A 72,089-nucleotide genomic window follows, 5' to 3' on the forward strand; every position below is an offset into this window, starting at 1 on the left:
AGCAACTTTTGCTGGGTAAAGTTTCTAGGTTGATAGTTTTGTTTCTTTCAATACTTTAAAGAAATTGCTCCACTGTATTCTGGCTTGCATCCTTTCTGATGAGAAATATGTTAACACGTTTATCTGTTTTCCAGAGTATTTCATGTGCCTTTTTTATCTGGCTTCTTTGCTTTGCTCTTTATCACTGGTCTTAAGCAATTTGACTAATACAGTGTATATGCCTTAATGTAGTCTTTTTCATGATTTTTATGCATGGGGTTTGTTGAGATTCTTATATAAATGGGTCTATATTTGTTATTAGATATAGAAGAAATGTTGGCCATTATTTCCTCAAATAGTTTCTTCTATCTCTTCTCCTTTGTGACTGTAAATTGCATATACATTTTGCACTTGAAGTTTTCTGGAGCTCCATATGCTCTGTTAATATTTTCAGCTTTTTTTTTTCTTATATGTGTTTCATTTTGGACAGTTTCTATTGCTATGCTTTCATGTTCACACATCTTTTCTTCTATCTCGTCTCTTTGAGCACTTATCCCATCCAGTTTATATTTCATGTGAGACATTGAAGTTTTCATCTCTAGAATTGAGTTTTGCATTTAAAAATTAAATTTATATCTCTCTTTAACATTTTAAATATTTCTTCATTTCTCAAATGTATGACATACAGTTGTAAGGACTACTAGTTTTATCACTGATGCCATTTCTGCATCCATTTTGATTGATTGACATTCTCCTCAGGATAAGCTATAGTCTTCTCTTTTTTAATGCCTGGTAATTTTTATTAGATACTAGGTATTTTGAATTTTTACTACTGGATCCTGGTAATTTTTACAAGTAGATTTGAGCTTAGTTCTGGGACACAATTGAGCTACTTGGAAACTGATTTTCTGCATCATGATTTTAAGTTACTTTTAGGCAAGGCCAGAGCCACATGTGGTCTAGGGTGTCCTTTCTCGACTAAATGAAATATGACTCTTCTTAGTCTTTCACTCAATGCCTCACGAGTGAGGAGGTTTTCACTCTGATTGTTCAGAACAGGCACAGTTCTTTCATGTTGTCTTGGTCCATTTAGATTACTACAGCAAAATACCACAAGTGGGTAGCTTATAAAAAACAAATTTATGGGCTTCCCTGGTGGCGCACTGGTTGAGAATCTGCCTGCTAATGCAGGGGACACGGGTTCGAGCCCTGGTCTGGGAAGATCCCACATGCCGCGGAGCAACTAGACCCGTGAGCCACAACTACTGAGCCTGCGCGTCTGGAGCCTGTGCTCCGCAACAAGAGAGGCCGCGACAGTGAGAGGCCCGCGCATCGTGATGAAGAGTGGCCCCCACTTGCCGCAACTAGAGAAAGCCCTCGCACAGAAACGAAGACCCAACACAGCCAAAAAATAAATATATAAATATTTTAAAAAATAAAAAAATAAAGTTCCGGGTGAAAATGAAAAATGTTTAAAAAAACAACAACAACAAATTTATTTCTCACAGTTTTGGGGGCTGGGAAGTCCAAGATCAAGGGTCCAGTGCAGTCCCCTTCTGGTGAGGACCATAGCCACCCTTCTTTTTGTTTCATAGCCAGCACCTTCTTCCTCTACCTTCACATGGTAGAGGAGGTTATGAATCTTTGTAGGGTCCCTTTTATAAGGGCATCAATCTCATTCCTGAAGCCTCTGCTCTCATGACCCAAATTATAATCCAAAGACTCTACCTACCAATGCCATCACAATGGATGTTAGGATTTCAACATTTAAATTTGAGGGGAACACAAACATTCAGACCATGGCACATGTTCAATTTCATACATAAGAAAATATAAGTTAAAAAGAAGAAATTTTGACCTCTCAACTAAGTAATAATATGGCATTTTCATAGGCAATGTTTAAAGCAAATGTCTATGTGAATTAATGCTTTTGTGCTGCATTCTCATGGAAAAAAATACTGAATTAAAAATTAACCATTATTGAAGTGATTCAGGAAATATCACCAATGTGGGAAAATGCACATTTAAAAGGGTAGAGCTGATTTAAACTTCTTATATCTCTGTCTTTTCCTTTTAATGTAAACATTGATTTCTATTCATTTGTGTTTCTAGATTCTGAAACATTTTTCTGTTTTTCTCATGCCATTTCTTTCTGAGTAGTTAATGAGATTTTTCTCATTAAGAATAAACAATTTTTAGTTCCAACTTTGGTTAACACATCTAATACTATGGAGGGAAAAAGATGCTACAAGATTAGTCAATCATAGTTATAGAGGGATTTTTTTTTCAGAAAAGCCATATTAAGGTTTTTAAAAATAATATTAATAAAAACCTAAATTCAAAACAACACTAAGGAAAGATATTCTCTTTCTCAAGGAAAATAAAACTTACAAAGTCCTGAATTCATTTAAATTTTAGGGTTCTACTGGAAGAGGAAATCATATGATTACTTTTATTATAATTTCAAAATGTTGATGGCATTTTTGAGGGTACTTTTAAAATGCAGTACACATATGAGAATTTCTAAGAATAGAATAATTTTATGTTGTGACTTTCTTTTCCCATGTAGACAGAATAATATTTTCATGTCTTAAAATGTAACCTACAACATATGAGCTATTATTTCATCAGATTCATTGTATTAAATTGTATTTAGTATAAAATTTTAAGATTTCATAATTCTTTATCAAAGTAAATTAATAAAAAAAGAAAGAATAAAAGAGAGAAAGCAAAAAAAGAAAATAAGAGAAAAATGGAAAGAAGGGAGGAGGGAAGAAATTAAGGAAAGAATTGAAAGTGGGAGAAATAATGGATGGAGCTGAAAAAGGTTGGAAGAAAGAAGCCCGAGTCACCTAAGAATAAGAATCACCCCATGAAAATAATTCATACGGCATGAAACATATATTTTAAAAATTACATTTAAAAACAAATACTGCTATATGAAATTGCTGCAAATAAAAGACCTAACTATCAACTATAGAAGAATATACAGGACACTTCAATTTTAAAATATATGTCACTCTTGTCTCTCATTACAAATTTATAATTCATTATTATATTAAAATTCAAATAAGTAATGGTAATTCCCGTATTGCCAGTTACTGGGAACTAATATTTCTACATACAAACACTTTTTTTGTTTGTTTGTTATATGTGTGTATAACCCCTCTCGTATTCTGTATTTATTCAAATGTAGTATTCTATATGGCAGTACTCTTTATTACAGCTTTCAACCTTCAATTTCCCGTTCTCCAGAGAATAATTTTCTGTGAACAGATCAGTGTCTAGGCAATAATTACTCTTAATCAGATAAGGAAGAAATATGTGAGGCATTCTAAAATGACTGATTTATCTTTGGGGACTAAGAAAACTATATGAAGTGATCACATTAGAAGAAAGTATAGACTTGTCAAAAGCAGAGAGCTGATCTTTTGCCACAGAAAAGCTTTTACCGCTTTTGCTTTCACTACTACACCTAATTAATATTTTACATGGATTTGTTTAAATTAGTCCACCAGGGAGTTGGGTCTCATATGGAAAACAATAAAACCAAGTACAGATACTGACCCAAGGTCAGCAAGCACTTAATCAAATGGGTGTTCAAGTTACTAACTTGGAAATAAATGAGCAGAGATTAAAAATATATATAATTTAACTGAACAACAATATTAAATGAACTCCTTGAATGACAGAATTTTTTCCAAAAAAGTTGTTTTCTTCCAAAATGGTAAAAGTCTCTGTGTTATTGGGTTTTTTTGTTTGTTTGTTTTGTTTTTTTGGTAGAACTTAGTCCCATTTAGCTAATCAAATATTTTATTTTTTTAATGTTTTACAGTAATATTTTTATATATATGCATAATTCAATTTGTTGTTTTAATAAATTGACTAATTTAAATTTAAGAAGCAGTATTAGAACAGCAAAAACATAGCTTATTAAGCTGTACTGCCTGGGTTTAAATGTCGTTGCTGCCTGTTATTAACCATATAATCTTGATTCTGTTACTTAAATTCTTTTACCTGATTCATTTCCCTCATAAAATGAAACTTATGAGATAATTCATGTAATTAATTTAAGGAAATCATATTAGGAGAATGCAAATTACAGAGCAAGTTTTTAATGAAAATTAGTTGCTTTTTATCATCATCACCATTAGCATCATCACCACCATCATCATTTTACTTAGTAAATCATACTGAACTATTTTCTAAGGTAACCATTCTTTAAATGAGAATGAAAGTATTAATCAATATCCTCCTATTTAAAAAAAAATAAAAGAACTGGTTTTTAGATAAGTTCTTGCATGGATTGGAAATCACAGCTAAATGAAACAGTAAAAAAAAAATTGAACATAAAATTATTATTCACACTACTGAATATAATGTACATTTGGAAATTATATGTAAACATTAGTTTTCTGAAAATTCAAGATGTCATATCTTCTCAAGTTCTCTATATTCATTGTATGAATTTGATTTTGAAGTTTGCTACAAATTCATTCAAGTAATGTAGTCATTACTTAGTGGGAAATTTTACATCATAGATTTTTCAACCAGAATGCCTCAAGGACTCTTTAAATATGAGCTAGTGAATACAAAATATCACTCATCAATCATAGATGGACAGCTTTCTTGGGAGTTGGCTGACTTGTCAGTAAGCTGGATATTCAAGTTACTGACTTACATTGTCTCCTTGGCTCTGAACTTTTATGTCCCCAGGTAAAAATACACCTTTGACTCTGTGTGTGTGTGTGTGTGTGCACATGCATTTTGTACTTGCACTTATTTTGTTTAATTTCATTCTTTGATGTTAAGTCACACACTGTGTAGAGAAAAAATGAGAGGTGAAGAAGAAAATAAAATTATTTTCTCCATGACTTAACAACAGTAGGGAAAAAGTTCTCAAAATATTTTGCTCAGTCCTTAAAAATGAAAGTGAAGGGGCTGAAAAATTGCTAAATACACCTCAGAAACAAATACAAATATAACAAAGTAGCAAAATCTATAGAGGGTTAGCACTGTTCTCCTTTTACTTTATCATTTCTACTATATTTTTTAAAAATTTACTTTTATGAGTGCTACAAGAAAACATTTAAAATTATTACCCTTAATTAATGTAATGCCCTAGAACTAAAAATAAATGTACTTGATTTATCATTTTCATTTGAGAGTACTACATTATGAGTTTAATCCAAAATCTGAAAAGGCTGTTTTTCAAAAAGTAAAATATTAGACATATTACTGGGAAAAAATAAGGATTCTTCCATGGTAGATGATGATAAAGGAAGAAACCATCATATATCCTGTATAACCTGTTCTCTTCTTCCACAGAAATTGAATTGTTAGATATCATCATGTGACCACAGTACCATGAAAAGAGGTCCGTGTGCCACTTCTGAATATGAGAATAAAGATGAATATTATCCTTTCGCAGTTTCTCTTCCCCTTGAACAGATACCAGATCCCAATGTGGCAATGAACCAGCTTTCACCTTGCTGCTTTTATCTCCTCCCTGTGCCGTAACTGTTGGTATATCCAGTCTGCTTTCCAGAGGTTGTAGTTCTGTAACCAAATATCCTGCACAGTTTCAGAATTTCCCAAATATCTTGAGGAGGAAATGTACCTGTGTGTGTATTTAAGCTGCATCCAGAGCTCTTGGTGCCTTTGATAACTTATTTTCAGCTTTTCTAGATGTTTTAAGGACAAGCTGTGAATTAGTGCAAAAGATGATTTAAAATATGTCTTTTTTGAAGTATACATTCTGGACTTCCCTGGTGGCACAGTGGTTAAGAATCCACCTGCCAATGCAGGGAACACAGGTTTGAGCCCTGGTCTGGGAAGATCCCACATGCCATGGAGCAACTAAGCCCGTGGGCCACAACTACTGAGCCTGTGTGCCACAACTACTGAAGCCCGCACACCAGAGCCTGTGCTCCACAACAAGAGAAGCCACCGCAATGAGAAGCCTGTGCACCATAACGAAGAGTAGCCCCTGTTTGCCTCAACTAGGGAAAGCCCACGTGCAGCAACAAAGACCCAATGGAGCCAAAAATAAATTAATTAATTAATTTAAAAAAAAGAAGTATACACTCAAATATTTTGCCCACTATCATGAAATGGTGTGTTTTCTTATTGACTTGGAGAGTCCTGTATGAATTGTAAATATCAATACTTTTATAATATGTAATAAATTCTACTTATTTTGTCCTGGCATGCCACTTTTTCTTAAATGTTGTTAAATGTTGCTTCTTATTTTATAAAAGTTTACATTTGAATTTAGTCCAAGTAGTAATTCATTTTTTATCTTTGCTTTTCCTGTCTAGTTTAAAAACATACTTCTTATCCCAATTTCAAAAACATATTTCTTAATTTCTCATTTAGTACCTTTTGAGTTATACATCAGTTGTATCTTTTTTCTTTTTAATGGGGCTGGGGGACAAGAAAATGTGCCTCAGAGGGTTCCCAATGCAGGTATGTGCTCTGAACTCTGTCACCATGTTTTCATTGTGGCCACACTTTCCACTGGCTCCTCCCAGCCAATGATGGAGTGAGTACACAGGAGAGTTTGTGTAAGGAGTTGGGGAGCAGTCACAATTTAGGACCCCTCTAAGACTTGTAAGTGCTCTTGCTATGAAATATTTAGTTGACTGGGAGGCAAAATACCCTTTGTTTATCATTAACATATCACTTCAGTTATATTTTGCCTGTGTCTTTTACATAAAGACATGTTTTAAGTTTCATGAAAAATCTACTAGGGTTTCAATTATAATTATGATGAATTTATAGATTCATCTCATTTCTCCAAAGGTATATCATTTTTATCTTTTGTTATGTCCTATAGTCAAATGGCACATTTTTCTCAATATTGGTCAGACACATTCTTTTTACTTGTAGTCATATATATGTTAAGTTTTCTTGAAACTTGAATGTTAGCTAATGAATATCAATAATCGCAGCTACAATTCACCAGTGTACTTCTTGTAATTAGGGAGGAAATATAACTTTATAAATGTAAGCAGGGAATAAAGCAAATCCTTTTTACATAGGTTGAATATGGTTTAAAAATAAATAAATGTTTAAAATTATTTTTTAAGTGATAAAGTATCTGTCAGATAAATATATAACATCAATAGCATTTTTATAGGTTAAAGATAGAGGACTTTCCTCCTTTCTAAGATGAAAGATTTTCCATAAATAAATACCCTCTGCTGCCTACTATCTAATCTTCCAGGATGGGAGTAAAGGCTTAGAGTGCTTCATCTCCTTGGTATATTTAGAAAGACTAATTAGGCATGTGTAGCTTAGCCCTGCCTACTTCCTTTTGGGAGCAAATCTATTCACAGGGGGAATAGTTATTATTGGCCCCATCCTGGCTTCTGTCTTAACAGAAGCTAGACCTTTCTTCCTTGTAGGGAAGGCTGTCTGTGACTAGCAGAATATGTGACTGATTCACTAAGTCTTATTCTGGGATTCAGGTAGAAATTCCATTTGGACATCAGACTGAGTTATATCTTCTGACCTTACCTCTATCATAATAAAATCGATATTTTGCCTCCCATCATTTTGTGTGTTTGGGACAACGTGGGAACAATTAGGTATGAAACATTCTGTCTCTTAAGAAAAGATGGGGATGTTTTTATATTTCTGTAAATAAATGTTTAATTATAATATATTCATGAATCTCTTGCATAATTTTACAAGGCATAAAAATTAAATTTGTAATATAAGGTGCACATTATGATATATGGGAAAAAAATCCATCTCAAAGTTGTTTGCTCTTAGGGATAACTTTCTGTCTGTGTTCCATGCAGATAGAAGGGAAAGAAAAAAGAGCCAATAGTCAAAACCTTAGGTCTTTAATCTTCTAGGAAAACTCAAACATAAATTTCTTCATATGCCTTCTTGTTAGTCATGAATGCTATTGCACAAAAAACTCCATGGGGTCTAGGAACGTATACTTTAGGTTTCCCATTTTTACCATTGAGGAATGGGTTTTGAGTGAATTTGGTAACCAAACCATAGTGCCTGCCACAAAGTTCTTAGGGAATCTGTAAATTTAGTGAAAAGTGACATTAATGTAGGCCCTTTGAAATCTTAAAATAGAGGCGTGATTTCACAGAGTTCCTCTACTTCTGCTGTCTCTAATCTAGTTTTAATAATATTGTTTTTTGGGGGGAAATTTTAGATATGAAACATGATATGGTAAGAATGAAAAAATACATAAATATAAAAACAGGGACCGAATGCTTCCAACAGTGGGGGAGAAATCTGGTCATTAAGAGGGTAGATAACTTGGTTTTAAGTAATTCACATATGTAATTTTGTTCTGCAATATGTTACATAAGATATTGTGATAGTCTCTGAGAAGGTGTAAAAGTTTAAAACCTACATTTAAATACTAACACATGCAAATTTGGACCTATACAAATAAGATTATTAGACTATTGTTAGAAAATTTTAAAATTTCTATTTAAATGTATAAATCGTATTAAGATAAAGGTTTAGAATACCTGTGCTTTGATGTTAGCTCTGAGAACCTGTTTGAAATATAAGGTTGGCTTATGGGCATGTGTTATTGACAATTGTGAAGGAGGTGGTTTGATATTTCTTTGCTGATACCATGTATTTCTTTTTAATCTACCACTTTCCAGTTTCCCAATTTCCTCAGTGTCAATGCTGTCCTATTCTTGAAAATAAATAAGACTGATTTGTTCTGGGGTAACAATTAGCAGTTGAGATGATCTTGGCAGAAAATAAAAGAAAATTGGACTCAAACTTTCTTATAATATAAGAATGTATATTGATAAAATAGGATACTCTGATATTAGGCAAGCTACAAACATCCTCAGGTTTAACCTCTTATTGTTTCTGTTGTCTTTCATATTGTAACTTTTACATAGAGCAAGGGACATTTCTTCTAGTCGTTCCAGATTTTTCATTCAGACAAAATAATATCCACAGGAAGAAGAGGGATTCTTTATTTTTGGATTTGTTTCATAGGATAGACTCAAGGACAAAAGTCTCAGAAAAAAACAAAACAAAACAAAACACAGAAGTCCTTCCATCATAACTCATTAGTCACAATAAGTCATGCACTCTTTCAAATTCAACAAATAACACTAGAAATGAAAGTGCTGTGATTGTCTTGGACCAGTCAGGATATGTCCCTGGAATCTGATAAGGGATCACTTTATGTGGTGGAGAACAGAACAAAACCAACATCCTATTGGGAAGGAATAAGGAAGTAAATTGGTACTGGGTAGGCAGCCAACTAGGGCAGCCATGTAACTTAATAGAATAGAATTAATGTAAATATATTTTAAAAATATATACTATATATATTTATATATAATATAAATATATTTTTTAAAAAGGGAAGTAAAACAGTTGTATAAAGTAATAAAGGTATGAGTGTTGCTGTTAGTAAGAGACAAACATGGGAGTCAATTTTGGGTAGATTTTACAGGATTCTTTACATTACACTGTGAAGGAAACCTTGTATTATATTTTTAGGTAAAATAAATGTTCTTCATGTTAAATATCAATTGTTACTTCATTTAAACACAAACACAGGAGAATAATTATATTTAAATAAATGAAGTTGACATTTTTAATGATTCTTTTTAACAATTTATTATGCTTAAAATGGAAAATTTTGCTAAGGATGAACATAGATTACATACGTCATCTACATTCTCTCTGCTAGACTCATTGCTCTTTTAACAATCCATGAAGATGGTTTGTTCTAATTATGGTACATTATGGACTTCTGTTTAGCAAAGCAATTGTTTGATAATACCAGAAAAAATGGCTAAAATAGGATATGTTTATTTGTTAATAATATTAACAACTCACAATGTAACAGTGACTATTCCACAGTAGGAACTCAAAAATTTATTTGATGGATGCTTGAATGAACAATGCCATTTACTGACAGCTTCCTATATGCCAGAAACTATACTATCACTTATTTAATACTAACAACATCGTTGCAAGATTAGTACTATTTTCCCCATTTTACAGATGAGATGATACATATTAAGTAATTTTCTCTGAAGACAGATATTAGCTAACAGCCCATTTTCTTCTTGGAACACTTCTATTTGGGTTGACAGCTGGTATTAAAAAGAAACGGACTGAGTACTTTTGTTTTTATAAGTGACATAATCAATGAAAATGTTATTGAAAAGAATGGTGGAAAGCATTGTCATTTGCCATTAAACAGAACTTTTGCTTAACAATGAGAGATACATTTCTCAATTAGTTCAGAGCAAGGTGGTATACTCAATAGCTTGCATAAGAAAAATTTAACATAAGTTTTTATATTAATATGACAGAAGTCTTTTAGTATGACTAATTATGTATAAAATCTGTATGGCTGAGGCAATGGCTTCACTACTTCAACCATATCAGAATTTAAATCGGTTTAAGTTAAAATGATACATAGTCTAAGTCACTTACAGTAAATTTGAAGTGACCTCAATCTCTATAATAGAAATAGGTTATCTCTTATATATCTTTATATAAAATCTATACCTGTGTATACTTTGTAATATTTTACTGGTGTAATCTAACACCAAATGCACTTAAACATCTTTTCTTTTTTCTGTTTTTTTTTTTTTTTCCTGGAAGTTGCCTATGATCTATAAAAGGCAAGAAATTTCATTTGAATAGAGTAAAAGGATTAGTTATTACTCATGCATAGAAAAATTTTTAAGGATTCAGCTGTGTCAGTGATAGATGGATAGACTGCTGAGAATCCATCTGAGACTACTGTGATTAGGTTAGACAGGTCCCAACACCTATTAGTGAGTGTTGCCTTGTTCTATACAAAGAGGAGGCAGCTGTCTTCTTCAGTTTTCCCTCTGGTGCTGCCTGCTTTAACTAAGCCTATAACATTTTCGACAAGCAAATCAGGAAGGACTTTGCAGACAGATGGCGAAGCTGCCTATGCATTCTCATTTACATGCAACCTTGGCTCCTAACTATACTTGAGCCATATGCAGGGGCTTTGCATTCCCATTGGATTGGTTTTAAGTGCTAGGCAAACAAGTCAGATCTATCTTGGTCTATGTTTTCCTAATGTGATTTAATTCAATGGAGTTATGCAAAGTGTTTATCAAAAGAACTTGGGAAATTAAAATCGTGGCTGAGTGCAGAAATTGATACCAACCATGGTTAGTGGGAAGAGTGCCCTAGGAGACTTACTCATATAGGAAATGAAGACTAGATTATATAATTTATAAGCTAAAATAAAATGAAAATATAAAAAAAAATCTACTTGGGATTTTGAATTGCTTAAGCCTAATGCTGGTCTATTAAAATGTCTGTAATACACTAGCCAAATTATGTATTTTCCATTATGGGATGATCCGAAGATAAACTAATATTAAAAAAATATACAAACATTCTAACTCTTGCTTATAACCTTACATATGCTTTTGATAATATACAAAATAAATAGCAAATCAAATTTTAGTGGAGAATTTTTGTCACAGTAACTAAAATTTTATTTGTGATTCATCATAATAAGTAATGTCTCATGAAATCATGCAAGTATATATTATATTCTATTTAAAAGAAAAAATCAATTACTGGAGGTGAAGATGAATATAAGTAATACTTTTTAATGAATTATTTTTTGCATTATGAATTTTAAATTATGACTGCCTAATTGTATTTCAACATATTATGGTGAGAAATCTAATTCCTGTAATTCTGTTGTCTTCCATGACTCACAGTCAAACTTATTATAAAAATACTGTATGTATTATATTTCTATAATAAAAATATTTTCTCACTGTAAAAAATGTAAGTATAGAATTTTGAATAGATTTGAAAAAGACCTATCTATAATTCCACCTTAGCATCATGCACATTTCTTTCATATATTAAACATAATTGGGATAAATCTGTATAAACAAATTATTCTTATATTTCTTGCTAAACTCTATACCCTCAGTATATCCCAAAGCTTATTCAATTAACTTCAAAAACATTTTTAAAGCTGCAAACATTAGTTTTATGCATGCATCTCTTCAGCAACAGCCTATTATAGATGATTATAATTTCTATACATTTGCACTATTATAAATAATTCTGTTGTGAATATTTTGGCATAAATAGTTGTTTTTAGTTTAATGATTTCCTTAGGAAAGATTTCTATATTAAAATTATATTGAAGAGTAAGATTTTTAGACTTTTATTACATGTTGACAAATTGCCTTCAGAAAAATTTATGGTGATTTATTATATCACACACACACCATTAGTGTGTGTTTATCAAACACTGCTAGCTATGTCAATTAGGATATATTTGGTTGCCAACAATATCAAATATCAATATGATTACATAAATTTTCTCCTAAGCAGTTTAATGGTGGGGCAGGTTAGTTCTGTGATAAAACAACATCTATGGACCCAGATTATTTTTACCTTTTCTCTATTAATCTCAGTGTTGAACTCATCCATGTGTTGCTAAAATTCTGAGAATTGTCAGAAATCTAAATTTCTAGGCATCATTTAAACATTATAATATCTGGAGGACACAAAACATGATAAATCATTCTTTTCTATGGTTCTTTCTTTGGAGATAGCAAACTTTCCACAAAAATGAACAAAAAACATTTCCTTATGATTCATGGCTCAGAATTTGCTTATATTCTGACTCATAGTTAGAAATATTTGTCCACCAACAATATATATTCAATTATGAATAAAGAATAGATAATTACAATTTAAAAAAACAAATATAAAAGGGATAAATGGAACAAACACTCTGTAGGTTAAACTGTCCAACATGGACATTGGTTCTGCCTTCTGAGAAAAGTCTTCTTTCGTTGTTTATTATCCTCTGGGGCCATATTGAATATGAGCTTCATAACTTGAGTGACCCACTTTTTGCTCTGTGTCTGGGGATCGACTCTGATAAATGCAAAAGAAGTGTGACCAAGTTTTTAGCCAGAAAATGTAACATCTTAATTTCCTCTGGCCAAATCCTCCACTCTCAGAATTTTATATTTCAGTATCTGTTATGTACTACTCTTCATTTTCTGGTGCCAAATCATATGAGAATACTTTCAAATATCAGGAAGCAATATCATCCACCCAAACTGGCTTTCAAATTTAAAAACATATATTATGATATAGCAGGTAATCTAGAAAGAGAAATCTTCAGAACTAGATGATTTACAAACTCCAAAATTGCAATGTAAACTTCTTCTACCTCTACCAGCATCAGTGGTGGCTTTGTCCTGAGGCTGAGACAGGATGACTATGGTTGGTCCAGGTGTTCCTGACACAACAAGAACAAGTAGAGTTTCTCTCTGTGTGGATTATCTAAAGAAAGAAAACTTTTTTTTCTTTCTAGAAACTTCTGGTCATGTGTCCACTGGCATCATATTTGCCAGGATCAGTCTGTGTGTCTATTTATGAATTAGTACTAAGTGGCTAGAATCATGAGATTACCCTAGAGCAAAAGTCTTTTGCTGGAAAGGAAGTTGAATTCAAGTCATTCCCAGGACACGGTTGTATGGGAGAGGACTGTATAAATGATCAATACCAGTAGAAGTAGGTGAAGGATAAGAATGTTTCCTAAGCAAATGAGTTTAAAATTTCTAGACTGCACTAGCTAGAAACTCCAATACGATGTTGAATACAAGTGATGAGAGCAGATGGCCTGTCTTATTTCTGATCCTAGGTGTAAATAATTCATTCTTGCACCATTAATATGATGTTGGTTATAGATTTTTCCAAGATACCCTTTAGCATGTTGAGGACATATCTTCTGTTCCTTGTTTGCTGTGATTTTTAAAAATCAGGACTGGTGATAGATTTTGTCAAATGTATTTCTTTATTTATGGAGATGATCATGTGTTTTTTCTTTCAGTATTTTAATTTGATGAACAACATTGATTTTCAAAAGGTATTCTAAACTTGTATTCTTAGGATAAAACCTATTTGATCATGGTGCACTATTCTTTTCATGCTGCTGAATTCTATCTGCTAGAGGTTTGTTTATAATTTTTGCACTGTGTTCATGAGGAATATTTTTATCCTTGGAGCATCTTTCTCTGGTTTTGGTATCGGTAGAATTGTAACCTTATATAGTGAGTTGGGAAGACATTCCACCTCTAAAATTTTGGGGAAGGTTTCCTATAGGATTGGTATTATTTATTCCTTAAATGTTTAGTAGAATTCATCATAAGGGCCTGAAAATTTTGTGAGAAATTTTAAAATTAAAAATTCATTTGATTTATACCTTTCTTCTGAGATTTAGTAAGTTATATACTTCAAGGGATTTTTCCATTTTATCTAAGTTGTAAATTTATTGGCATAGGTTATTAATATGCCCTTATTACTGTATGGCTTATTATTATTCTGGCATTTTCAGAACAATCTGTGGCAATGTCATTTCTCTTATTCCTGACATTGGTGACACTTGTCTATTCTATTTTTATGAACAGTCTGGCTAGATGTTTATCTATTTTCTTGATCTTCTTCAAGAACTAGCTTTTGGTTTCATTGATTATCTCTAAAGCCTATTTTCTGCTTCACTGACTACTGCTCTCATCTTTATTATTTCCTTTCATCTGCTTATTTTAGGCCTTATTTGTTCTTTGCTTTATAATTTCTTAAGGTGAAAGCTGAGGTTATTGATTTTAGTGTCTTTCTTCTTTTCTAATACATGAATTTAATGCTATAAATATCATGCTAAGTGCTGTTTTAGCATTCTACTACAAATTTATTTGTGTTGTGGTTTCAAATTTATTCAACTCCTAATTACTTCTAATTTTTCTTTTGAAATATTCTTTGACCCATTGGTTGTTTAGAGGTGTCCTATTTTGTTTCTGATTATTTGGAGATTTTAAAGTTATTTTGTTATTTATTTCTAATTTAATTTCACTAGGTCCAAATTTTTGTATAAATTACATCCTTATAAATTTATTGAGATTGTTTTTATGGTTAAGAATATAGTATATTTTGAAAAATTTTATGTGCATTTAAGAATATAATATATATTTTGCTGTTGTTAGTGAAATGTTCTATAAATATCAGATTTAAGTGAAATTAGAGGACATGTTGACAGCACTTAGGAGGAAAAAAATTGAGTTTTTTATGCCTAAATTTTGTATCAAGTAAAAACCTTAAAGGCAAAGTAAATGCCAATGACCGGTAATTGTTTTGATTATGATCAATAGTACATTTTTCAATGTTTGAGCCAAATTATAATTCAACTTATTGCATAATTCTTTCAGCTTAGATTTGCTGTCATCCAGCTTTTATCATCTCATAAATATTGAGATTAAAAAGCAAGAAAATATATTTATCCTAGGACAATTGAACATTGATCATATAATCAATACTTACTGGTTCATTTAAAATATGCATGGATAAAATACATTATACATATGCATAATACTTGATTTGATTTATGTTGGAAGGAGAAAAGGTTTCTATATTCAAACGCTATTATGTTTTTTAGAGAATTTAAAACAAAAATGATTTTCCCAGGATGGCCATTTAACAAGTAAATTTAACAACGATCTGATATATTTGAGGACTATTTACTTTGCACAATTATGCTCCACACCTTATTGCATTCTTTTAAGCAGTTTATTTCAGCAGGCAACACATGTAAACTCGTTATCTGGTGAACTTCTAGTTTAGAAGAGTTGTAGACCTACAGATCTAAAGAAAAATTGCAAAGATGGTAGAAATGTGAACTTCTGAACCATAGTCTTTTTTTCCCTTAGAATGCAGAAAAGGTGTGGAATGATACACCCTGAAAACATAAATATACCACTGAGAAGACAAAGTAAATTGGAATGTTTTGTTTTGTGATTTGGAGACTCAAAAAGAATTTTTTTTTTCATTTTCTTTAATTTTTCCTTGGAGAATATAAACTGTGCTGTGATGTCAAACTCATTCTAAGTTTAGATACCCACAGGCAAGTTGTTTTCTCTAATTAAAACAAAATGAATACAAATTTCTTACACATACATCTTTGATGGTTAGAAATGTACTTTAATGTTTCCAAAAACTCCTCAGCAGTCAAACTGCCTCATTCTGATAATGTTACTTTTTGCAGACATCTAAAATAGTTACAAAAGTATATTTGTTACATCAAAATCATCTCATACTTGTGTACTGTTTAATAATTGGGATCCTTGGGACCATTTGCCCCAACTATTTCACAATCTTGAAAAATACTTCTATCAGAAGACATTATACAAAAATATTTATGCCTAAAAATTGTTTAATTATCAAAAATTTTTCAACAAAACTCTTTAATTAAACAAGTTGTATGTTTAATTTTATTTGCTAAAACATTTTTCTGCTTCCCTTTAATAATGTGATGTATGTTAATGTCTTCTGAAAAGAGGAAAATTAGGAAGCTGAAGAGTGTATAAAATAAAATCAATTTTAAGGAGAACATTTAAAAAGTTAATTTTTGGGGAATTCCTTGGTGATCCAGGGGTTAGGGGTTCATGCTTCCACTGCAGGGGGCATGGGTTCGATCCCTGGTCGGGGAACTAGGATCCCACATGCTGTGTGGCAAAAAAAAGAAAAAAAAATTTAATGTTAATTTTTTCAAGGTAATAGGACATAAATTTTAACATAACTCAATGTTCATATTAAATTTATATTATTACCTATATTTAAGTATTTTAGTCAATATTCACTGGTTACTGCTAGTTACGTTGGGGATTTATTTTTCTTGATATTGTATCATTTTTTTCTTCATTCAAAAGAACAATGCTTGTGTTCCATGAGGAAAAAAATGTTGCCACTTCTCTTAATTAAATAAAATAATTTTAGGTCTTTTTTCAAAATTGAGGCCCATAAGAGGAACTCCAGACTCTAAAAATACTGATATGTGATCTATAAAAATATTCTAGTATATATTTTGTCCTCAGAATAGATTCAAACTTATGTCGCATGGGAATAACTCCCTTACTCAATACTCACATTTTTCATATCCTTCTCCTCAATATTCTCTTCTGGTTCAGTTGCCTGTGGCTAAAAAGGAGAGGTTCTTTAAAAACATAACAAAAACAATTTTAGTATCCCCACGTTTTTTTGTTTCTTTGTTCATTTGTTTTTTGTGTTTTTGCCAGTCTTCCTGCTTTGTTTGGGGTAAAATATTTCCTTTGAATTTAGATTGATAAGGATACACCTCACTCCATATAGAAAGGCACCTAAGTGTCTATTAGTATATTACTCTTGTTTTCTTATTCACTCTTTCCTTAATAGGGAAGGTATGGGTGACTTACATGATTGGCAATATTGGAAAATGAAGATGAACTAGCATAGTTCATCTCTCACCCCCTTTTTTTCTTTAGGACATCTCAGGCTACAGTGAGCATGAGTTCTATCTGCCCTCTGCCATATTGTAAATTTAGCAATAAGTCCCTGATCATATGTGATTGACTTAGTAAGGCTGCGGTGGTCTGGGGTGCAGTATAAGGAAGTTCTCATTGCTAAGCACCAAGACCAGACACTCCATGAGCTGTGAAGCTCACATTTTGGTTTCATTATGCCTTACTTCTATGTTTATCTTGAATGGTTCAGGATTCAGACAGGGAAAACAGGCGTGTAAGTTATTAACACTCTTCACTGTAATATATTATATAAGGCCCTTATCTGTTCTATATTTAACCAAAAACCTATGGTAAATTATGAAGTTGCTGAACATCCTCTCTCTCTCTCCTGTATATCTACATTGATGATTCATCAAGAGTTGTTTTCCAGGATAAATACTTAACAATTCCTTTTATAATTTTCATAATGTAACCTAATAAACCATCTTTGGGACTCTTGAGAGTGTGACTATATAAACATACCTGGAGTTAATGTTTCTGGTCTAACTATCAAAGTTAAAATGTTGATGTCAAAAACACAGCAAGTGTAATAAAACTTGTAAAGCAGTGCTCTTTAAATAGTTTTATTTGTATAATTGTGCAGCCTCAAAGACCTAATGATGTACACCAAGCAAAATATGTAAACTGCCATTAGTGAATCAGAATTAAAAAAAAAAAAACTAGACATAACTTTAGACAAAAAGAATACCAATCATTAATATTAATTCCTATAAGACAAATTGCATCTATATAAAGACTGCCTCCAAATTATTTGCAACTTGTAAAATTCTTTGGGGAAAAATGAATGTATGAGGTCAGGTTAAAGAGCCCTTGTAATTTTCTAAAATCACTTCAAGCTTTTAAAAATTCTTACTTTAAATAAATTCCCCCCCCCCCAGTATTTTGGTAATTGACTTTTAAAATTAGGGTCATTTGAGTTTATATAAACACATTTCTACCTTAAATATATATAAATATTGTGTTATTACATGAAAAAATGAATATCCACAATCCAAAATAACAGAAGGGAATATTTCTGTTACCAAATTCAGGTTGGGCTGCTCGCTGCTCCCAAGCAAGTAATCAAGGGGCGAGTATTGGTAGAAAGGAAAGGTGCTTTATTCAGAAAAGCCAGCAGTCTGGGGAGAAAGTGGACTCATGTCTGGAGACCAACTCCAAAGATCCTGCTCAGCCAGGACAATTTTTAAAGGGAAAAAGGGGAAGTAATCTCAGTGTATCACTGAGGCAGAAGGTTAGGTTCATCATTTTCCATCGTGTGCAGGCTGCTGATGTCTCCTGATCTTCCTTTGGATGCTATCCTGCCCACATGGTCCACCTGTAAATTTACTAAGGGGAAAGCTGGGGGTAGAGAGTCAGTCATTCTTTAACTACTTAATTTCTTCATTCTTACTCCTTCTAATCAAGGAAAGGAATCAACAGGTTAGGCAAGACATAGTGTACATTCAGTGAAGCAAAAATCAGGGTTAAGTTAAATGTTACCTAGTGATCTCATTTTTATGATTAAGGTTTAAGGGGGACAGAAATAGACAAATAGGAAAGGGGCAAAAGATCTGCTTACAATTCAAATTTATGAGAAAAATTAAAAAGCAACATGTTAATAATAATAAGCATTCATTATGTAACTTAATTAGAAATCAGGGACTTGGGTTCAAACACTGACTTTCCTACATTAATTATTTGGGGAATATAATTTTATTTCTTTAGGTTTCCTCTTCTTCTCTCAAATTTTCTGTTGTGAACATTTTCTTTGATTTAAAACCTAAATATATTTAGAAAACAAATTGGGGTAGATAAATCATTAAATTTATTTCCACTTAAAAACCAGTTTGGGATATTGTAAAATTCCAACTTGTTCTAGGTTTTATAGACTGCAGAACAACTATTCTCACCTTCTCACCATGCGACTTTTAAATTGAATTGAATAATTCATTTATGTGATAATTGAAATCGACTATACTTTTCTGCAAAATGTCTTGCTAATAATATATCCATTATAGGCAATGAATGAAAACATTTTGGAATGATACATGGATTTGTGAATGAATGAGGAAAACAGTAAGGCATAACTGAGGTAAAGTATGAATGCATACCTTCTGTGCACTCACAAAATACATTTTTATCTACTTTATTTTAACAGTTCAAATGAGGACCTAGAACTTCAATTCATTTCTTACAGTTTGTATAACATTGTCCTCTTATTGGGAATTTTTATGTCTTAGAAGTATTTGGAAATAATTTTTTATATTCTTTATTCATATGTAAATGACTCAAGCATTTCATACAATTTTATCTCTAATACATTTTTTGAGTAATGGAATAAGAATCTCACCATAAAATGAGTTAATATATTATAGATTGATAGGAGACACCATCCAAAGATAAATGGCCCAGTCTTTGTGTAACAATCCCATAGATTATACCCTGAACTTAAGTAAGACAATTCAGTCCCACTTTATTATTTCTGGATTGCTGTGGAGACAGGAGAAACCGGTGTTAATGTTGGTCACTGCTTAAGGAGTATCTATCATTCTTTAGTCACAAAATGTGTTCATCTCCACAGGGCAGAAAACAAGGCACTAAGGATAGATCATTATACTCACATGAGAAACAAATTGCCCATTTTCCCATTGATAAGACACAGTCAAATGTACAGGTGAAAGCCTCCTATTTAAAAAATTTTAGTTTTGAGCCAAAGAGAACAAAGGATCAAGAGAACAGCTCTTCAAGGGAAAAAGTACTGTTGTCATTACAATGAAAACTAAACCATAATTTTATATTTCTTTTTACACAGATGGATGATGAAAAAGCAAAATGGACAATTTTTGATTACTCAAAAAAAGTGATTATTTTTCAATAATCATCTTTTCTGTTGCTTAAACTAAGAATTGTAATTCTAGCCCTCTAAAATCAGCATCACATTTTAGGTAATTCAATCTCTAATAATATGCTTTAAACATTTTTTTGGCTTTCTTTGAAGAGCAGATAGCCATTTTCATACATTGGTTTGTTTTCCTTAAGAAAAATCTCAGAATTTATGATGGCTCTGTAAAACTTAGATTTCATAGTTCTTTTTCCCATACATCTATTAAAAATATAATTTCTGCCTATTAAAAAACTGCAATAATGAAGAGGTACATCCACCCTGGATGGAATATTAATAGCATTATATAATGTACACTAAGCACATTATTTACACAAAGTAATATATATGTTTACAGTCATGTAATCATTATCACCAAAAACTGAAAACTCAAGATTTATTTGTACATGTGAATGGATAAACTGTGATAAAATTATTCAATAAAATACTACCCTGCAATCAAAGGAACAAATTATTTATTCACACAACAGTAAGGATGCATCTTATATTTATTAAGTGAAATAAGTCAGATGCCAAGGCTCCATATTTGCAAGACATTCAGAAGATAAACCTCTAGGGGTAGAAAACACATCACTGCCTGCCATGTGTTGCGATAGGAGAGAGGTTGCCTCCAAAGGAAAGATACAAGGTAATTTACATATTGTTTATGGCTGCTTTGGAGCTGCAAATAAAGAGTTGAGTAGTTCATGGAGACTCTATGACCCACTGGAAAAAAAAAAAAATGCTATCTTTGCTCCCACCTAAATAACAGCATACATTAGAAGGTATAGTTCAGATACTCTTTTCATTGAATGTCAAAATATAATTGTCTACTTATGTTCAGCAATATGCATGTTACCACTTGATCTACATATAAATATGTGTTATTCCCATTAAACTATTTTTAACACCAAAGTTCAAAAACAAGCACATGATACCTGCTTTTCATTATGACGCTTGGCTTTGCTCTGACAATTTGAGGCAAATCCATATTTTTCCTAAATTACATTGTTGCAGATCTTCATTTAAATTTTTATTTGACTAGATCATATAAAAAATACAGTTCTAGTTACCATCCACTATCCTTTTCCATTTTTGTTCCAGAGAAGATTACGAATGAGATTAAAATAACGGCAACCAAACAAGAAGCCAGATTCATATACTATGGAAAACAGCACAAAGACGAGTACCTGAGACCATTGAGAGTTATTCAATCCTGAGCTCGAGTGTAAAAATTCATTTATCTATACATGAAACCAAAGTAAATTTGAGTCACAATATTTGAGAATTATGGATTAATAAATGTGTGTGATAATTGTTGGTTCACAAACCTCCTCAGGAGCTTCCCTGGGTGAAATATGAAACTGACCCCCATACTCAGAAGGCAGGGAGTGACCAAAGAAAGAGACAGGTCATCCCAGATTGGTAAGTGGCAGTATTAATAAGCAAGGGAACGTACATACGAGACTTGTCTTGGGCGGCCACAAGACGAGTAGATTTCCGTTCTGCACCCACCAGACAGAATCTGAATGTTTTTTTAGAGGTCTTAACTGGGTTCAGTCATGGGTAACCAGTCAGATAGAAATACCACATTTCTATCTCAAAGCTGTATCCTTAGAGCAGCTTCTGGGAGTAGGGAAGGCAAGCAGAGGCACATTCCAAGTAAGGGAGAAGGTAAGAAGCCTCCAATTGCCAGGGTCCAGCTGGAGGGTCAAACCTGTGGTCACGTCTTCTTGATGACCTCCCCCCAAAATAATTTAGCATGTTCTCTGGATACTAGAAACATACAGGTATATAATTATAGTTGGAAAATATGTAAATTATGGAATTTCTCAATAAAATCAGAAAATGAGACATAATCATACCATAAAACAGTATGTGTATACCTGGTCAATCATAAATAGTTCTGAATAATATTCATTAATACTTACCTTCCTGCATTTTCTTTGTACAATTTAGAATAATAACTGAGTAACAGAAGTTTCCTTAAATTTATCCCAAATATTGGCAAATTTAATCATACAGGTACATTGATCTCATTTTAATATCTGATATTGACAGCCATTGTACTGATGCTTTAAAAAATATTTCATTTAATTTAATATAATCCCAATTATGGGAAAGTATGTCTGAATCTACACAGAAAAACAGCCTGTAAAGTCATATACCATCATGTTGACAACAGTTATATTCAAGTCACAATATATTATCACATTAGGTGCCCTTAATTTCTCTCTAAGATACTTTTCTGAGTCTTCTAATTAATCTGCATTGAAATTATATTACCTTTAAAGCAGAAAAAAGGGAGGAATTGTGACATTCTCAATATTTTGTAAATGATGTTGGGTCTTTCTACGGTCCATACCTGCACTCCAGCCACTTATATACTCTATTACTAATTTTTAAAGGTCTTATTGGGAATGAAATTGCCATGCATCTAAATTATGTGATTTTGATAATAAATGCTAAAAAAGTGCCATTTTTTTGGTTTTGTTTTCTTAAGAAACCTAAATTTCAAAGCAGTACTCTGTGAGGTTAGAATCCCTTCCAATATGTCAGCCATGTATTGGGAAAACACTAACACTTGGCAGTTATAGAGCATTTCAATGATTCAACTGGGCAGATGGAGGTCACTTGGGACAGATGGTAATAACATACTGTATATATTTGATATCTTTCAAAAAGTAGACATTATCTTGCAACTTACATCACAAAATCCTATCACTGAGTTTATAAAATCCCTTTATCTTCTGCTTTCATTGCCACTTGAAGACATTACATGAGATGCAAGTGCTGTGGTCCATTAATGTGTTTCTCTTCAGAAATATCTATGTTATGAAGAAGCTCAAATATTCACAGAATGAAAATGCCTTCATCATCTCAAGAACATTGCCTATCACCAAATAAAAAATCACTTTTAAGGCAGGTGAATGTTGGTACTATCTACTCTCTCCCGATGATATTTCATTCTATAAGGTAGTCTTTTATGAAAGCACCAGTGTCTTGAGAGTCTGTATTTTATTTTTTTAAATGAATAGTTATTGGCATATAATGTGTGCTTGGACTTAAATTAGTAATTGCCTTCTCATGAGTGGATCAAATAATTTACCTATGAAAAGCCATAGGAGAAGAAATTTTTATTCATATTACTAAGTATTTCCAGGAAGGTACATCAGATGAGATGTGTATGTGACCTTTGAAGCACATATACATAAAAAGGTGTGTGTGTATGTGTGTTTGTGTGTATGTGTTATAAGGTTTATGAACCTGTTTTATCTGTCCTTTGTCTGGATTTTACTTAGCACATATGAGCTTGGTTTAATATTATGTAAATAATATGAATTATGTAAAAATGTATATGTATGTACACATATTACTATAAATACATTATATTGTATAATACTTTCAAACAATGAAAATGAACTTGTGATGTTATTTGGACTAATAATAATAGCCAACTTGTAGTCAACAAATCAATTAAAATGTTTGTGAAAAACTGTAGGGGTTTTTAAGCATCTGACAATTTTGTTTAAATGTTTTGGCTTTTACTGTTTTCCCATGGAGAATTTTGCATTAGATATTATGGACCCCATTTCATTTGTTCTAACTCTCATATGGGCCAACAACTAGGAACTTATGTACACCCAAAAAAAGTACTTTCACTGAATTTAGCATTGGTTCCAACGTAATGACAAGCTGCACAATTCTAAAAGTTTACAGATGGTGACACTCAAAACCTACTTCCAGGCATGTGTGTCGTTTCTTACAATATTCTCTTTGTCTTCCGAACAAACTGCCCTGGATAGTTGGTTTTTTTCTAACATGCTCCTAATTTCACAATGTCATCGTTAGGACTGGTTTCATAGATGTGTGAATAGTATAGACACACAGCCCACAAGAGCCACATACTTGACATTAAATGCTCTGTGGTCACAGTCTTTAAATTTTATTTGCTTTATCCTTGAATTTACATTTTCTAATTGATGTTTGCTGAAACGAGGAAGCAGGGTCTTGGAGCTTCAACTCACCCATGGTCATACCTCCTTATTGTCTTCTCATCTACCCAGATAGATTGTCCACTTCTTTCTTCTCTCTGTGATGAACTGGCCTTGCCTAGCCTCCCCCTTCCTGCCCCATACCCGCCCAGCCACCTTTGCTTTCTTCTACTCCCCGTGGTGTGGGGAGGATCGAGGTCAGGTTACGGTATCACCCTTGCAACAGCCCATTATAACTCTCCCAGTATATTCTCTCGGCGTCCTTAACAAAAGGTAATTACCCATGAATGTGAGGTTTTATTTTGAGATTTTTCAGGTCCATTTATTCATTGATTTATATGTGTATATATGCACCAGTATCAAAATATTTTTATTACTGTAGGTTGATAGTAATAACTAAAATCTGGATGTGTGAGACCAACAACTTTCTTTTTTATTTTTCCAAGATTATTTTGGTAATTGCTGTGGGCTTAATTGTGCCCTCCAAAAAGATATGTTGAAATCCTAATCCATATATCACAGGTAAAAATGTGACCTTATTTGGAGATAAGGCTTTGCAGATACAATCAAGTTAAGATAAGGTCATATTCTAGGGTGATCCCTAGTCCAATAAGGCTCCTGCCATTACAAGAATAGAAAATGAAGACACAAGGAGAAGAACTCTATGTGAAGACACACAGACTCACAAACACAGACGGAAGATGGTTATTTTAAAATGGAGCCAAAATAAGGAGTTATGCTAATAAAAGCCAAGGACCACCTGGTGGTACCAGAAGATGAAAGAGGAAGGGAAGGATCATCATCTTGAAGCTTCAGAAGGAGTTATTTGCTATTTGTTTTCTATGTGTCTGCCTTTATTTATTTATTTATTTATTTATTTATTTATTATTCATTATTTATTTATCTGTTCATACGTTGGTGACTTCTTTCATGCTAAATAGATGATTTTTATAGAAAATGTATTCTTTTTTTGTTCCTTATAATATCTTTTTAATAATTTTCTTAATGATTACCCTGGGGTTTTAATTAACATCTTAATATGAAGCCATTTATTTCAAATTTGTAAAACTGTAACGTCTTTAATATACAATAGAAGTAAAGTAAAATATTTTACTCCAGTAGAGCTCCCGTCCCTCCTCCCTTCATTGTGTTAAATTGTCACGCAAACTACATTTTTATAGATAGTAAGTCCATCAACAAGATTTATAATTATTCCTTTATGTAGTTGTTTTTAAGTCAGATAGGAGAAGAAATTACAAACAGAAATCCACTTATACTGTATTTGATATTTACATATTTACTTACCATTCCTGATATACTTATTTCTTTGTGTGGAAATAAGCTAATATCTAGTGCCCTTCCATCTCAGCATGAACAGTTTCCTTCAGTGTTTATTTAGTAACAAAGGTATGACAGCAACAAGCACTCTCAGTTTTTGTTTAGCTTGGAATGCCTTAACTAATACTCTATCTTTGAAAGATATTGTAAAAGATATGGAATTCTTTGTTGAATTTTTACTTTTATTTTCTTTTACTTTTAGTGCTTTAAATATGACACCACACTGTTTTCTGGCCTTTATGATTTCTGATGAGAAACCAACTACCAATCTTACTGAGGATCTCCTGTACATGATGAATCATCTTTTTCTTGTTGCTTTTATGATTCTCTGTCTTTATTTTTGGCAGTTTGTCTATGACATGTCTAGGTGTGGGTCTCATTGAGGTTATCCTGCTTTGATTGGAGTTTATGTTCAGAATACTGTTTTTCATAAAATTTGGACAATTTTCAACCACCATTTTTTCAAATATTCTTTTAGCTGTTTTTTCTCTCTGTTTAAATTTAGAGACTGATTATGTATATGTTGGTCCACTTGATGGTGTCGCATAGGTATCTGAAGCTCTGTTCACTTTTCTTCATTCTCTTTTCTTTGAGTTCCTCAGACTAGATTATCTCAATTGAATCATCTTCAAATTTATGGATTATTTTTTCTGTTAGTTCAAATCTGATGTTGAGACTATATAGTGAATTTTCTATTTGTTACTGTATTTTTCAATTCCAAAATATCTATTTGGTTATTCTTATATTTCTAGATCTTTACTGATATTCTTAACTTGGTGAGACATTTTTTTTCTCATGCTTTACTTTAGTCCTTTAGGCATGATTTCATTCAGGTATGTGAACATATTACAGTTGCTGCTTTAAAGTCCTTGTACAATTAGTTCAAAATCTGGGCTTCCTCAGGGACAGTTTCTGTTTACTGCTTTTTGTTTGTGTTTTATTTTTGTTTTCTGTGGATGGGCCATAATTTCCTGTTTCTTTATGTGTCTTGTTCATTTTTTTAAATTAAAAATGGAACATTTACATAATATACTGTAGCAACTCTAGAAGTAACTCCTTCCTCCCCAAGGTTAGTTGTTTTGCATTTGTTTTTAAGTGATTTTCTTGGTATAATAATTCTGCAAAATCTATATATTTTTTATTCATTTATTTATTTAAATTTTTGGCTGCGTTGGGTCTTCGTTGCTGGGTGCGGGCTTTCTCTAGTTGCGGCGAGCAGGGGCTACTCTTCATGGCGGTGCACGGGCTTCTCACTGCGGTGGCCTCTCTTGTTGCGGAGCACGGGCTCTAGGAGCATGGGCTTCAGCAGTGGTGGCTCTCCAGCCCTGGAGCGCAGGCTCAGTAGTTGTGGCGCGCGGGCCCAGCTGCTCTGCGGCATGTGGGGTCCTCCCGGACCAGGGCTCGAACCCGTGTCCCCTGCATTGGCAGGCGGACTCCCAACCACTGCGCCACCAGGGAAGCCCCTCCAAAATCTATATTTTTGACATTTGTGGCCACTGAAGTTTATGCCCAGCTTAGTGATCTGTGAGTGACTGAACAGAGATTTCCTTAAAAGCCTTGAATCTAGCATTTTCAGAGGTGCTCTGTGTATTTATTGGGTCATGCCTTAATGCTCTGAAGTTTGTGAATTTTTCTTAGCTTTCCTGTTCATGAAGAGTCTCAAGGCCGGCCATAGCCTTTTATAGTGTTTTTCCTGACCATACGTGTGCTTGGCCTGCCCAATTTCCAATATGTCAGAGCTTTTCATGCCTCCCAGGGATACGTCATTCACTAGACTTTCCTTTTAAATTTTATGTCTAGCCTCATGTTTGATATCACCAACTCTAATGGCTTGTTGCTCTATAATTGTTTCTCATTGTTTTCGGCTACTGACTCGGGGATAGGACTTTTCCCACTGAACAAACTCTTAGTGAGATCAAATAAAGACAAGCCTTGTGAATGGGGCTTTTCCAAGGAACCGTCACACAGGTCAAATGTCAACAATCCTTGAGGATGAGAGTTTTGGGGAGCTCAAAACCTGTTCTACTTTCTCCGATGGCTACTAGGCTACTGGTTCACACAGCTACTCTGGTTTTTTAGGTTGCTGTTTTTAAGGTTTCTGTGGAGCTGAGGAGAGGGGTATGGGATAAGATAAATTAAAACACTACAAATCTCACTCTTACAGATAGTCATTCATTTTTTCCTGAATACATACTCGCTGTATTTTTGCAAGCTTTTGGTTAATTTTCAGACCTTTGAAAAAGTTGATTTTGACAATTTTTGCCTGTGGTCTTGTTGCTTTTGATGGATGAGTAGATTTTCAGAGATCCTTACACCACCATTAAATAATTGTCTCTTGTTCTACTCTCCCATTATTTTGATTGGAGTTTGTTTCTTTTGGCAACAAGACCTCAGACATTCCAGTTTGTATGTTCTCCTTCTTCTAAGATTGCGAAGTGTTTTTCTCCTTTATCTTTTGGCTGAATTGAAAAAGATAGGTAGTACTCTAAATTGGCTTGCATGTTTATTATTTTTACCATTGCAGCAAACATTGTTACTAGAGAACCACAAAAGTGTGATTGATCTGGATGGACTTTTATGACCATTTCTGTTCAGGAGCTGGGAGATGGGCAGCCATAACAGATTCAGGTGACTGGAGCTTGTAAAGCTGCATCCAAAAGAGAATGGTGAATGAAACAGATTAAAACAAGAGATTTCCATTATATTGTGTCTCTTGTCAACTCACATACATATATTTTTCAACCTATACAAATCTGTTTTGAGTTGAATTGTACCCCGAAAAAGATATGTTGAAGTTCTAACACCAGAATGTGACCTTATCTGGAAATAACATCTCCACAGATGTAATCAAGTTAAGAGGTGATCATACTGGATTAAGGTAAACCCTAATCCAATGACTGGTGTCCTTATAAAAAGAGAGAAATTTGCACTAAAAGACACAGAGGCACACAGAAACAGAGAGGGAACATGTGGAGAATGAGGTAGAGATTGGAATGATGTGTCCAAAGCCAAAGAACATCAAGGATTGCTGGCAACTACCGGAAGCTAGCAAGAGGCAAGGAAGAATCCTCTCCTAGAAACTTTGAAGAGGAAGTATGACACCAAGACAACTTGATTTTGTATTTCTAGCTTCTAGAACTATGGGACGATACATTTCTCTTAAGTCAAACTCTGTGGTAATTTGTTACTGCAGTCTTAAGAAATTAATACAAAATATATAATTGATGCACTCAAAGTAAAGCAACTTTCTTTCTCATAAAAAGAAAGAAAAGAAAATCCATGTGCATTCATGACCATCAGCTCTAAGTCCAGACTGGTTTCTTTCCTCAATTGAGTGAGATTGCTGCTGTTTTTGGTATGGGACCTTATAACCCAAAATAAAAATTAAACTTCCCCCAAATATATACAATATGTAATGGAGAAAGGAAAAAGGATGATGAAATATTTAAAAATTCAGAAGTAGAATAGGCAGAATGATGAAGCAACATAAAATAACACAAATACAGGAGATAAATTACAGTCTAGGTTCCCTTAGAAAGGCAATCTGATTACCTCTGGTTCTGGTCTTAGATTTAGAACAGAATGATTTGTGCAAGAGATCTGGTCTCCTGTTGTCTTCTGTAGAAACATTTTATGGAGATATTCTAAGTGATTCCTATTTGACGGCATCCATATTTAGCTAATTTTTTTCTTATTGTTGCAGGACCATGACCTGCTCATCTTAGGGGTTGACCAAATGCAGGCTGTTGTTTGCTCTCCTTTAAGTTTCTCTGGCTCTGGAACTGCTTTAAAGCCCTGGATACCTGCTTGCAGATTTGATTTCTGTGAATTCCATTAGGTTCTATCACATCACTGTTAAGGAAAAATCTTTCTAAATTTAGAGTGTACATACATGTGTGGTCAATGACTCTATACCTGCTAGAATTTTATGTAACTGATCACAGACTCGTTAATTGACCAAAGTGACATAAAATCTGTAATTTCCCACTCATCAAAAAGAGAGTCCAATGTGCCCATCAACATGCCTACATACACAGCTCTTCACATTCTGTTGGTGGAGATTTGCTGAACTCATTTCTGATGAGATCGGCCGCATTCAGAGTGGTATGGCCATAGACATGAACTTATTTCTGAATAACATGACTCTCTTTATAAAGCAACAAATAAATTCAGGTTTGTTTTTGATCATTTGTAGTACTCTTTAATATCATTTGTGAAAAGCTATTTTATTGTACAGGGCCATTACCAACACTGTTTTAGTAACTTAGCAAATAAACTTTCACAATTCCATTACCAGTGAGCCTTAATTTCATAGCTTCACTTTTGACTAAGACTACCAGGAAATACTAGGCAGAGATGCAAAACAGAACTAATCTACACCGGGGTTCTAGACTCCACCCTAGAGACTTTTACCAGGCTAATAAAGCAAAGCAAAGGTTGAGTGAGGCCTAGGCCCAGACAGTTTTCCATTTCCCTGGTTCCCCACAGTTCTCTACTTATTTCTTGCTATGTTTTACAGTTTGTGACTTTGCCTTTTGGAGTGCAAAGTATTTCTTAGATGAGAAGTCTTCGTACAGCAAGGGAAAAAATAAGTTTGAGAATTAAAAATAAAATTAAATCTGTAAATTCAGGTAAAACTTTCCAAAAAAGAAATAAAAGTCCATGAGGAGAAGGGGAAAACGTGTTTAGAGGATGAAAGAATAATCTTCCTTTATCTCATCACTCCCCCCAAAAATAATTACATCAATAAATGTTATCAAAATGATGGTGGGGATCAGATCAAGTAGGACTAAGTATCAGGTCAGACTGCAAATACTATACTCCCTGTTGCTATAGCAATAGGATGTCATCTTTATGTTAAAGGTATTTTAAGAAAAGAAATGTACTCAAAAGAAGTAAATATACACAGAGGTAAGATGTGGAAGGACCAAATGTTTTTTAGTGCTACATGAGGGATAATATGGAAATATGTTTAGAAGGATGTTTGTCCCTGAGAATAGTATAGAGAAAAAAGGATTTTCTATTCATGCATCTATATATCTATCTGTTTATCTAGCTCTCATCTGTATATCAATGTTAAATTAAGTTTCTATTATTGAGGCAAAATAAAGAAAGAGCCTTTAGTTACTTATGTCCTCTTGCATTTCTTGCTGACTGTTGTGAGATTTAATGTTTTAATAATTCATGTGGCTGTATATAATTGCAGGGTTTTGTTTGCTTTTGCTTTGTTCACTCATTTGTTTGGAAAGAACCCTTAGAAGTCAGGCAAGCAAAATGAGCTTGCTCATACTTACAATGTTTGCTTGCCCCTCCCTTTGGTTACCATCACTCAAGAGCATGATTTGCAAACTTCTGAGATAATAAGAATTATTGAGGAACTAACTAGGGCCTTGCAATCACTGAGGACCTTGTCAATTAGGATCTTCCATGTACCCCAAATGAATCCTCCAGGTGGGATTTTACAATTGATATATTTAATGAGCCACAAAAATTTAAGGTGATGTTTAACTTCAAGAGAGTGTGGAAAGACTAGTTATGCATCACAGAAGACATGTTTTTGTCCACTCTTTCTACCTCAGTTTTGTTAATTTTCTTTGTATAGATATGCTTCATCTACATTTTTCCATTAATCAATTGGAAAGGAACTAAGGGGGCTTCATAAGAAGTGATCAGCACTAGTTGTATTTAAGAAAAGTTTTGGAAAAATTAAGCTATGGCACATATATTTGTACTTTTGATATACTTTTTAGTATCTCTCTTTCATCAGAAAAATGGATATCTGAGTCCAATATGTTTATAAACTCACTGAACATGTAATCATTTAAAATAATTTAAAATGTAATGGTTAATGTTAAAAATGAAGCACATAAGTAATACATAGAAGAAACATAGCTACTGGAAATAAGTTAATTTTTATTTTTGGATAGTAAATTTTCTTTACTTTCCCTCATAGTTACAAAAAGTTATAAAATATATCTGAAAGTAAAAATAAAACGTAATGAAGTATTTGAAATTTAGTTCCAATTCAGACACTCATGACAGGAGTCCAATTAACTGTATATGTCTGACTTTTTTATTTACCTGTATTTACATCATTTTGGGACAATGATGTCTGACCTTTCTACCTCATTAGGTTTTAGTGAGGATACATGAGAATATGTTTTGGATACACTTTATAACCCATGGAACATCTTACAGCTATAAACAATGTTCATGATCTGACAAAATAAAGCACACAATCAACCTGAAAACATAAATTTCACACTGAAAGTTAACTCAGAGGACACTGAGATTTGAGTTTCATGTAACAGCCACTGGATAACATAGTCAATATTACCCTTCAATATTACCCTTAAATTTAGTTCTTAAATTGATACAAATATACTGTTAAAAATGAATGACTCTTGTATGGACTCAGTAATGACTGGAGAGAACAAAGTTAAATTGAAATCCAGTGAAGACATTTCTTTTGGAAAATGAGATTATATGTGCAGGTGCTTTTCCTTCAGATGATCTAATACAGAGATTTAATACTTGGAGATGCTCATAGAATAGGGAGCTGAGTCATTCTCAAATATTAGAATTGTCAAGCCTTTGGCAGCTGCTCAATTACTGTCAATAATTGGACTTATCTAGCACTAGAATATCAGCTCACATCCTTGTAAGCTCTGCCTCTGTGATTCAATTCTCTACTGATCTGCTGGCAGCAATAGTTAGCATGTCAGACTGTTTTTCACATATGTTTACAGGTCAGAAATATGAGCTTGAAAAATGTTTCAGTACTATTTTGAGGATATCCCATCCAGCCTTTTGATTTTAGGTCTACCCATATATTTTTAAGAAAGCAAAAAATGGCCACACAATTAATAGCTTGAGACAAAAGGTCTTACTACTGTGACAATCTGGTCATTAACAAAATAATATCCACCACACTCTTAAAAGGAACAATTTGAGTTAATGGATTATGACAGAAGCAATATTGTTTACAAAATAATGAAATGATAAAATAAATTAATGATTAGTCTGACATGCTCTAAACTGGTTGTTCTGTGGTTAAAGCTTGCCGTCTCCTCATCTGAAATACACATAGTATATAGGAATGTAAATTATACCTGCTTAAACTGAATGTCTAAAATCTTTGTATGATAACAATAACACAAAATCACCTCAACAGGTAAAAATACATCTGGTCTCTCACGTGGAATGTCTCTATTGTTTTAATTAACTAATGTATCTCAAACAATTTTAAAATTGTCATGTACATAGTTATAGAAAACAACATTTATAATAGTATAAATGCATAAGTAATCTTAATGCCAACAAATGATAAAATGGTTAAATTTATTTATTGAAATATTGTAAGAACATGAAACACTTTCAAAATTATTATATGAGAATACATTAACAATGTATTTTTTAAAAGATTTATTATTTATTTATTTATTTTTGGTTGCGTCGGGTCTTAGTTGAGGCATGCGGGATCTTTTGGTGCGGTGCGCAGGCTCTTTGCTGCGGTGTGCGGGCTTCTCTCTAGTTGTGGCGCGCGGGTTTTCTCTCTTTAGTTGTGGCACACAGGCTCCAGGGTGCGTGGGTTCTATAGCTGTGGTGCGTGGGTTCCAGAGTGTTTGGGCTCTGTAGTACGTGGCACGCAGGCTCTCTAGTTGAGGCGCGTGAGCTCAGTAGTTGTGGTGCGCTGGCTTAGCTGCCCTGTGGCATGTGGGATCTTAGTTCCCTGACCAGGGATCACACCTGAGTCCCCTGCATTGGAAGGAAGATTCTTTACCACTGGACCACCAGGGAAGTCCCAACAATGTATTATTAAGTGATAAAAATTCTCTCAGACAAAGCATAATGAGATAGTACTGAAAGAAAAAAAAAATCTACTACTTATCTTTGTATCGAGTGTTTATTTTATTTTCCATCATACAATTCTCTTTTTGTCTCAGATTTCTCAACCAACAGGTTACTTTAAAAATCAGTAAAGTAGAAAATATTACTTTAAAATAAATACTTCTAAAAAATTTAGTATTTACAGGTGCTCAAGATCCTACATGCATTTAAAACCCCTAAAGATATGTGTAAGCTTACTAATATAATTGAACTATTTTAGATATTTTCTTAAAATATGATTTAATACTACACTTGTTCAGAACTAAAAAATATCTTTCAACATTATCTTCTTTCTTATTAGTTCCCCGGTATAGGTATTATGGCTATTGGACAAGGCACATCATATTTGTTATTGGTTGGGAACATATATTGTTTCTTGTTGGATGGCACCCAAACTTATAAGGTATTATCTCTAATTTTTGAGATGTATCTCTAATTTTCCTATATACTATAAAAGCTACTGCTTCTCTATGATGGAGTACACAACAAATTCAATGGATCCCATGAGCATTTTTCCACAGAATTAGTCATTTTTTTTCCTCTAAAACAAATTATTTGGACAGAAAATGTGTAGAATATAATCACTGTTTATGAGAAAATGTTTGATAGAAGATGTCTGTAGATGATCGTTCTGACAGAGACAGGAGACACGGGAGCAGCAAGTTCAAAACCAGGAAAAACAAATATTTTATAGTAGTCAAATGTTCTTTCAGGGATACTCCAATACCTGCTAGTGAGAAGTCTACCATGGCCCAGTATCAGCAAAACCCACAGAAGCAGCAGGCTAAATCACCATCTCCCAATCTTTTGCTGAAAAGGATCCATCTACCTACTTGAAAACTACAAGCTAAATTTCCATCGACAGGTGAATGGGTAAAGAAGACGTGGTATATTTATATAATGGAATATTACTCAGCCATAAAAAAGAATGAAGTAATGCCATTTGCAGCAACATAGATGGACTTAGATATTATCATACTAAGTAAAGTAAGTTAAACAGAGAAAGACAAATATATGATATCATTTATATGTGGAATCTAAAATATGATACAAATGAACTTATTTACAAAACAGGAAAAGATTCATAGACATAGAAAACAAACTTATGGTTACCAAAGGGGAAGGGTGGGGGAATAAATTAGGAGATTGGTATTAACATATACACACTATTATATATAAAATAGATTTAGAAAAAGGACCTACTGTATAGCACAGGGAATTATAGTCAATATTTTGTAATAACCTATAAGGGAAAAGAATCTGAAAAATATATATATGTATAACTGAATCACTTTGCTGTACAGCTGAAATTAAAATACATTGTAAGTCAACTATAATTCACTATAAATACATACATACATATATACACACAGTGGGGGAAATAAAGAAAACTACTGCCCGAGGGTCAGGCTTCTAATTTAGCACACATCTAAGGACTGGCTGCAGTCCTCCTCAGAGAGCAGGGAAACCAGTAGAATTCTCCCTTCCCATCCCCTCGAACCAACTTCAAGTCACTAGTATCTCCCTGGAAGGAGCTTGTACACATTGGTCTCTGCAGTGATTTTTTAATTTTTTTTTTGGATTTGACATCAGAAGCAACAGCAACAGAAGCAAAATTTTAAGAAATGGGGCTACATCAAATAAAAAGCTTCTGCTCAGCAAAGAAAACCATCACAAAATGCAAATGGAAAAAAAAAAGATACTTGCAAGCCACATAGCTGATAAAGTTTAATATCCAAAGTATATAAAGAATAGGAACTATAAAAATTTAATACAAAGAAAATCCCAAATAACCTAACTTGATTAAAAAATCAGAAAGGAACTGAATACGTATTTTTGCAAAGAAGACTTAGAAATACTCAACAGGTACCGGGAAGTCAACATCACTAAGCATCAGAGAGATGCAAATCAACACCACATTGAGACATCACCTCACACCCGTTAGAATGGTTACCATCAAAAAGACAACAGGTTAAAAATGGTGGAGGAGAGGTACACTGTTGGTGGGAATGTAAACTGGTACAGCCACAATAGAGAAGAGTATGGCAGTTCCTCAAGAAAGTAAATTAGAACTACCATGTGATCCAACCACCCCACTTCTGGTATATTTCCAAAAGAACTGAAACCATTTTCTAAAAGAGATATCTACATTTCTATGTTCATTGCAGCATTAATTCACAATAGACAAGATATGGCAGCAAACTAAGTGTCCACAAATGGATGAATGGATCAAGAAAAGGTGGTGTAGGTATACAATGAAAGATTATTCAGCCTTAAAAAGAAAGAAATCCTGTCATTTGTGACAAAATGAATGAATCTGGAGGACATTATTATGTAAAATAAGTCAAAGAGAGAAAAAGACAAATTCTGCATGGTATCACTTATATAATCTGTGTGTAATCTAAGAAATAAAAGAAGTTGAACTCCTTGAAACAGAGTAGTAAAGTGGTTCTCAAGGGGTTGCTGGGGGAAGAATGGAAATTGGGAGAGGTTAGTAAAAGGGTACAGACCTTCCGTTATAAGATGAATAATGTCTGTGATTCTCATGTATAACGTGGTGACCATAGTTGATAACACTGTACTGTATAATTAAAATTTACTAAGAGTGTTCTCACCAAAACAAAACAAAACAAAAACAAAAACAAACAAAAAAACCAAACAGACAAAACAAGAGGTAAACATGTGAGATGATGTATACGTTAAAAAAAAAGTCTTCCTTGGTTTTCTGTAACAGCTTCATAGATGCTTGACCCTAGTCACTGTTACAAGGATTCTATTTCTTCTTTTCTTTATGTTCCTCCTTTTCCTTTCTTTGTCATAAATCAAGAAGACAATAGAACTTAAATTATCACCCTTGATTGTCTTAAATAAGAAGTTCTAACACTATATTTATATAAAATTGAAGTTTCTGCTTTAGGATACAGCAAACTTGGGAACATTTGCCCCTTGTAAACATGACCTAAATGAATCATTAATGACATTGGGGAGATCTCCTGCTAAGAAAATAAATGATCTGCTTTCTGCTGAGTGGGAAGCCCTGACTTTTGGTCACAGGCAAGGTGAAAGGATCAGGCATCAAATAAGTTACTTGAAAAGAGGAGACTGTTTAGAATTTCCAAGAGGAAGATTTATTTTGCTTTATTTTTCAATAATTTCAAAAGGTCAGTATCAGGAATGCTACCAGCAACTGCAAACATTGACAAGAATGGCTATAGTGTAACACATTATTTGAGGAAATTTGGGATGAAGGTCAAAGAAGAAAATATTTTATTTAGTATTTGTTTCACAACTAATAATACAACATCTTAAAATTTTACTGAAAATGGCTAATACCATATGGAATTAGCAATATCAAAATATATACAAAAGATTTTGAAAATCTCTCTTGGCAAATGGTAAGGTCAGTACAATTGGCCTCTTTCCAAGATTTTACTACTACCTCCAAAGATTTTACTGGTATCTCCAAAGATTCTACTGGTACACAAAACCTTTTACTTATACCTCAGAACCTATATAGAACTCATCTCTGAAAATATTTTCTTTAAATATTTTAAAGGCATTTTTATAATGTAAACTTATTTTCTACTGTCATATACCATTTTAAAATTTAGATTTCCTGTTATTTTTATGGATATATGAAGAAAATGCCTTAAAATTCTTTATCCTTTGGTGAAGTCTTTTGTCATTTCTTACAACGCTTTGAACATGGTACTTCCTATAGGTGCATCTCAAAATATTTCTTGTAATCTCAGGTTGTTATTATTTCATTCAAATGTCTATTTACTCTATGAAACATACGCTTGCTGATTAATTTATACATACCTAACTATTTTTTAGATATTTTAAAACAGGTTTCTGATCTCTGACTTTTGTATCAATAGGCTTTCATCTTTCTTTGCTACGCATATACATTTTCTCTAGTTTTGGCACTTTTATTTCAGGAATGCATTGAATTCTTGACCCAACTCGCTGAGGTTTGGTTTTGACATCTCAATTTTATTTCATAAAATCAGGTAACTTCTGCTTTTTCTTAAAAGTACTATGATTTAAATTTTTTGAAAATACATTTTTTTAAGGAGAAAATGTCAGTGTTCTATAGATAACTGTCTGTCACCATAACCATCTTTGCATGAGAGCAGACATCAGATACCTGCAGCATAATGTGAAAATCTAGAACCTGGACAAGGAAAGATTGAGAAATGTATAATCTTAAAGTAATATTTTTAGAACAAGTAAGTGAGGAGAGAAAAATATGTAAAGAAAAGACAATACAAATGCAATAGCTCTATGCAGAATTATTTTATATCAACTCAGTAAAGGCTAAATTTCTTAGATGATAAAAAAAGAGAACCAAGGTATACAAATTAACAAAATATGTTGAAACATGTAGTCAATATTGTGAATTTTAGAAACCATATATATTGATCTCCTAAAACCCTTGTATATTCCTGAGTGACAAGAGCGCCAGGACCATCTCTTGTTCTATTGAGGCAACTTGGGGATGGGCTCCTGGATCCGGTCTGGTCACCAGAATAGACCAAGCCATAAATAGAAGCTTTGAATTTTCACCCCAACCATCCCCATCTTCCAGAGAGGGCAAAGGGGCTGGTGATCATGCCTTTGTGATGAAGTTTCCATAAAATCCCAATAGGAGGGTGTTTGGGGAGCTTCCAGGTGGCCAGACACTTCCATGTACCTGCAGGGTGATGTACCCCAACTCCATGGAGACAGAAGCTCTGGTGCTTGGAACCCTCCCAGACCTGGCCCTAGGTATCTCTTCATCTGGCTGTTCATTTTGTTCCTTTATCCTATCCTTTAATGAACTGGTAAATGTAAATAAGTGTTTCCCTGAGTTCTGTGAGCTACTCTAGCAAATTAATCAAACCCTAGGAAAGGGTCATATGAACTTCAGATTTATAGTTGATAGGGCAGAAGTTGGGGTTGACATTGGCACTTGGACTTGTGATTGGCATATGAAGTGGGAGACAGTTGTGTGGGACTAAGCCCTTGATCTGTGGGATCTTACACTATCTTCAGGTAGATAGCATCAGAAGTAAGTTATAGGACACCCAGCTGGTCTCCAGAGAATTGCTTGGTGTGGAAAAAACCCACACACATTTGGTGACCAGAAGTGTCAGAAGTGAAATGTTCTATGTGAAAGTAAAGGAGACACACGGGTGGAAAAGTGAGTAGTTTTTCTCATACAAATGCAAAGCCGAGACTATATGCTAATGGTTTAGATTCTAAGTAAACTGTTCCTTTCAATACACTTCTCTGCCTGCTTATTAGGCCACTCTAAATAGAAACAGAATCAAGAGTCAAGCAGACACTTGAGCATTAGTAAAACATTCTTGAAAAGATAACACAAGGTAGTAGAAACACCACAGAGAATCGTTTCCCAACAAATGACAGTGGACAGCTTTCCGTATTAAAAATTGTCAATTCTGAATGTTAGATAAAGGTTTTATACTGCATTGCATTTGAAGCTTTCCGTGTTATTTCTAAATGAAAAATAAAGTCACATACTCAGTTCACATTGTGATTGTAAGGTTAATAAAACATTGATAAATTTCCATTTTAGAGCAGGTTTGCCTTGATTCCCACAAATAATATAGTGCTTAATCTCACCTTTACCTCAGGCTGATTGCTAAGGGAGGATCAACTACTTGAGATCAACAGAGACTCAGGATTAGTGAAGACATCTAAACAGCTAACTTGGTCTATGTGTGTCTTGGAAATTGTGCTGCTGAATCAGTTCAGCTTTTATTTTGAAGGTACTGGATCAGCCATGGTTTAGTCAGAAGAGAAATCACACTAGGAATTTTACAGAGGGGGTTTCATAGAGCAACATGGCTTTATAGGAACTGAAGAACTTAGAGAGCAAAGAAGAACTGGGCTAAGCCAGAGACAATGAGTTATGAAAAGAGAGATGGGGAAAGAAGTGGTTTAGCAGAAGCCAGGGGTCCTACGTGAGGGGTTGGTGCTCACATCTCTGAGGAGGAGATCCCCCCTGGCTGTCGTCTGTGCCCACAGTGAAGGGTGATGAGGCTGATTCTGGGACAGGCAGAGAAAGCTGGAGATTGGACCCAACTCTCTTCTGGAGCAATACAGACTTCAAAGGAGCAAAGCAAAAGGGAAAATAAATTAAAACACCAAACAAACAGGAGGCAGGTTCTTCTCCCCTCCTTCACCTTTCTCTTCAGGGCCTATTACTGTTACTGGCATGGGTGTACAGACTGAGAAATATTATTTGTAATGTTGTAGTCCCAGCATCTCAGAGCAGATTGTAAAGGACAAATTTAAAGCTGAAACACCACAAGTAACTGACCAGCAAAATTACTAACTACCAAGTAATTTTCAGGGGATTTTGATCTATTATTTTAGGTGGAATATCTACTGAGGCCTCCAGGTTTCCTGGTGAAAACTAACTTCAAGGTCATGTTACTAAAATTTTTTTTTTTTTTTCCTAATGGGAAATACACTGAATAATAATATAAATTGATGCTTTCTCAGGAATGATCTTTTTTTTTTAAATTAATTAATTAATTTATTTATGGCTGTGTTTGGTCTTCGTTTCTGTGTGAGGGCTTTCTCTAGTTGCGGCAAGTGGGGGCCACTCTTCATCGCGGTGCACGGGCCTCTCACTATCGTGGCCTCTCTTGTTGCGGAGCACAGGCTCCAGACGCGCAGGCTCAGTAGTTGTGGCTCACGGGCCTAGTCGCCCCGCGGCATGTGGGATCTTCCCAGACCAGGGCTCGAACCCGTGTCCCCTGCATTGGCAGGCAGATTCCCAACCACTGCGCCACCAGGGAAGCCCCCAGGAATGATCTTTTAAAATAATTTATTATTAATGTAGAATGAATACTTTCACATGGAGGAATGATTTCATTCCATTTATTTAAATTGGAAACCAAACCTGAGTGTGACGACCTGCTTTAGAATATGCCCTTTGACATTTCTGTATGCATTTTCCTTATATCCTCAGTAAAACATATAGCTTTTCTCATTTCATCCTCTCCTTTACAAGGAGTAGGGATTGTAGAGTAGATAAATAAGGTAGTCTTAAAAGAAAAATTTTCTCTTGTGTAGTCTGCTCTTAACATTTTGTTTCAGTTTATGTGTGATTGATCTTCTTGATATTTTAAAATCTAGCCTGAAGAATAGTCTTATGAATGACTTTTACTCATGAAAAGAAAACAAAAGTAAAAAAGAAAAAGGAAACTCTAGTTTTCTCTTGTCCTGACTCTATTGCCAATGTTCAATGTTCAGTTGTATATAGCAAAGCATGCTTAACTTCAGGGATGCTTTGCAAATTTCAACACATCTGCTTAAAAAGTATTTTTAACAAATAACGTTTTCAATTTGGGATGAAGTGCTTTTAATTCAGTGGCAAAAATCAATATATAAAATGAACACATACATGAAAATCAAACTAATTTTCTTTGTACCTTTTGTTACAAACTTTGCTGAAGATTCAAGTAATATTCCATATTTTAAAATTTTTTTCTGAAAGGCAGAAATATTAATAATTCTCTATCTGCAGTTCTACATCTGTGTCTATCATTTTCATTGATGTTACTTGGATCTTGCAACAGAGATAATTTCATGTATGTATCATCTAACACTAATTTATACTTAAAATGTTATGATTGCACTTTTATTCAAGTATACTTGATTTACAATGTTACATTAGTTTCAAGTGTACAGCATAGTGATTCACTATTTTTACAGTTTATACTTCATTAAAAGTTATTATAAGATAATGGTTATAATTCCCTGTGTTTTCCAATATATCTTTTTTGCTTATCTATTTTATACATAATAGTTTGTATCTCTTAATCCCATATACCTAAGGTGCCCTTTCCCCATTCCCTCTCTCCACTGGTAACTCCTAATTTGTTTTCTATATTTGTGAGTCTGTTTCTGTTTTGCTATATACCTTCATTTGTATTATTTTTTAGATTCCACATACAGGTGATATCATACAGTATTTGTCTTTCTCTTTCTGACATTTCAGCAAGCATAATACTCTCTAGGTCCATCATATTGCTGCAAATGTTCATACTACCCAAATCAATCTACAGATTTAATGCGACCCTTATCAAAATACTCATGACATTTTTCAGAGAACTAGAAAGAATATGATTGCATTTGAACATTTGCTGAGACTCTGTATTATAGACTGAATATATGTGTTCCCCAAATACATATGTTGAAACCCTAAAAACCAGTGTGGCTGTATGTGGAGATGGGGCCTCAAAGTAATTCAGGTTAAATGAGGACACAAATGTAAATGTGGGACCTTGAAACAATAGGATCAGTGTTCTGATAAGAAGAGAAACCAGTGAGCTTTCTCTCTCTCTCCACATGTAATACAGAGGAAAAGCCATGTGGGTCATAGCAAGAAGGTAGCTACCTACAAGTCAGGAAGAGAGCGCTCATCAGAAACAGAATAAGTACACTTTGATTGTGTACTTCTGGCCTCCAGAACTGTGAGAAAATAGATGTTTGTTATTTAAGCCAGTCAGCTTTAATATTTTGTTATGGCAGCCCAAGCTGACTAGTACACTGTGGAACACAAAACAGGGCAACTTCATAGATGCAATGCTACACTGCACCTTGTAAGCTTAAGTAAAGTATCCAAATCTATATACTTTATAAAAGGAAAAGCCAGAATTGTATACTCATCTATGTGAATTCTACTATGAAACGATGCCCCTATCACCCTACATTACTACAGCAGTTGATGGTGCTCAAATCACAATAGCCTATATTGAGAGACATAGTCAGGTAAAATGCTCATTGTGTGATCTTATGTAGAGAATTTTTGTGAGAAAGAAGTAATATGTTTTCTTAAAGGAGATGAGTCACATAAAAAAAAAAAAGAAGTAATATGTTTTCAAAAATTATATTTTTAGTTGTTTCTTAAGATTGAGTTTTTGATTTGATCACATTGAATCTTGGTATACCATTAAATGTATTTGACAAAACATATTCAGTGTATATATAATAGGTAAATGTTTAATATTAAAATTTAAAATATCTCCTAAAAATAAATAGGTGAAAGGAAAACAACCAATACAAATAAAATATTATGAGCACATAGTTCCTATAATGAAAATGCAAATGGAAAATGAACATATGAAACTATTTCAAATCTTATTATGAATTAATAAAAAGTAAACTAAAACAAAATATATTATTTATTCATCCATTGCTTCATCAGAAGATAAGTGACACATAATTCTGACAAAGGTATGACAAATGGCTATTCAATTATTTATGGTAAAAATATACATTAGAACATCATTGTAAGATAATTGAGTAGTGGTTATGATGTTTTACAATGTGTTTATACTTGACCAAGGTTTTTATTTCTAGGAATATATTCTTTAGAAATAATTGAATATTTACAAAAGTATAATGTAAAATTATTAATTTTGCATTGATTGAAAATCAGAATGACTTAAATGACTATCAAGGGAATAGAAGTAACTTCATAAAATGGAAAAATACTTAGCCATTAAAAAGAATGAAGTGTATTTATATATACTATTCTAGAAAGATCATGAAGACATATTTGAAATAAAATATACAAAATTATATGCATTGTATGACATCATTTATATGTTCAACTACATATGTGTATATAAACAAGTGCATTGAAAAGACATGAAAAAATGATTTTGATTTTCATTAGGAGATTTAGAATGGAGTTTATTCACTAAAATTTGGTCCTCTAGTACTTCTTAAAATTAACTAACTGACAAAATAAATGAATTTAGGATTTAAAAAACAGCAATCAAAGAGAATGTCACAATCTCATATTTTAAACTCACAAGATGGAAATCAAAATCAGAAATTGAATTAAAGGAAGCTTAATCTTGTCCTTCCCCAACTCTCCACCCAAAATAAGATATTGGAGTGATGTTTTAATCTTGAGAATCCTCACAAATGACAGCAAATTGTTGAGAAGCTGCCTCAGAGGATATTTTTATCTTTTCTATCTCTGGCTAGCAGAGAATGAAAATGACTATGGATGAGATTTGTACTGACTGAGAGGCCCATATGGGGTTGGAATTTTCCAATAAAAGCATGAACTCCAGGAATTTTAAGTGAATTATGGAAACAATTCATTTAATTCAATGAATATGTTACATATATATTATCAATTCATTGAATTATTAGGATATCCCACTCATGAATTTAGATTTTACCTTTGTTTTGTATAGTGAATCCTTTTAGATTCTTGCTATTCAAAGTTTGACTACCAGACCAGGAACACTGGGGTCACCCAGGAGCTTGTAACAAATGTTGACTCATGGACATACTTCTATACTTTAGCAAGATCCCCATGTGATTCCTAGGGCATTAATGTTTCAAAATATTATTTTAAAGGACTTGAAATATTATAATGCTACATTAGGAACCAGTTGGGTTAAGAATGCCTACCGAAAGCTGAGGTGTCCCCTCTCACTCAACAAGCATTATTTTCGGGGTGGGGGGAGAGGAAATAGGATTTAGGTGAGGGGTAGGGAGAAAGAAGAATTATGCTAAATTCTATGAAAAATATCATGTCAGCAAGATGAAAAGAAAGGTTTGACAACGACATAAACATTAAGATAAGCATAAATTAAAGAACATAATTTGCAAAAGACAAGTGACTGTCTTAGCCAAGAATAAATCACCAAATGAATAGAAGAAAATATTCTGCAAGTGACTTGTAAGTACTTAATACAAACATTCATTTATGAAACAGAAGTGTAGAAACCTGATGGTACTACAACACAGTAGGATGAAAATGGGGACCGGAGAGCTATGGAAACAAACTGAAAAAGAAAATTACAACAACACAGAAATAATAAACGTATTCTAAATAGCACTAAACAGAGCAGATGTGGTTGAAAATGGAATCACTGACACAGCTGAGAAAAGACCTATTAAAACTACATGAATGGAGAGGAAAAAGTCCAAGATCAAAGCAATTAGATCAATCACAATAGATGTTCCAACAGAGAATTACTGTCAACTGCAAAGTAGAAAATCCAATAGAATTAACAAAAATCATTCATCCTAAATGGATGAAATTTTCCCAGAAATAAAGTTTTAAATATATCAGCAGAACAATAGAATACACAGTGTTCCAGCAACAATAGTTGCAGAAGAATTTGTCCCCAGAAATGGTGGCTGATGTCACTGAAATTGCAGAACTAAGTATTGCCTGGCCTGCAAGGAAGAGGTGAAGGTTATGTACAAGGAGGAAATTCAGAGTAGCCTTAAACTTACCCAAGGAAATGTTCAGTGGCAGAAGATAATAGCACAATAGCTACAGAGTTCTGAATGAAATAAAAAGGGAAAGTGTTACTCAAGATCTATATATCCAGGTAAGTTATCATTCAAGCATGAAAATAGGAGACTGTCACTTTCTATATCAAAATAAAAAATAAAAGAAACTAAAACCATCAGTAGGCCTTTCTCGGAAAAGAAAAGAAACAAGCAGAGGGACAAACACATCTTTTTGACAACTAAGCCAGTCAAGTAACAGATGAAGAAAGGAATTGTGAGAATCCAAACCAAATAAATATAGACTTAGCATCTGTGGTTATGAAACTTTAAGTGAAAATGCACACATTATGTACATCAGTAATGAAGGCTTGGGGTATAAAAAAATGTCCAAGATGTTATGGGGTGTGCTATTTCAAGTTGAAATAATTTAACCCCCCAAACTCTCAATAGTTTTTACGTTTTCCTAAATTTTGAGATATCTTAGGGAATAAGAATACCTTAAGAAGGACAAATATTTATACAAATACCATTTTAAACATTTAATTGGCTGTCCTTTTTTCTTTTAAATTCAACCGAAATAAAGTTATATTAAAAGTATAATTCATAGTATGACCCCTGTTTTAAATAAAATACCTTGCTTTTTTTTATTCTTTTTTCTTTCTTTTGCTTTCTTGCTTTCACACCTTTTCTTTCTCTTTCTTTCTGTTTTCTAAAAGCATAGCAAATCATCTGAGATGCTCTTTACTTAATGGTTAAAATGTGATTTCCAGCTTTCTTTTGTGTGCTTAAAGTTGTTCTGGGCATGTTTTTATGCTGCTTATTTTTTAAACAAAACAGTCATTATTAAAACAGAAGAAGATCTAAAAGAATGCATATCGAAATTTAAATATCACTATTGGTTTGAGGAAATTGGATTGAATGTTGACAGAAAGCAAGAAGAAAAAATTTTAAATTAATATTTCATAATGTATATACTACTCTAACAAAATTATTATTGGCATAAAGTATCTATTACTAACGAAATAGAAATTGTTATTAATGATATAAAAAGTGTTTTTTAATCCTTGTGTTTTTATATTTATTTATTTATTTATTTATTAATAGATCTTTATTGGAGGATAATTGCTTCACAACACTGTGTCAGTTTCTGTTGCACAACAAAGTGAATCAGCCATATGCATACACATGTCCCCATATCCCCTCCCTCTTGAGCCTCTCTCCCGTCCTCCCTATCCCACCCCTCTAGGTCATCGCAAAACACCGAGCCGATCTCCCTGTGCTTTGCTACTGCCAACTATTTTATATTCCGCAGTGTGTATATGTCGATGTTACTCTCACTTCGCCCCAGTTTTGCCATCCCACCTCATGTCCTCAAGTCCATTCTCTATGTCTACCTCTTTATTCCTGCCCTGCAACTAGTTTCATCAGTACCATTTTTTTTTTTTTTTTTAGATTCCATATATATGTATTAGTATACGGTATTTGTTTTTCTCTTTCTAACTTACTCTAGGTCCATCCACCCCTCTACAAATAAGTCAATTTCATTTCTTTTTATGGCTGAGTAATATTCCACTGTATATATGTGCCACATCTTATCCGTTCATCTGTTGATGGACATTTAGGTTGGTTCCATGTCCTGGCTATTGTAAATAGTGCTTCAATGAACATTGTGGTACATGTCTCTTTTTGAATTATGGTTTTCTCAGGTTATATGCCCAGGAGTGGGATTGCTGGGTCATATGGTAGTTCTATTTTTAGTTTTTTAAGGAACCTCCATAATGTTTTCCATAGTGGATGTATCAATTTACATTCCCATCAACAGTACAGGAGGGTTCCCTTTTCACCACGTCCTTTCCAGCATTTATTGTTTCTAGCTTTTTTGAAAATGGTCATTCTGACCAGCATGAGGTGATACCTCATTGTAGTTTTGATTTGCATTTCTCTAATAATTAGTGATGTTGAGTATCTTTTCATGTGCCTCTTGGCCATCTGTATGTCTTCCTTGGTGAAATGTCTGTTTAGATATTCTGCCCATTTTTTAACTGGATTGTTTGTTTTTTTGACATTGAGCTCTATGAGCTGTTTGTATATTTTGGAGATTAATAAGACCCCGAATAGCCAAATCAATCTTTAGAAAGAAAAACGGAGTTGGAAGAATCAGGCTCCCCAAATTCTAACTATACCACAAAGCTACAGTAATCAAGACAGTATGGTACTGGCACAAAAACAGAATTATAGATCAACGGTACAGGATAGAATGCCCAGAGATAACCCCACACACATATGGGCACCTAATTTACGACAAAGGAGGCAAGAACATACAATGGAGAAAAGACAGTCTCTTCAATAAGTGGTGCTAGGAAAACTGGACAGCTACATGTAAAGGAATGAAATTAGAACACTATCTAACACCATACACAAAAATAAACTCCAGATGGATTAAAGACCTAAATGTAAGACCAGACACTATAAAACTCTTAGAGGAAAACATAGGAAAAACACTCTTTGACATAAATCACAGCAAGATGTTTTTTGACCCACATCCTAGAGTAATGGAAATAAAAACAAAAATTAAAAAGTGGGACTTAATTAAACTTAAAAGCTTTTGCACAGCGAAGGAAACCATAAACGATACAATCCTTGTGTTTCATAGATTCATGAAATTGTCTGATCCCCTACAGAGACCCTCTGGAAAACCCATTGATTATACAAAGCTCAGGTTTTTGTTTTTGTTTTTGTTTTTTTAATAATAAGCAAGGAAGGTCAACATCTGATGGAGTTAACCTTAGGTCTTAGTTGGAGAAAGTTTAGAGAAGAGTATGCATAGAGAATGAATTGATCATATTTTCATATTTTTGTAAACCAGGCAAGTTGCTAGGTCTGTCAGAAATCCTTGAAATGTTTGAACTGGAATGAAATTTCTGTTAATTTATGTTGAAACAGGTGTTTGTGTGTAGTCTTACTTGGGTTCTGAACAACATGCTGCTAAAACGGTTTGCACTGACATAGTATCATACTCCATAATTATACAGAGTTGATTTCTTGAGAACCATAGTGTTTGTTTTGTAAATTATGGTTTCTGTGCATTTTTGTCTAGCCTATATTTAATATTTTATCTTATATCCTAGATTATCTCTGTTGAACACCTTACTTATGAAACAGAGTTCAAGTAATTACTGTCTTTTCTTCTGGCACTTTTAAACTACTAAGAGTTTTTCTTAAGCCAAAGTAACTTGTAAAGTATTTCTTTGTTGAACGAGATAGTGGAGGAAAGAAAATAGTAAAGCAATATATATTTTCTGAAATATTCTTAAGTTATTGTTGGATAATTTTATTTCATTGGATTGGAATGAGCATTTACTGGGCAAAAACATGTTACTTTGTTTTTCTTTCTTGACTAAGGGACTATATATAACAGATATAACAGTTTCCCTCCCTTGTGCTTTAATACGTTTATTCTAACTTTACTTTCTTATATAATCCTCAACAAATAGTTGCTTCAAGAGAAATATGTATTCAGATTATCTTTGTATTAATCTAGAGGCTCAAACTAATGCTAAAAGGTAGCAACCAATTTGAGTCTTCAGCTATACTTGGACATGTGTTGTGATGTTATAAGAAAATACAACCATATGATATGTATATAGTATTTAAATAAGAGGAAGGCAATTTTTGTCATATTTTACTTTTGATTAAAAATAAAATTCCATTTTGGTTATGTATGTTTTACATAGATTTCACTTTAGTTTTTCAAGGGCGTTAGTTATAATTACTGCAGATTGAGTTTTTTTTTTAATTTTGTAGAACTAAATAAATGCAACTATTATTTTTGGTAATGTATCTAATCCTTTGTAAAAAAATGTATCTTCCTTAAAAAGTTAGATAAAATAAATATTATTTTGAGTATGTTATTTATCTTTACTCATTTGAGCTCTTGTCACAAAAATCTCTTGCTTAGTAAATAGATACGTTTTTATTCAAATGTGAAGCAAACTACCTATTTTAGTTTAGATTTCTGTTGCACAGCCCTCTTGCTACCAACAAAACATTCTTATGGCAAGCGGGGCCTTTTTACACAGCTGTAAATAAAGGCAATTTGGAGGAAATGCTAACCATTGTACAGAATGGATGTTACTTTGTTAGCCATGAGATAAACCCATGTCTACTTTGTACATCTGTATATTGTGGAAGTTCCCAAAGTGACTTACAAGGTAAGTGGTTGTATAACATGAAGAAGATAGTTACTAACTTCACGATCTCACTACCATCCACATTTATTTCTCTGTTTTGTTACACTTCTTTGCTCTTTTATTTTCATCTCTTCCTTTTTTCCCCTCCTTTTTCTCCTTCCTTATCTGTTTGTTTTTCCTACTATATCATATATGAATTGGCTTATCATTGAAATAGTAGCAAAAAAAATACATATTTTCCTTCTTAAGTGCAAAGCAATGAAATGGCTTATTTGAACTCAGGTAAAGCTGAGGAATCACTTTTCTATTCCAACTGATATCATCCATCCTCACATTTCTGTATGTGTGATCCTTTAAGTCTTACAACACACACCTATCTGAGCACAGAAGAGACAGTTAATTCTGTGGTATTTGAATGAGTCTAGTGGGAAGTTGAGACTGGAAGCTGTTGTTTGCAAAGTTTCTATCGCAGACTCAGGCTTCCTTCAGATCAGCTCCCTAAGAACTCAGGGTAAAAATTTAGCAATGCTTTTATCTGATTCTGTTGGAATTGTACCTCTATGTTTTTTCCTCATCTAAAGTACGAGCTTTTTGTGAAAATCTTACACACCATGCTCATATCTGCATACAAATGACTAGTACAGTACCTGAACTATAAGGAAATCATTTTCAAATGAACAATTTATTTCCTATTATCACTGTGGCATCATAAGCATCAAGAAATAAAGAAAAAAAAACTTAAAATACTTGAGAGGATCCTTCCCCTTTAGAGTGCTCCTGGATCTGAGTTCAGAAAAGCTGCTTATTTTAAATCTACTCCATGTTTTCTTAGGATTCTTGTACTATTTATTTTATCATCTTTTCAGCGAACATCCGTAAGCTGGTTAGATGTCATTCAAAAGTTAAACATTCAGGAACCAAAGCATTACTCTCTTGGGCACATCTTCAAATGCCTCAATCTCATTATCACTGATTCAATACACTTAAGTGGATTTCATGGAAGCAAAGAAGGGGAGTTTATCACTCAGACTCTCACTCTGGTAAAGCTTGAGCAACAGGATTATATGGCATTGAAAATATTTTATTCATTCATTCATTTATTTGCTCATTCATTTAATTTTCTAAAAAATTCATTTACAGATGCTGCAATCTTTCTCACAGACTAGGCATACTTTGGTTGTCAAATTACAGCAGAAAGGCAGACTTTTTTTTTTTTAGTAGAAACTTCAATGTTTTGACAGAATCATTTTTATTTTTTTGGTAAGATTATTTAGAAATCAATTTTGTATTTGACACAGTCCTTTGTAGTAGCATAGGAAAATAGAGGAGAAAAATGGTAAGATGTATTTAAAAATCCAGCGGCAATTACTTATATGTGCTTTACAAGGAAAAGCAACTGAACTTTGACTTGTTGGTGTTCTAATAGTGAGAAAAGAGGAAAATAATGTTGAGACTTCATATAGTTAAGTTAAATGTTAATCCTGAGCATCTGAACAAATTTTTTGTCTTGCCATCTTACTAAAGTGACTTTTCAATAACAAGTTCCATAGTATTAGGTATTCTGAAGAAAATAATGCTAGCATGGTTTACTGAGTTCCATAACATGTAAAACTGATATGAACTGCTTCTTGGTTTGAGAATTCAAAATCATTTATTTTATTTACTCTTTATTTGTCTATTTGACAAGATGTTCAATTTCTCATTCCAGTACAAAGGATTGTCCCTAAATGTAGGATTTTGAAATCAAACCGGGAGTTAATACCTTTCCCTATACCAACTGACAGAGGACTAAAATCTGAACCATCGATTATTGGTGTAACATCCCATTCATGTTGTTCCCCCAGGGCTTAGAACTTTAATTTACAACGAACTTAGTGAAAATTACATGACTACTTTAGGTGTGCTGTTGCCAGAGAACTTCCTTGTATAAGCCCTATGTGTACTGAAACCAGTCCTCTGTTGGAAAGGCTCTGGCTTTACATTAAGCTTAAGTCATTAACCTAGACTGTTTCCTTCCTGATTCACCTTGATTGATGACATACTAACATCACTAACAAGTCTTTAATTTCTAGAGAGGAAGGAGGCAGATTTCTGAGAGTTGTAAACATATTGATAACCTATATTCCAAGCTATGAGATTGGCATTGCCTGGGTCTTTGGAGGTGGCATTATCACTGCATTCACTGAAAGTTCCGGCTGTCTTCTCACCCTGCTTTTGCATAACTAGAGATGCCTCAAATTACTCTTTTAGGCATAAAAGTACAGTGTGCTGCATGTGTTTTAAAGTTTTCACAGTTGTGTACATAAAGGCTGGTATATTAAGTGACTCTTCAGCAGACATACCTTTGACCTCTAACTTGGTTGTCAACTTGTGAAACATGTTATTAAAGACCTATGCACTGAAATAAAAAACTCCTTTTCAAAGGAATAAAATAATATTATGAATTAATAGTTCTCATATATATGCATAATTATATATTATAAATTTTATATTTATTATTAATATTTAATAATTATGGTTCTCTACATTTAACCATATTATCATGTCCCTTTTTCATTCAAAAGTCATCACATCAGTTTTATCAAATGTAATTTAAAATAAACGTAAATTGGGGATTCCCTGGCAATCCAGTGGTTAGGACTCTGCCCTCGCTTTAACTGCTGAGGGCCCGGGTTCAATCCCTGGTCGGGGAACTGAGATCTAAGATGCCACAAGCCACACAGTGCAGACCAAAAAATGATTAATTAAGTAATTAATTAAGAAAAGTAAAAAATATAATCCTTCAAAAGTTTATGTGATTTGATTAATATGCCTCCAATTTAGGTTTGATTTGAAAGAAGTCTCATTAAAAATATACAAGAAAATATAGTAAGGTTTGCATGTATAATTGCTAGCAATTGGCTTTTTATTCAGTGTCTTTGATGACATCATGCCATTTAGTGTTAATTGGAATCACAAGAGAAGTTTGATTGATGTCGAAGAATTCCTCCTGACAGCCATGTTGCACCCCAAATCATCAGGACTAATGATTGTCATCAGTTGTAGGCTAATATGGCTAATGATCAGACTTGTGGTCATGAGAGACTGAACTATTAAATACACTTGTATGTTCCCTGTGAAATATGACAATATTTATAAAGTTAACATATGTTCAATATGTTCCACTTTATAAGAAAGTTCCTAATGTATGCATAATTAAGTAGTCATGACACTATATTTTGTTTCTGTAAATGGGGTTCAATTAAAATATTCTATCATCTCTTTTGGCTGATAAATCAGCATGAGAAAGACCCACTATAGGCGAAACAATAACAAATAATAAGGCCTTTTAGAAAATGTTGATTAATTAAAAAATCTGTATTAAAAGACTACTGTGAATCAGGCATTTAGCTCATTTTACAGTGCTCAAGACCCAATCCCTATATTCCAATAGTTTACATTGGAAACCTGTAAAACTGTAGACCTGGAACACAATAGTACAACATGGAAGTGATATTTTGTGTAGAAGTCCATTAATTTGATACGTTCTAGCATTATTTAGGCAGTCATATATTTCACATGTCAAGTTAAAGCAGTTGGCTAAGGTTCACTTTTTATTTCCATTTGTACATTTTAAATGAAGAGCAAACTTTTGGAAGCTATGCAAATTTATAAAAATAACATTCAAACTGGATATATGTCACATATTTGCCTTATTCTCTCTTATGTCATTTTCATGCGGTCCTTGAAAAAGTCTAAGAAACTAAGAAAGAATACACTTTGCTTTCATTTTATAAACAAAATTTTAGCACACTATGGAGTATTTTTTTTCTTTTGTTTGTTCTTGAAAAAGAAGTTTTAAGATCTATCTTGATCCTATTAACTTCTCAGTCATTTGTAATCTTGATCTTGCTTTTTTCTCCTCCTCCCCATTTTGTTGAAAGTGTACTTTTTGAGGTAGGTCCCACAGATCTTTTTAACAAGTCCAAATAAAACTTTTACATTCTCAAAAACTTTACTTTCATACTACAGTTAATACTTTTGGTCATTCAGTTTTAAGTTCTTCCTTCAAATGTTTGTTAATTTAAATACAAATATGATGTTTCACTCAAAGGAAGATCAAGAGTGAACTAATGAGAAGTATGACGTGATGACGCAAATGGAAGGTGATTTTTATACAAGTGTTTATCTTCATAAATTTCAATTATCATCATGGCCGAAGAAGAGCTATCTAGTACATTATAGTATTTGTATACAGGAAAAATATATTAGGCACTCTATCAACATATACTGAAAGAAGAATAAATGGGAGGGAAGACTTCAAGAATGGCAGGAAAAGGAACTCTGAAAATATTCTTCTTTATAGAAGAAAAAATATCTGGCAACCACCATCACAATCAAATTGGCAGAACTGAAAAATTAACTAAAGACTAAGGACAACTAGTCTGACAAAGTTCATCATCCTTTTATGATTAAAAACTCTCAACAAATTAGGTATAGATGGAACATACCTCAACATAATAAAAGTCTGCATTAATGTAGGTTTGTGTGACAAACCTACATGTAACACTGTAATTAGGTGAAAGGTGAATGTTTTTCTTCTAATATCAGGAACAAGGGTGCCCACTCTTGCCATTTCTATTTACTTATAGTATTGGAAGCCCTAGATAGAGAAATTAGGCAAGAAAAAGAAATAAAAGGTATCCAAGTTGGAAAAGAAGAAGTATAATTGTCTCTATTTACAGATGACATGATGATATATGTAGAAAACTCTAAAGACTACCAAAAGATTGTTAGAACTGATCAATGAATTCAGTGAAGTCACAGGATACAAAAGCAATATACAAAAATCAGTTGTGTTTCTATACACCAATGATAAACTTTCTAAAAAAGAAAAAAAATCCCATTTATAATAACATCAAAATTAACATAATACTTAAGAATAAATTTATCCAAGGAGGTGAAATCTGTACACTATAAAACTATAAAATTTTGATGAAAGAATTTGAAGAAAATACAAATAAAGGGAAAGCTATCCCACACCCATCGATTGGAAGGATTAAAATTGTTGAAATATCCATACTAATCAAAACAGTCCACAGATTCAATGCATTCTCTATCAAAATTCCAATGGAAATTTTTACAGAAATAGAGAAAATCTCAAGATATTTATAGAATCACAGAAGAATCAAGTAGTCAAAGCCATCTTGATAAAGAAGAACAGAGGTAGAAGCACTATACTTCTTGATTGAAAACTATATTACAAAGTTATAGTAATTAAAACAGCATGGTTGCTATTTACTAAATATTTGTGCCTCCCCAAAAAATACATATGTTGAAATCCTAATGTTTAATGTGATAGTAACAAGAGGTAGAGTCTTTAGGAGGCGCTAAGATCATGGAGATAAAACCCTTATGCATAGGGTTAGTGTTCTTATAAAAGAAACACAACAGAGTTTCTTACTCCCTTTCTCCACATGAGGTTACAAGAAGTCTGTGACCTGAAAAACAGCCTTCACCCAACCACGCTGGCACTATGATATTGGGCTTCCAGCCTCCAGACTGTGAGAAATAAATTTCTGTATATTTGTAAGCCATCCAGTCTGTGGTGTTTTGTTACAGTAGCACAAACAGACTGAGGCAATAGTACTAGTATAAAAAAAAAACAAAACAGAATAGTAAGCCCAGAAATACATGCATGACTATATGGACCACTAATCTTTGATGAGGGCACTAAGAATACACAAGAGGGAAGCAATAAGCTCTTTAATGAATGACATTGGGAAAACAGGTTTTCCACATGAAAAATAATTAAATTGGACTCTTATACCATACAAAAATTAACTCAAAATAGATTAAATACTTAAATGTAAGTCCCCCAAACATGAAACTCTAAGAAGAAAACATAGGGGAAAATATCCTTGACATTGAACTTGGCAATGATTTTTTAGATTGACCTGAAAAGCAGAGTAAAGAAAAACTAAAATAGATAAGTAGGACTACATCAAACTTAAAAGCTTCTACACAGCAAAGAAAAAAACAGAGTGAAAGGCAACCTACAGAATAGGAGAAAATATTTGTAAACATCTATCTGTTAAAGAGTTAATATTCAAAATATATAAGGAACTCATACCACTAAACAGCAATAAATAAAGTTAATTAAGTAATTAAATAACTTGCTTAAAAATGGACAGAGTATCCAAATAGATATTTTCCAAAGAAGACATACAAATGGTCAAAAGGTACATGAAAAAATACTCAGCATCACTAATCATAAGTGAAATGCACCTCAAAAGTGTGATGAGATAACACTTCACATCTGTTAGTATGGCTATTATCCAAAAGAAAAGAGATTTAAAAATTTGGGCATTGTGGTAGAGAAAAAGTACCAGCAATCTCACTTTTAGGTATATATCCAATGGAAATAAAACAAAAAAAACAGGATCTTAAAAAGAGATTTACATTCCCCTGTTTATTGTAGCATTATTAACAATGGTCCAGATATGGAAATAGCCTGTGTCCACTGATAGATAAATGGATAAAGAAAATATGGCATATATATATATGCAATATACTATCCAGCCATGAAAAAGAAGGAAATCCTGCCATTTGTTGCAACATGTATAAACCTAGAGGACATCATGTTAAGTGAAATAAGCCATATGAACAAAGACAAATACTGTGATTTCATTTATTTGTGAAATCTGAAAAACTCACAGGAGCAGAGAGTTGAATGGTGTTTGCCAGGGGATGGTGGTTAGAAAAAAATGGGAATATATTGGTCAAAAGGTACACATTTCAGTTATAAGATGAATAAATTCTGGGGATCTAATGTATAGCACAGCATTAATACTGCAATGTATACTTGAAATTTGCTAGGAGAGTATATCTTAAATATTCTCACAACACATAAAAAATGGTAACTATGTGAAGTGATGGGTGTGTTAATTAATTATTGTAGTAATAATTTCACAATACATATGTAGATTACATTATCAGGTTGTACACCTTGAAAAAATCTATATGAATTATGTTATCCACAGGGCATTTGTCAAAACAAAAAAAAATCAGCAGCAATTGTTCAACATTGCCACTTCTTATGGTGGCATTATAAGTTGGGAATAACAAGATCCTGATCAGAAAATATAAAAGGCATAACTGAAGAATCAGAAGAAAATAGAGGGCTTTAAAAAGCTCTAATATATTCCTAGGACTCTGGAAAGTTATGCACATGTGCATTGCCTTGCAAATGCCCAAGAAACACTTGAGAAGACCCTGCTCTTTCACCTCCAGCTGAATCTGAGCCTCTGTACAAGAAGAAATTAAAGGGTTAGATAAGTTGTAAAATGCCTGTTGGAGTGTTGTGTGTCCCAACACACACACACACACACACACACACACACACACACAAATTCCTCAGCAAAGACTGAGGCACTTATTGGTTCCACTTTGAAGAGAATGTATCCAATCATTAGGTCGCTATTAACCTAGATCTAGGAAAGACTTCAATGGCTGCACACAATAAAGGATACATACTTTTTATAGAATTAGTCCAAGAAAGTCACTGAACAAATAACAAGAAACAATAAACAGCAGCAACAATAAACGCTGGGGCCATGGGCTGAGTCCCAGAGTTACCATATTATACTATTTAAGATGCCCAGTTGTCAACAAAAAATTATGACACACAAAAAATTTAAAAAGTGTAACTTACACACAGGAATAAACAGTCAATAAGAACTATCTTTGAGGAAGTCCTGACATGGAATTATGAGACAAAGAATTTTAAACCAGTATCATAAACATGTTCAAAAAGTAGAGAAAATTATGTCTTAAAAATAAAAGGAAAACGTGAGAATGTTGTTTCACTAAATAAAAATATAAATAAAGCAATAAAAATATTTTTAAATAACTATATAAATTCTGAGTTTAAAAGTAAAATAATTGAAATTAAAAATTCACAAATGGTTCAATAGCAGATTTTTGAACCAAAGCAGAAAGAATCCCCTAACAAGAAGATAGATCAATTGAGATTATTTAGCCAGAGAAACAAAGAGAAATAAGGATAAGAAAAAAAGACAAAACCTTCAGTGACCTCTGTGGCACCATGAAGTTTATCAACACATGAAAAATAAGATTCATAGAGGAGAGGAGTAAAGGGAGTAGAAGAAATATGACTGGAAAGTTTTCAATTTTGATGAAAAGCTTTTATCTATGTCTAGGAAGCTTAACAAATGGAAAGGAGGATGAATTTAAAGAGATATAGACCTTGAGATCTACTGTATAGCATAGTACCTATGGTTAACAACACTGTATTGTATGCTTAAAGAATTTTCTATGAGGGTAGATCTTATATTAAGTGTTCTCATCATAAAAAATATAATAATAATAAAGAAGACCAGAGATAACCTGGAGCTACTGGACACATTTATGGTATAGATTGCAGTGATGGTTTCACAGATGTATACTTATCTCCAAACACATCAAGTCATATACATTAAATATGTACAGCTTTTTGTATGCCAATCATATCTAAATAAATTTGTTTAAAAAAGAAGGGCAGACCTAGACACATCATAGACAAACTGTCAAAAACCAAAGAGAAAATATCTTGAAAGTAATAAGAGAAAAATGACTTTATGGTATGTGGATTTTATCTCAATAAATAAGTTATTGAGAAAAGAATGAATGTGTACAACAGACCATAAAAATAGAAAACATTATAAAGAAAAAGTGTTTACTTGTAAGAGTTACAAATATTAATGACGTTTTTTAGTAGCTCAGAATGTTATTTTCAGTGGGGATGTCAATCAACGAATGACTGAAGTACTAATCAGTTTAATTTACAATCAATAATTTCTGAATTCACCTCAGTTTTCTTTGGCTTTATAGAGATACTTACTAATTTCTTCTTGAGTGATATTCTCTTAATTAGGTACTTTCCTCAGCTGTTTGAAGACTGCTCAGAAAGAGAAAAAATAAATGAAAAGCAAGTAACTAACATGTTTAGAAATAGATGGAAAGAAAATGTATTTCTTTTAGAAAAGTGTTCTACTGAACTAAAAATGGAATAATGAGATTCAAGGATTTTTCCTACTACCTTACAGTATGCTATTTTTTCATGGTAAAAAGGTTTTGAATTAGTCTATTATATCATAAGCAGCAAGAAACTCTCTTTCAAAAGTACCTGGAAGCTTTTCAACATGGAAATGGAATCTAAACATAATATTTAGAAAATAGTTGCTTTCCTCCAAATGCAACCAAAATACGTCTATCTTTTAACGACATACTGCATTAGAAGTTCCCACATTTTAGTTAAAGAAAATTTCCTTTTACAACTATATATTCTAGTAGCCTTGAGGCACAAATATGAGAGACTATTCTACAGATTGAATTAATGGCTAATTCTTAAGCTGTCTTTGACAATTCACTGGACATTCACAAAGGAAACTGTATCTTAAATTTTTTTAAGGACAAGTTCATTTTTATGAAAAATAGCGACAACTTATACTTTTGTTCAATGTTCTTATCGTGAACAGCAAAATCCTAGAGACTGCAGTAACATACTCAAAGTCTAAGGTTGAACACTAGATTAGATTTTAACATCAGACCCATGTATCTAAAAAGCCATGGAAATAAAGTAAAATGATAAGTATATATATATTCTTAAATTTACAAGTATTTTAAATAAGAGTTTCTGTGGTAATTAAACACTCTTATTTCCAAAAGAGTAAATTGAGTTGAAATCTAAATATTTACTTATAGAAAATTAGAAAAATTTATTATTTCTACACACTGGAAAAAGATGCAGACACTTTAAAAAATATTCCACATAATTTCTGGTGTTAATTTTTCACCATTGGGAGATGGTGTTGAGGTCCTTTCTCAAGTAAATGACTGTTGGGCTAGATTAGCTAATTTCAAATTTATTTACACCATGTTAAAGATATAACCATTATTTATTTATTTATTTATTTAATGTATAACATACCACCCAAACTTAGTAAATTAGCTCTTCCTCTCTGGGCTTGGAGTTATTTTGTGGAATGGTTAACACACCAAGAAGATTGAAATCAGTAAGTATGGAACCTGATATGGTGCCTCCTTCAGGAAAATGGTGTAGAAAATTAAAGTCAGCCAGGACACCACATACACTTGGTTCCTTCTGTGGCTAAGCAAAAATGAGCACTCAGTGGTACCTGGGGCTACACTGACATTTCCACAGTAAGAGTGAAGTCTGCCAGCAGAAGTTTTAAGGGAATTCAAAAAACAAAAAACAGCAACAACAAAAACAATAGAAGCTCCACTATTTGAAGAAACTGTAACATGGAATAAATGGGTTAATTTATGTAACAACATGACAACAAAAGTCTTAGTCAATTAAAGCAGCAACTATTTTATTTAGCTCATAATTCTATCAGTTGGCTACTTGTAGCCATGTGACCACAAGACACTTAGTGCCAACAGCCACCGAAAGCTGGGAGAGGTGAGAAACAGATTTCTCCTCTACAGTCTCCAGAGGGACCATGGCCCTGCCAACTCCCAGTGAAACTGATCTTTGACATCTGACATCCACAACTATGAGATAATAAATTTCCATTGTTTCAAACTACCAAGTTTCTGGTAATCTGTTGCAGCACATTTAAAGCTAACATAGATTTTAGTACCAGGAAGTGGGATGCTTCTGTAAAAAATACCTAAAATGTGTGGAAGTGGCTTTGGGTTGGATAATACACAGAAACTGAAAGGATTTTGAGGCATATGTAGAAAAAGCCTAAATCGTTTTAAAGAGAATATTAGAAATATGGATATTCAAGGTAATGCTATTGAGGGCTCATAAGGAAATTAAGATTATAGTATAGAAACCCTACATCATCTCTGAGAATACATACATCATTACAAATGAAATCTTGGTAGAAATATGAAAGTTAAAGGCTCTGACTGTGAGAGCTCAGAAGGAAATGAAGACCATTATTTTGGAAACTAGAGAAAAGGGATTCTTCGATATAAAATGGCAGAAAATGTAGCTAAATTGGTGCTCTATATTGGTGTGGACAGCAGAACTTATAAGTGATGAACCTGGATTTTAGGATATTTCTCAGCAAAGTGTTGAAACTGTGGCCTGGTTCTCTTTTACTGGTTATATTAAAGTATCAGAGAAAAGAGATGGAGGGCTGGTTAGGGAAAAACAATCAGGACTCGATGATTTGGTCAAATTTCAACCTATTCAGATTGCAAAAGATGCTAAAAATTGGAGATTAACTGTTAGGAAAAACATACTATGGAGAGAAGATCAAGGGATGGTGGGACAAACTTTTGCTGGTACTGAAGAGATTAGGCATGTGATTCGTGTATCCCATCAACCTTCTCTGCAGAAGCCAGGAATAGATACAAGATTACACAGGAAAGATCTGTGGATGACTCTCTTGTCTAACGACACAAATCCCTGTGACATACATAGAGACCCAAAAGGTTTTGTTGAATGGTATACTAGCAGAAACATTGCCAACTTGGACTAAAAGGGACAAATACAGGAAAGAAAAAAAAAAAAAAAGATGTGAGACTTTTGAAATTCTACAGGCAGGAAATGGGCTGAGAGAACTAGTGTCTGCAAACATGTACTGCCCTTTAAGAAGAAGGACCACCATTGCATTTTGGGAAATGATAACTGTTTTCTATCTTCTTAGATCCATAAGGGGAGAGGTAATTTGCCCAAAATGTTTTATACCCAGAGTGTCACTCATATCTGTTGTAAGTGATTTAAATTTGCTGGAATTTGTAACACTGAACTGATGATACTTAGGTGAGATTTCAGACTTAGAATTGATGCTGTAATGTTTTGACATCTATGCATCTCTTCCATCTGGCTACTCCTGACTGATACCCTTCTATAATAAACTGAGAATCTAGTAAAATGTTTCTCTGAGCTCTGTGAGTTGTTCCAGCAAATTAATCAAACCCAAGGAAACATCTGGTTTATAGACAGTTGATCAGAAGCGCAGGTGACAACCTTGTCTTTCAATTGGCATCTAAAGTGGAAGGCAGTCGTTAACCTGTGGAATCTAATGCTATCTCTGGGTAGATAGTGTCAGGACTGAGCTAAATGGTAGAACACTGAGCTGGTGTCTGAGAATTGCTTGGTGCTATGGAAAAAACCCACCCCCACATTGGAAATGGGTCTCAGAACACATTTACTTCTGTGCCTCTCTCTCTCATTCTTCTTCTAGTATTCCTAATTATGAGTATGTTACACCTTTTGTAGTTGTCCTAGAGTCCTTGGATATTCTGTTCTGGGTTTTTTGGGTTTTTTTTTTCAGTCTGTTCTCTTTGCTTTTTGGGTTGTCTTTATAGATATATCCTCTAGCTCAGAATTCCTGTCTTCAGCTGTGCCCAATATACTAATAAGCACTTCAGAAACGTTATTCACTTCTGTTAGTGTTCTTTATTTCTAATATTTCTTTCTGGTCTTTTCTTTGGTTTTCCATCTCTCTGCTGACATTGACCATCTATTTTTTCTACCTAACATCCCTGCCATGTCCACTTCTGATTCTTGCTCTACCTCTTCAAATTGTGTTTTTGCCTTTTGGTATGCCTTGTAATTTTTTTCTTGATAGCCAGATGTGATGTACTGGGTAAAAGGAACTGCTATAAATAGGCCTTTAGTCATATAGTGGTGAAGTGTGGGGTGGTGGGGAAGCATTCTACAGCCTATGGTTAGGTCTGAGTTTATAAGTGAGCTTATACTTTTGGACTGTGAATTTCACAAGATTTTCTCAGTTTTTTTTTTTTTTTTTCTTCCCATCTACTCGACCTCTTCCCTTAGGTGATAGAGGATGGCTAGAGGGGGCTAGAGTTGGATATTTCACTTACCCCAAGTTAGTTAGGCTCTGATAATACCTGAGTAGGTTCATCTCTGATTAACTAGTTTCCGTTGAGGGCAGGCCTGGTAAGAAGAACAGAATGCTCTTGTGTATTTCAAAGTAGTTTTTTTTCCCCTTGCCCTTCAGGAAGCCCAATTTCTTTGACTTTACTGTGGAAACCTGGTGGAACACTTAGAGGTGCATCTCACAATATTGTGGGTCCTTTCCTATCACTGGGTCCCCTTGGAGTTTTTATCTCTCAGAGTTGGCTACACGCAACTTCCGGTGATTCATCAATTACAGTTCAAGTTTTCCTACCCCAAGCACTGACTCCAGAGTCAGTTTCCACCAGCAGTTTCCTGCTCTGGTAAGCTGTGTCTCTCTATATTCACCTCTGTCCCTCCAGTTTTGGCGGCAGTAATTTGCTCTGGGTCCCCCCCTCCCTTATGGATCCAAGAAGAGTTGTAGACTTTTCTGTCTGCTCCGATTTTTACTTGTTAAGATGGAATGGCAACTTCCAAGCCCCTTACGTGCACAGATGATAACTGGAAGTCATGAGCTTTTTTTACAAAAATGTCATGAACCTTTTAACATGGAAGACATTAGCTTTTTTTAAAAAAATAATGTATTGCCTCTGTTTTAAGAATATTACTTTTTTACTAGTCCTTAATTTTAAGGAATTTCAATTCTTAATTATGTATATATTATGTAATTGGATACTTTATTTTTTTTAATTAATTTATTTTATTTTATTTATTTTTGACTGCATTGGGTCCTTGTTGCTGTGCTCAGGTTTTCTCTAGTTGTGGCGAGCGGGCTTCTCATTGCAGTGGCTTCTCTTGTTGCAGAGCACAGGCTCTGTGGGCTTCAGTAGTTGCGGCACACGGGCTCAGTAGTTGTGGCTCACAGGCTCTAGAGTGCAGGCTCAGTAGTTGTGGCACACGGGCTTAGCTGCTCCGCGGCACATGGGATCTTCCCGGATGAGGGCTTGAACCCGTGTCCCCTGCATTGGCAGGAGGATTCATAACCACTGCGCCACCAGGGAAACCCTAACTGGATACTTTAAAACTATATATTTAATAAAATTATTCATCATTAGAAGCAATGCATGTTAGAATTGATCCATAGATTTTCCTATAAAATGTTAATTATGTTTTATAGTAGGACAAATCTGAGTTGTTGATGGAGTGCAGGATAGGAAAGTGTTTAAAGAGCTCAGACTGTAATGTAGGAATGCCTCTACTCATCCTCTTCATCAGTAATTTCCTAGTTGCATGATATTGGATGAACTATTAACCTCTCCCTTACTAAATTTCCCATATATAAAATGGAGTTAATGTTTCTTGTTATAATTTAATAAATCAATGTGTGTGAAGCTCTTAAAATAATTTCTGTCTAATAGTAACACATTATAAATGTTATCTATCATTTCATTATTTATTCTTTGCAAATCAGTAACAGGTATTATACAAATATTAGCTTGTATTCTTATAGCATATCTTCTGGTAGCTAACTAGTAGCATTCTTCATGAAAGGTTTTATTTACTTGCTTACTTTTGTTTAGTTTGATTTAATAGTGAAATCAGTGCTTGATTTTGAACTAAAACTTTTTTAGATAAATAGAATTTTTAAGATTCTTAAATTATGTGTGTGTTTTGCATATGCTTTAAAACATGTTCAATGTGTTTATATAGAAAATGAATTCCTATTGGTTAATTAACTCCAAACAACAATAAAAACACATTTTAACCATTTCAAGGACTACTTATGGCCAAAAATCTGTGGAATACTAAATGGAAAGAGAATGAGAAACAGCTCAGTTACCTTCCATGAAGTTTCTTATTTAAATACACATGTACTGAGTGACCACTAGTCACTCACTACTTCCTTCCTAGCTCTTTGCTCTAGCAATCACCATTCATTACATTTGAGATGATAATAAAATTTTCCTTAAAATTAGACTTTCGTGGACACTTCGGATTCATATTTTGATATAACTTCAAACGCAAGGAAAAGCAGCATGCTTTCATGTTTATATATTACCACACTAACAGTTAATTGGTTACTTGAAAGTTATTTATTTAAATTTAGATAGGTAACATTTCAGTCATAACTGTTTTGGTATAGTTGTAATTATTACCATTATGATAATCATATAATGTTGCTGTCTTGTTAATCACTTTACTTGTCACGAACTACTACTTTAACGAAAGTCAAGAAGACAGTGATGTAATAAATTTGGAGTGCATATAACTGTAACTCTGAACCACATGGAATGCTGGAATGTACTAATTTTTGGTTTTGGAAAACAAAAAGGAAGTGAATATAACATATAAAGTACCATGATTTTTATCACCTCCGTTTAAAAAAATGCCTTGAACTACAAAAATAGCAGCTTTGAGTAAAAACATTACATGATACAATGAGTGCTGTGAAGATGTTAACACTTTTCTGAACATACTGAAGAAAATATATCATTTCTGCACACTGAGGAATTTATGATATAATTTAAATTGTGATTGATTAAATTGAATACAGTGAACTTGACTCAGTAAGAAAGTTCAATATATATAATTTGACACTTTATACTTCCTAGCAGGATCTCAAATCTGGGCAAATTTTATGGTTAAGTGAGCACTTAAATCAAGAGTTGTTTAATTTGTCAGAAAAAAAAAATAAAGAAAAAAGTTAATCATTTTATTCTAGTCCATTTTTAGAGACTAAATTTTTTCTAGTAATGTGAATTTTATAGCAAATATTATCTGTATTATCTATTTGGCTCATGAAATTTCCTCATTGTTACCAAGCAAAGGGGTCTCTGCCCAACTGGCATGTGCATAGAAGCCAATACTATAGGTATTATTTGAGGTAAAAAGTTTCCCCTCTTCACGTGCTTTGGCTGCATGATTTAAGGTTTTGTTCTTCTGCCTCTGAAAAACAACTCAGTATCTGGTTAGAAACAAGATAGGGTCAGTTTGGGCTGGTTTTGCAGTGACATCATCATTAAGAATAAAAGGAAAATGTTTATGTTCATCCTTGAATAATTACTGATTTCTTTTGATTTACATGTGTTAATTTAGAAAAGCAGATGAATACTCAATAAAGAATGAGAATTGATAGTTTTGTTTTCCAGTAATACAACATGGAAGTAAACTCTTCTCATACAGGTTACCCCCAAGGATACCCAAGGTATCCCAAGTCAATGGCATCTCAAGTCAATGCCTATTCTTCCTGTTCAGGTTTAACAGCCTATTATAGGCAAGTACATCCCCTCCCCATTTAACACCACCTGGGTGGAGGCCTACATTGCAGACTACCTAATTGTTTTTGGAATGAAGTGTTCAGGAAGGGAGGAGGGAGAAGAAAAGGAAGAGGTAGAAGTAAACCCTTATATTTGAAATGCCATCTGGAAGTTACTTTCCCCTCTCTTGAAAAAATACTTTAAGGACCTCTTTATTACTGTTACCTTTGTGTGCACAGTAGCTCTAGATTTAAAATAATTTGAATTGTGATCTCTCGGTTTTATGATCCTTTTCATGAACTTTAAGACCTAATGATGATGATTCAATATCCCACAGAAGAGGACCTGATGATTATAAGGAACCACAGTATCCAAAGCACTTGACTACAGACTGATATTTGACACAAGTAATATTAATCAAATGTATTTCACTTTTATCTCCTTGAACATTTAAGAATAGACAGAAGAAAATATAAATGAAAGAAGTTTTAAGGCCAGCAAAATATACTTTGGTTACTTTTGGACAAAGAGTGATGGTCTAATAAAATACACCAAAGGAAAAACGCAAATCAAATACAACTTTCTCCTCAATCACAATATTTTAGCTTAAGCTACTTATTGTTCTTGAACCAATTGATAATTAAAGAGTTACCTGAAAATCACAAGCATCAACTATAAAACCATTTTCCAGGTGACATTTTCTATGGTGCTTGACTAAAGAATAATTTGATTCTTTCACCAATATCTCATCTTTTACGCTAATATTTGTTAAAGGTCTGATTTGGAATGTAGCTCTTGGTACAAATGTTACCCCTAGGAAGAGATTAAGAGAAAATAAGAGACCAAGCTTCATATTTCTAGCTAGTACCCATAAGTGTTAGGTTCTTGTGTATAACAGAAGGAATTATCCAGATAGGGGCCACAGATTTGCTAATGATCAAAATTCATTTTTACCATTGATGTAGAAGATCTACCTAAATGATAAAACAAAAACATATAGTTACTATATTCTCTAAGATAGCATTTAAGAGCTTGGTAGGCAACATGCTAGCTATTTAAAAGATAATGCCACCTCTGTGTCAAAAAAAAAAAAAAAAGTGCTATATTGGGATGGTAACCTTGCAGATGTCTTTAATATTTCAGCAATTGTATTAAGCAAAAACAAATTTTTTTAAAAACCAAAATAATGTACTTAAAAATTTAAATTATTTTTAAAAGAAATAAAAAATGATCCATGATTCAGCATACATTTTTTCACTTGAGAAACTAGTCTTTTCTTTTCAAGTCAAAAATAAAAAATTTCATGTGTGTTATACAGTTTTATTACATGAATTTTAATTGCATTAATTTGTAGGTTATACAATTCTAGGCTTGCTAGAATTGTATCTAACTCTTAATGGAAATCTCTATCTTTTAATGAAACTATTGTTTAATTGTTAAAATTTTGAATAATTTTTAAATATAACTTATAGATGCAGTGATCTAACTTATCATTTCAACCAATTTAATATTAGTTGTAAATCATTTTCTATCACATAATACGTTGAAGATAAAATCCTTTCCTTGAAACAGATGCTCTTACTCCTTCAATTTGTTCATGTTAAAAATAAATGGTGAAATTTGGTATGTTTTCTTTTCTTTTTTAAATTTTTTAACTGAGATGAACCGATAATAATGAGTGAATGAAAAGTCGAAGACTTGAGACACATTTACATACGAGATGTTTTGTGAAGGTCTGTGTCCCTTAAAAGGGGAAATGATTCTAAAGCAAACAAACCACCTCGTGATTTTGATTTAAAATATTCCGTTTAAAGTCAGTGCATTAGCAAAGAAAGAGAATTGCCAAGGACATCAATTAAACATTACAGAGTATTATAGTTAAAGATAAAATAAGTTATGTGTTACAATAAATATGTATTACTGCTAGCAAAATAACTCTATAGTTCTTTGAAAAAAGTTAATTTATAAGCACACTCCAATCACACGAAATTAATGGATTGAAAAGTTTATCTCTTTTCTATTCAAGTGAATTTATCATGAAAGAATAGCCAATATTAAACCCGTTAATAAGCTGAGTATTAATATCACAGGACTATAGAAAACGAACCATCTTCAGACTAGCATGAATCATAGCCATATGAAGGCTGATATTTGCACTAAAAAGCACAATACTGATGCAGAGTCAACTAAACATTTTTGACCACGCGCTGCATATTTTGAGTAAGGCTGTGCTTATTTATTTTTGTATGAAGCTCTATGCCTTATATTTGTATTTTTGTAATAATTTTATTTATATGGAATATTGAAAGCCTCATTTTATTTTATTTCATGTTAAAGGAGATGATCACATGTCAAAATAGATTATCAGTGGCTTTACACAGTCAAGTTTTAGTAAATTATCATGGCACTAAAGTTGTATGCATAAAAGTGTAACATTAAAGAAGAGACTCATTGTAGTTGAGGCACTAGCTGGGTTGCATTTTGAAACTACCTTCCATTTATTTTGGCACACATAGAATATAGGCTATCTTTATGCTTCATATTTTTTGCTAATATATTTCTGGCTATGTGCTGAATTGCATTTTTGTTTTTGAAAAGACATGCATTGAAAAACATTATATAACATGCTGAATACTTACATATTCCAAAAGGCTCAAAAGTAATAATAACACACTTTTAAGATTTGAATGCTACTGAGCTAAGTTAAAAAACTGCTTGCCTTAAAACTGATTATTCACTACAATGGATTTAAGGAATTTTGAAATATCACATTAATTTTTATAACCTATTGTATTGTCTAGATATTCACAAATCTTTGTACAATGGAATGCATATTTTTCTAAAGTGATTTTCTGCAGCTAGAACATTCATAAAATGTTTTTGCTGAAATCCAGGATAGTAACATGGGTTTTGAATAATTCTAAAAATGTTTAGTACATGCAAACATAGAAAAAAGGCCTTTGTATAATAAATGGTCACAATTCTGATACTGATTGAAAGGAATTCACTTTACATAGTTGTGATGTCACATAGTCTCTAACCTTTCAAAATCTGGAGAAGATAAAACAATTTTACCTATCCTGGAGAGATGGCTCAGAGCAAGATATCTCATATTTCATGAATCATTAAGTGAAACACTGAAACAAAATAATCAAATATGATGTAGAAATGCAGAGTTAAGTAAACCAAAAAAAGTGTCCATGACTGGTCCAAGATTTCTTAGATACTTGATTTTACTATTAAAAATTTCTTAGATGGGTTTGCATATGCTGTGTTCCAGAATAATTTGATAATGTGGACTATTATCTTTTGCTTCCTTTAGAAGAAGAGATTTATTGAATGCAGTTTTAAAATGCTTTTGTAAGCCATTTAAAAGTTCAAAGACAAAACTATCAATATTGAGGCCTTCTGATCTGAGTTGGGTGAAATATTTTAGTTTTATTTATCTATTCATTTTGCTCTTACATTTAGTTTACAGATAATGCTACACAACTCAGGTCCTGTCAAGGAAATAATCATCAAATTTCACTCCAAATGCTTACCTTTTTATTCCATTTCTAAGATCAGAGACAATATCTGGCCTTTAACATCCTCTTCAAAAACTGACTTTTCAAAAACATACAGGAGGATTAATGCTAAATAAATGAGATTCTTAACAATAGGACTCTTTAAGACTACTAAGACTGTTATTTTTTAAAAGAGAAAATATCTCCTAACTTCAACGACTCCATTTTCATGGCTCTTGAATCATTTTGTCAATTTATAAAAAAAGTTTCTTTCAATTTCTATCCCAATAATAAGGTATTAAACATTAGCATTCCTAAATTATGACAAAATAATAAGTGAAACATTTCTCATCAAGGGTGATCTTTTACACTTTGTTTTTTATTATTACTGAGTATTTTTTATATTTACCTTTTTCTTCTTCTGTTATTTGTGTTTGTGTCTTCTGCCCACATTTTTTATTATAGTACATGCCTTTTCTTATTAATTTGAAAGAGTTTATGCATCAAATGTTTTTAAATCTTTCATTGGGAGCTGGTTTTATTTTAGTTCCTGGGTATGATTCAAGGATTTATACTTGTTTTAATAAAGCCAATGCGGTTTAGGTTATTATAAAACAAACAAACAAAGAAACAAAACTCACTTCAAATCAAATCTGAGGAGTTTTCTTTTGTTGACTGAATGGTAAATAGTATTTTGGTAAGTTACTGATATACAAATGTTGCTTAATATGTGACTTTTAGATACTAGACATTAGGGTATTCAATATATCCATAAATTGTGCTGACATGTGGACACATTCATTTCATTAATTATGCCTTTTTATTATGATTCTAAATCCTGGGTATCAATATCCAGAATTATCGAATAAAACTTAGGGAATACAATGTCATTTTATCTATAGAGAAGTGAACACTTTTAAAAGCGAAATCATGAGAAGACTACTATGCAGAGATTTTTCTGTTAAGGTAAGGGCTTCCTTAATGTCTCTCTGCTCTACTCTCATGTGCTTGAAGGTATCCATGAAAAATTATATAGTTCGGGAATGGTCAAATTTCCTGTATAGATCAAAATAGCTTTGGTATCTATCTGGTGTAGATCAATTAATCTTACAAATTACTTTTGTATTCCATTTCACTCATAAAAGTGTCTCAGGATAATAACACTGAGATCATACTAATGTAGGCTAAATTGTTATGACATTATAATGAGTTTAATAAGAACTATAGCAAATACAGTGTGGGGAGTCACTTCATCAGATTTATTCTCTAGAAAGATCCCTCTGATTATATAGTGGATAATGAATTAGACCATAGCTTGACTGAGGACCCAAAACAATACTCTAAAAGCTAGTAAAATAATCTTAAAAATAATATGATGGATTAAACAAGATACCAAAAGTGGAGAAAGAGAGAGTTTAAAGGGTATTAAAGAATAGGAAATAAACTTAGTAATATTGGCGGGGGGGGGGATTGGGGTGAATGATAGAAAATATTCCAAGACTATACCAGCTTCTACCATGAGTCAATGAAATTAGGGCCAAAGGAAGGGCAGAAATTTTTTTTTTTTAAGTATCTATTTTACTTTATTTTATTTTTTTTAAAGATATGGCAATTTATTATTTATTTTTTATTTATTTATGGCTGTGTTGGGTCTTCATTTCTGTGCGAGGGCTTTCTCTAGTTGTGGCAAGCGGGGGCCACTCTTCATCGCGGTGCGCAGGCCTCTCATTATCGCGGCCTCTCTTGTTGCAGAGCACAGGCTCCAGATGCGCAGGCTCAGTAATTGTGGCACACGGGCCCAGTTGCTCCGTGGCATGTGGGATCTTCCCAGACCAGGGCTCAAACCCATGTCCCCTGCATTGGCAGGCAGATTCTCAACCACTGCACCACCAGGGAAGTCCCGGAAGGGCAGAAATTATGTCAGACATAGATAAATTGTGTACAAACTTACATGCCTTTGAGATGTGAAAGTAGAAAACGCAGAAGACAAATTCTGGAATTCACAAAGAAGATTTGAAGGGTAGATATGAATTAAGACGAATCCAAGACAAAGGATTAAATAAGCCAAAGTAGAATAAGGTGCAAGAATTTTTAAGGAGAGCTGAGGACAGATTAATGGTGCATACCAATTTATAAGAAAGGCCCTAACCCATTGACTAACCTTAGCAACAAACTGATTGGTTGTGATCTCAGAGGCAATGTTTTATTGAAGTGTAAAAGTCAGATTTCTATTGTTTTAGAAGTGAACGTAAGATCAGAAAGTAAGTCGATGGATACACCAAATCTTACTAAATTGTCTGACAAGGTATAATGCCCACGAATTTTGATATCCCAAATGTAAGAATAAGGATGGTGGACAGATTTGTGTTAATATTTGATGAATTTTTGCTGTGATTGACAAAGAAGGCCCTGATAAAATTGCAAGGAAAATTCTTTTGATTTGGAGGATCACAAAACAAAACAAAAACAGTTCCTTGTTTCTTATGGTTTTCTAATAGAGACAGAATAAGCAACTATGGGGCTCCAAAGGACCACATGTCCTGATTGCCCATTATAAACTGGAAGTTATCTCACCCACTGAGTAATAGAGTTGAATCTGTGCACCAACACTTATGTCTTTTTCAGTGGAAGTGTTGTAGGATCTTGGGACTCTTGAATTTTCAGAGTATATCCTGAAACACAAGTAAGTTGCACGAGCAAGGGGTACTTACTACTGCTCTTTGTCTGCTCTCCCTCAACCTATACCTTTGACCACATTGGAATTCTTATGACCTGAAGAAGAAAAACAGCATGACTGATTTGGAAATAATTTCTCAAATAATCTGACACACCCATATGTGGAAAGCTGATAGCACTATAGCCCCACTCAATGGTGTCTCTAATGAAAAATGGTAAAGGAAAATCCTAACAATGGACAAAACTGTGAGCCGTGCATCTGGCTGTTTAATTTTCCTGAGGGGGAGGGATGGTAGAGTTAAGTGTTTACATGCATTTTTTTGTCAGGAATTTGGAAGAAATAAGATTGGAAATCTCTAATACAAAAATCAAGGGAGATACATGGATGATAGGAATGGGTTGAATGTGATGATATCTGCATAACATGTGAAAGTAACAGGGGAAGTTTTTAATGAGTACAAATAAGATAATCTCTTGTGGATGTCCAATAGATATTTTTTGTCCCTCCTGCAAACATTGGACTTTGTTCTGATGTGACCATGGGGAGTAACAGAAGATAGTCATGGGTTGAACATCTTGGACCTCTCCTCCTTAAGACTGATTTAGATGTAGCCATTGCTGAGTGGCCAACCTGCCAACTATGAATGTTAACACTAACAGCCTATTTCCTTGGGGAGTCAACCACTCAACTGGGGCTCATTACACTGAAATTCCTCCAACAGGAAAAGAAAGGAATAGATTCTGTGTTGGGTTTGGTTGCCTGCCTTGCCCCTACACTTTTGCCCCAATTATTCTTTGTGAATTTCTATAATGCTTTATTCCATACAATTTTGCCGCTGCCCAGGGAATTCAGCTTAGAAAAAGTAGAACGTGCATAGAATTCACTTTTCTTGCCATGTCCTCCATAA

Source organism: Eubalaena glacialis, chromosome 4 (genome assembly GCF_028564815.1).
Source record: "Eubalaena glacialis isolate mEubGla1 chromosome 4, mEubGla1.1.hap2.+ XY, whole genome shotgun sequence".
NCBI lineage: Eukaryota > Metazoa > Chordata > Mammalia > Artiodactyla > Balaenidae > Eubalaena > Eubalaena glacialis.